Raw genomic sequence first — 72,089 nt, forward strand, 5'->3', positions numbered from 1 at the left:
TGGTTAATGGAGTAGGAAGGAGGCACAGCGTCCTTATTGTCTATCGGAGCCATTTTAAAGGAAATTAGAGTTTGGAAAGGAAGAGACAGTTTATCAGATGGCCTAATAGAAGCAACATTAGGCTTACTTCTATTTGCAAAAAGCGAGCATCCCAGGGTAGTCAATTCACGTTTCTCAAAATTATTTAAATTAGTTCCATCAAAGTTCCCTGAGATGCTGTCATTCCAACGGCCAAAGAATAGTGCTCTAAGAGAGGCATACCAAGCAGTCGTTAAAGGTAAAGGGTGAATATACCATCCTTACCCCTTGTTCCGATGTTGCGGTAAATGGGTGCAGATCCAGCAATTACTCTTATTAAAAATGGCATGCGTTGAATTCATTATTATCATTAAAGTGTTATTATGGTACTTTCGTCTATGCTGGGAGTCCCTAGGTGACAGAGTATGAAGGTGTACAGAGGGAGTCAAAGCAGTAGGTACAATTTCAATTGGCAGAAGAGGCTCTAGAGGATAAATTTCTTCAAAGTCCCAGAGTCCCTCGGCAGTAACTATACAAATTCCAATTACTATTATCACAACACAGCAATACGTTTTCGGGGCCCAGGCACATTGTTCATTGTCCGAGTTGGTCACCCCCTTATTTACAAGTCCAATGCGAGCAGCAGCGGTAGAGGTGGCAGGCATCGTAGTTTCTCAATCGACAACCCCAATGTTCGTTGCTGGCGACACTACGGTCGCGCGACTTCTTAGTCCTTCCCCAACCCTAGCCAGCAGAATCCCTTTCTTTTCAAAAACTTTCTTTTGCAAGAACAAACTCTCAATGACTCTTTTCTTTTCCAGATGCACAGGCAAAACCCATGCCGCAGTTCTATTTTCTTCGTCGAAGGTCGTACCTGGTGATTCCCGGTACTGTTTGATCCCGAAATAAGGTAACGTCACTTCCTGAGGGAAGCAACGTATCAGATGCGACATGTCGCAGAACTTGAAACAACGTTTTCTGGAAGTGACCTTTCCAAAGAGTGTAGAGACAAAATGGACTGTTCCCCAAGCTCCACGGGCTCAGAGAGATTCTCTGACACACTCACAGCGCTATTTGCTACTCCAGGATCTGAGATTGTAGCATCAGCGAGGGGTTCTGCTTCTTCTGTAACGTGTGGCGTTGGGTGAGGAAGTTTCTTGCCATGCGTCGCGTGGATCCAATGCTTCTTTCCAGCCACCCGCACTGCTGTCTGGGTGACCAACAGCACCTGGTAGGGTCCCCGCCAGCAAGGCGCGAGGCAGGAAGACCTTTCGTAGGCCTTCACCAGGACCCAACTTCCAGGCTGAATATTGTGTCCTGGGCCCGTAAACCGTACAGGTAAAGCTGATTGAACCTGATGATAAATGAGATACAGATTTTTAGTCAACTGGTTACAGTAGTCTACAAGCAATACATTTTCAACCTCCCTCAATGCTTTAGGCTTCGGAAGACCCCAAATATTAGCAGGTCTCCCCATAACTACCTCAAATGGAGTGAGCCCAGTCTTAGTTTGAGGTGTGGCACGCATGGCTAACAATACAATAGGTAAGGCGTCCGGCCATTTCAGTTTGGTGCCAGCGCATGTTTTAGCAAGCTTATTCTTTAGGATACCGTTATGTCTCTCTACCAACCCAGCACTTTGAGGATGTCTAGACGAGGGAAATCGCTTTTCAATGTGTAACGCTGTGCGCATCTGCAAAATTACTGCTGCAACAAAATGGGGACCGTTGTCCGACCAATTTACTCTTGGCAGCCCAAATCCTGGAAAGAATTCCTTTACCATAGTCTTCGCAGTGGTCATGGCAGTAGCATCCTTAATGGGGAAAGCCTCAACCCATTTACTAAAAGCACAAATGATCACAAGGACATATTTTAGATTGTTACACCGTTCCATCTCAATAAAATCAAAGTGGATGACCTCGAAGGGAACAGAAGGAGGCCCAAAACTACCCCTTGGAGTTACTGTCCCCTTCCCCACATTGTGCTGTAAGCATATCATCCAATTTTGGACATAGCGCTGCGCGATCTTCAAAATTGTATCATTTACCCAGACTTGTTCTAACATTTTCGTGATCTGCTGAGCACACACATGCGTAGGACCGTGTGCCATCGTAACCATCGCCAGCACATATGAATCAGGGAGCAACCATTTGCCTTCAGATGTATCCACCCAACACCCATCTTCATCTAGTTTCCTCATCCCTTTGGCCCACTTTTTAGACTCTTCTATCGTGGCATCAGCTTGGATATCTCGTACAGACCCAATACCCTCATCCATTACATAGGCATCTTTTGTTTCTCTTAGAGCATACATGTCTGTGCTAAGGTCTGTGGCCATTTGCCTGGCTATCTGGTCAGCAAAAGCGTTCCCTTTTCCCACATCATCTATGACCTTACGATGCGCTGCACATTTCATGATCGCTAACTGACTAGGGAGCGCGAGTGCCGAGAGTAATTGCACTATCAGGGGGCCATGCTGAATCTTGGTCCCATGTGAGGTTAGGAACCCTCTTTCCGACCAGAGCCTCCCAAAGTTGTGAGCCACCCCAAAGGCGTACTGGCTATCAGTATATATGTTTACTGTATGCCCTTCGGAGAGTTCACAAGCTCGGGTCAACGATATAATCTCTGCGGCCTGCGCGGAGTTATGCGGAATTCTCTTAGTTTCAACAACCGTACTCAGTGTAGTATCTGCATAGGCAGCTGTAGATGTACCATCCAGGAGTTTGAAGCAGGAGCTATCACAAAACAGCTCCCCTTCCACATTGCCCAAAGGAGTATCTATAAGGTCTATCCTGCCCTTCGTTTCCTGTTCAGTAGTATACAGGCAGTCATGTGATTCTTCGTTGCCGCAAACAGTATTTTGTGGGAAAGGTAGGAGTTCAGCCGGATTAAGAACACAACACCTCTTAATTTGAATGTGAGGGGCAAACAAAGTTAATTCATACCTCGTCAGTCGTAGAGAGGTGAGGTGCTGTGTTTGGGTTTTATTCAATAGGACATCTACAGAGTGAGGTACCATTAGGGTTAAATCATGGCCTAGGACCATTCCCTCACTCTGTTTTACAGACGCGGCAGCAGCAGCGACAGCTCGCAAACATCTTGGCAAAGCGCATGCGACAGGATCAAGGGCGGAAGAGTAGTAGCCGCACAGTCTATTCTTCCCTCCGTGTCCCTGTGTTAACACAGCCAAATCACATCCATCACATTCATGCACAAACAACACAAAGGCCTTATTGTAATTTGGAGTACCCAGAACCGGTGCAGAGCATAACGCGGATTTGCGAAGCTCAAATGATCGTTGATGTTCCGACTTCCATGGCAGCGGCGAAGAGATGCCCTTCTTCGTCAAGGCCAACATCGGTTTTATCACTAGTGAGAAGTTCGGGATCCACAGCCTACAGTGAGAAGCCATACCTATTAAGGCTCTGACTTCCTTTTGTGTATTTGGAACAGACATGCCAGAAATGTGTTTTATTCTTTCAGGTGTCAATCTTCTCCCCTCCTTCGACAGGAGATAGCCTAAATAGGCGACCTCCTGACAACAATATTGAAATTTCTTAAGCGAAGCTTTATGACCATGTTCAGCCAAATGAATAAGCAACAATACAGTGCCTTCTTTACAAGCACTTTCAGAATCTGCAGCTAAAAGCAAGTCATCGACATACTGAAGCAGTGTACAAGTAGATGGCAATTCAAGGGTGTCAAGCTGCTCTTTCAAAGCCCTACTATAAATGCTTGGACTTTCAGTATAACCTTGAGGTGAACGAGTAAATGTGAACGAACGTCCCCCCAAGGTGAACGCGAACAAATATCTACCATCCTTGTGTATAGGAATACTGAAGAAAGCATTCTTCAGATCCACAACTAATGTGAGTAGCTGTAGCAGGGATCATCGTTAGTATCGTTGTCACATCAGGCACAATTGGAAATTGTGGGGCGAAAACTTTATTAATAGCGCGTAGATCAATTATGAAACGGAATGGGATTGCATTGTCGCCTTTCTTGTACACGGGTAAAATCGGGCTGTTACATAAACTACCTGCAATCTCTTCGATCACTCCTCGATGCACAAAATCGGAGACAATGCACTTCAAAGCACGCTCGCCCTCAACTGATATTTTATATTGCGGAATGCGTGGTAGTTTAACTCCATGTTTCAAAACTATTTTAACGGGTTCAACCTGTAGTACCCCGACATCATTGTCGTCAACCGCCCACAAACATTCCGGGACAATGCTAAACTCAGGAGGCAATGGTCGAGTCAAAAACGGAGAACTGGGAAGTTGCTGTGGTGAAACCGTCAGTCGCACTCCGTCAGAGGAACAATGAATTACTGCATTTAGTTTCTTCAACAGATTTAACCCCAGAAAATTCTCTCCACAGTTTGAAGTCAAGAGGAATGGACAGTGGTCCATAAAGGGACCCAAAGAAACAGGCACCGGCGAAGAAACCGGACAAGCAACTGGTATGCCAGAAAACCCTACAGAAACTTTAGTTTGCCCTGACAGTGGAATGTTTGGAACCCGAGAATGATCAATGGAGCACTTCTGTGCTCCAGTGTCTATCAAAAACTGATGTTTCCTATTCCCCACTAACAATTCAACATAGGGACCTTTTTGACTAACGGGAATAGGTGAAAGTTCCAAACCCTGCTTCGGGCAATCCCAATGAAATAAAATGTTGTCAGAAGGAAGCTCTTCAGAAAGGTAGGCAGCAGAAGGGTGATCAAATATGTTTCTCGTGTCCACACTCAAAGTCTGATTATCCCGTGAAAAAGGTTGCTGAGGATCTTGCGAGAACTGACCTCTATCAGGGCCTCCCACTCGGGGCGACCTCTAGGTCGTCTACCCATACTCCCAAATGTGTTGTTTGACCTCTGTCGAAGGACGGGGCAGTGTGCACGCCAATGACCTTCCTGGCGGCAATAGGCACATTGATTAATATTCACAGGACCCAAGGGGACGTTCCCTTTCGGAACATACTGACCTCTGGTCTGTGAATTACCTCCTCTGGGATTTCTAACAATTTGCTGTAACAATACTTTAGTCTTCAAATCTCCTTTCCTCTTCTCTATTCTTTCTTTTTCATTATTAACACGGTTCTCATAATACTGAGCCATGTGCAAAACTTCAGATTGGGATTTCGCCTGCCAAGCGCTCTCAGAGGACATAATCTGTGACTGGATGTCAGGCAGCAATCCACGTACAAATTTGTCCACAAACAACCTTTTCCCAGACTCTGTGCCCAAGTCCTGTCCACTGAAGTCAGAGAATACCTGTTCGAATCGATTAAAGAATTCGGTGGCACCTTCAGCTTTTCCTTGAACACAGACCGTAAGCTTGTCCCAAATAATTCTTTTCTCAGGAATTATGGTTTTCAATTTTGCGACAATTCTATCAGGCAAAGTGAGTATTACCTGAGGTGGTTTCTCACCAGCTGGTCTTTCCCCATCAAACCTAGTTATGTTAGCCCACGTATCTCCCAACCCTAGCACATCGTCTATTGTTCGAACCTGCTTCCATAAATCTACGGGCAGGAGTACAGGGAATAGCAAGTCAATATCACTTAGGGTGAACACAGAGGACTGTAAAACGGACTCTATCTCTTTGTAGAATCCTGTTGGATTTTTTCTAATATCAGGAATTGATTGTCTAATAGTGTTCACTTCCTGTCGCGAAAACGGAACGTGAACAAATTGCAATACATAATGTGCAGGGATGTCCACAGCGGGGGCAAATGTCCCAACGTTAGCGGGAATCTCAACCTTTGGGACAAATGTCGGAGGAACCTCTCTCATTGGCAACCGAGATATAGGTAATTCCGATCGCTTACTAAGCAACAGAGCCAGGTCGAGCGCTAAGGCAGCCGAAGAAGTGTCGGGCGAAAAAGCCCTCTTACAAATACCCAATAACTCTATGGGACAACTAACCTTCTTCCTTACACATTCATCCTGCAGGTACTGCACCATTACCTGAATCACCTGCCTCTGCATTTCTACTGTATACTGACTATACGTGTCATATACTTCATCCGGCGGTATCGATGAATCCGAGATCCATCGAATCGCATCTTTGGTACAAATTCGTACTTCCTCAGATGCCGATTTACGACACGGAAGGAACCGTTTCTGTACATACATACTGTCGTCTTCACCATCCTCATCCCGTAATCTTTCTAAGTCCCTCCTATACTCAAATAACCTCTCAACAAGACCATGTACTTTCTCCTCAGTGTCCCTCAAAAGCGCTAAAGTATTTAGATCCCTCAACCCTTGTGGGAGATCCGTATTATGTAATCTACCCCACATTACACATAAATGAGTCCCCAAACCTTCAATAAAAACATTTTTCTCGGGAAAATTGCCCATATTTGATAATGTGGAGAAAACGTCAGCCTGATCACCTCTCTCCATACAATGCTTAGCCTATGCAAATAATTCCCGTTTCTTTTCTGCAGAGACAGTATTTCGAGTAACAATCTTTGACCCCACACCCTGATCAACTTCAGTCAATACAGAACCACTCAGGAGCGTAGGTGCGGGCAAGTTCAATGGAGGTGCGACTATCGGTGCAAGGGGAAGGGGTGGTAGAGCAGGTGGAGGAACAACAACTAGAGGAATAGGAACAATAGGTTGTACAGGGGGAACAGGACTAACAGCAGGAATAACAGCAGGAATAACAGCAGGAATGGGCAGAGCACCAGGGAGAGGATCATACGGAGGTGGCGCAGAGGCACCAGGCCTGCGTTCGTTTAATAATTTATCAATAAATACTTCGGAAACATGAAAATCTTTAGAGGGATAGATTTTCTGGATTCCGAGTGAGAAAGCTCTATCCATATTCTTGACTGACTCTGAAAGTTTTTCCTTATCATATAACAACGCCTTTTCGTCATTCGTTTTATGACAGCGTGCATGTTTATCCCTACTTTTAAGCTTCTGCAACGCTTCTTTTTCCAATTCTGCAAAACATCAAATGCTGCAGGTCTGGCCTTCTTCTTTAGCAAGACCGATTCTAGGTATTCAATACGGGGGATCTCAAAACTACCATTGATTGGCCACTGAAATTCAGAGGCATGTCTGGTTTGTCTGTGCCGAATATCATTACATAGTACACGCCGGCGACACCTCCAAAGATTGTCGATCGCTGCGGAACAGAGCCCTAAAGCAGCTAGACAATTTCCCAGGCATTTCACAAAATATTGGTGTTACCTGGTCAATAATTGTGTCTGCAGATATAATACGCCAAATTCAAATTGTCAGGGTTAAATTAAGAGTCAGGTCACGACTACACCTGACCAAACCTAAGGAGGACCGTACGGTTTACCAAATAACTTACCTATCAAATTTTACCTTGTGTTTGGTGGTTTCGACAAATCTGCCTGCCTCAAAAATGGACCCTCGTCAAGATGCCGTGTCAGACCACACGACTATCGTCCAAGGATCGGATCGTGCAGCGCTGCCGAGGTATCGCGTCTCGTTCGGTCGGGCCCGCAGTATCACACCGTCCGATCCCGGTTCGATAGTCTGCGTCAATCCTTCAATGATCTGGCATCAATCTTGAGGGTCCCTATTCATGCGCCAACTGTGAAAACAGAAAAAATAATATGAGGCCGGGAAGCCCAAAAAGAAACACACCAACAGAGGTTACAAAGAAACATACAAGTGCTTTATTTCAAGCTACAACAGTTACCAAGTCAATTGACAAACGGATAGCTATTCGGCTCTCAGTATAACATAACGAACTTCAAGGAGGGTTCGATGTGTTAGTGAGAGAGACCGCATATTGGAATACCCGGGCCTTTTATACAATTTGTCCAGCCCTTGGCCAACCCTCTTGAGGGTTTACCATTCTGCGAAATATTTAATTCCGGTCTTAGGGTTCCTTGCCAGGTCAATCCTTTAATATATGCATTTCGATTAGTTTCGCTGATATAAGTAGTACATTTACATATAGGTCAACGGTAGGACAAGGTCTCTGTTCGCGACCCCGACAAGTGGCCTGCAGGCATATTAATTATTCAGTTGTACGGAGGTCACAACCCCAGAATCTTACTCAGAATGTCATTTGGCCTCCATTTTGATGTTCAGGGTGACTTCTACATAACAAGAGAACCTAAAATGGCGGCTCAATCCAAGATGGCGGTTTACATTGGTTTCTCTAAGGTCAAGACCTTGCCGTGGAGTTTGTTCGCACATGATGTTTAGACAACTTGGCGTAGGCCAAAACACATACAATTGTTACAATAGGAGGCATAATATTGTTTCTATTCCGACAGCTTGGGGAATTTATTTTCCAAACAGACGCCTCTGAATATGGATTTCAGGCAGGTCTATCACTGCTAAACTCACAAGAGTCTGTTTCTTACATTAGCAAGAGACTGACCAAAAGATAGGCAAACTGGGGCACAATTGAAAACGTGGCACTTGTGGTAATTTGGGTCCATAAGTTGAATCCCTACATTTTCAGATCTCACTTTACTGTCCAAACAGAGCACGTGCCTCTCAGGTGGTTAATGGCAAAACAGATAATTCAATGTTATTGCTTTGGGCCATATTCTTGCAAGTGTTGAATATGAACATCAGCACAAGCCTGGATCCTGGCACTCCAATGCAGATGCCCTCAGTAGATAAATTCACCTTGATGACAAGCCAGGCTATTTAGACGGGTGGTGCTGAACCATTCTTGGATTGCGAGGAGTGCGGACTAGCCTTAGATTTTTTGATTTATAATGCAAAATAATGCATGAAGTTCAGTCTCTGAAAAGTGAACTGTGCTAACCAGACTCACTTTCATAAAGGCTGAAAAGTATAGTGCAATCATGTAACTTCCTCTCAGCTTCCTGGTGGTTTGGCAACATGACACTTACAGAGGAGTAACATGTGCATTCCTGCAGACAACCTGTTGGACTGCAAAGTTCCAACAGACAGGTACTGCCGTTATCCCATGGACAGCTCTGATCTAAAATTCTATATTTTGTTCGTCCAATGTCTGGTGACAGATTAAAATCTAAATATAAGTCATGTCTTGTTTTGACATGGAGGCTTCTGGTTATACAGGCGACAGTTATACAGGCCAACCCCTTTTTGACGTCAAACTATCAGCTTGGCCACTAGTGAGTCATTTCAATGACAGGGCCTTATGTGTATCAGCCAGCGGGGTCTGTGTTTCACCCAAAAGAAACATTTGGGCCAAGCCCATGCACCCCTCTTTTAACCTCTCTGGCAAGGCTTGCCACCTTCTCCAGAGTAGAGGATATCTCTATAGGGGGTTTATTTATTTATTTATTTAATATTTATATTGCGCCAGTAGCTCGCGAGCCTCGGGGCGCAGAAACAAGGACACGAGAACGGACGGAACAGATAGTGATTAGACAGAGCAGACGGGACAGTCACATAGAATTAAGCTAACTGAGGTATATGCCGTGATGGCCGTTTATTTGAAGATGTGGGTTTTTACCTGTTTGCGAAAACGCGAGTAGTTGGTTTCCAGTCTAAGGTGGTCTGGTAGGTTGTTCCAAAGGTTGGCTGCAAGGGTTGGAAAGGCTCTACCTAAGCCACTTTTGAGTTTGTGAGGTGACGTAGCAATTTTAACAAGTTGGGATGATCTCAGTGTTCTATTAAGAACGTATGGTTTGATCCTAGTTTTTAAGTAGGTTGGTGCCTTTCCGTAGATGCATCTGTGAACGATGGTTAAGGTTTTGAAATGCACCCTATCTTCGATTTTCAGCCAATGAAGCTCCCTTCTGGAGTTGCTGATATGCTCTGTTTTAGTTTTGAGCTTGACAATTCTTACCGCGTTGTTCTGTACAATTTGGTAGCTTTGTAGGCATTGCTTGGAGGCACCCAGGACTAGAGCGTAGCCATAGTCAAGGCGCGACAAGATGGTGGCTCTTGCTATGGTCGCACAATTTTCCTCGGATATGAAAGGTCTGATGGCTTTTATTAGACGGAGGTGGTAGGCACAGTTTTTTTTGATGAACTGTACTTGGGCGTCCGCACCCAACGATGCTTCTAGCAGCAGACCTAGGGTTTTAACCTTGCTTAGGACCGGAATGGGGGTATCTTTAATGTGGAAGGATGTGTAGGATGAGGGTAGCTTAGCACGAGCAGAGGATGAGCCGAAAATCATGAGTTCCGTTTTTTTTCCGTTTAGGCACATCCAATTGGAGTCCATCCATTGCTCCACGTGGTTGTATATCGTGGTAAGTTGCTCGCTATCTTTCTGATAATTGCCACTTAGTTCGAATACAAGCTGCGTGTCGTCAGCATAGTTAGTGAAATAGGTGTTTATGTGGTCGAGAACAAGGCATAGGTACTTTAAGTAAAGATTAAACAGTAGGGGTGACATACTGGCCCCTTGGGGAACTCCACAGAGGATTTCTTTTTCGAGGGAGAACTTGTCCCCCCAGTGCACTCTGGATATTCTGTTTTTTAGAAAGGACATTATCCATCTGATGGCTTCATCAGAGCAGTTGGTGGTCTTTTTTAGCACATTCTGGAGTAGGTTATGGTCGAGGAGATCAAATGCGGAGCTGAGGTCGAGTAGAACGAGGAGGCCTGTCTTACCCTTGTCAATAATACCGAGCATTTTGGTCTGCAGATCTAACATGGCCGTCTCGGTACTGTGTGTGGGGCGAAAACTAGACTGCTGTGGGTGGAGGGAATTAGATTCCTCTACGTGTGCCTGGAGCTGCATGGTGGCGATCTTATCCATGATTTTGAGAATGAAGTTGCAGTTTGTTATGGGTCTGAGATTATTCGGATCGCGTTGGTCGAGATTGGTTTTTTTTACCAGAGGGGTTACTGTGACTTTTTTGATGGCATTAGGGACTTCCGGGTCTCTAAAAGAGGCATTAATGATCTTTGTCAGGATGGGGGCGAAAATGTCTATGTTGTCCAATATTATCTTAGGTGGAATGATATTCTCTGCACAGGTCGTGGGTTTCATGGTCGCCAGTACTTTGATCATTTCGCTGTTGTGGATCTCTGTGAACTTGAAAGTTCCAATACCTGTTGTTGCAGTCTCAGCTGGCAGAGTAACTGTCGTTTTTTTGTTGGTCAGGGAATTTATGATGGCATCCCTGGCTTTTAAAATTTTGTTGAAGAAGGCGATCTGGGTGGCATCGCATTCTTCTTGAGAGGGTAGGAAAGGAGGGGTAATGGCTTTGGGTTTTTCTATGGATTTAAGGATATTGAATAGTTTGCTGGTGGAATTGGTGGGTGTAGAAATCTGTTCGTTATAGAAGTTTTTTTTGGCCTCGGTTATCATATGTTTATATTTTATTTCACTTTCCTTCCAGCGGGCTTTATTGGCTGATGAAGGATTTTTTAGCCAGACATTTTCTCTGTTTCGTTTGTCCTTTTTTTGTTCTGCAAGTTCTTTGGAGAACCATTGTGGTTTTTTTTGGGTGGGTCTAGTTGATTTAGTTTGGAGGGGGGCAATTTGGTCCGTGAGTTTCTCGAGGTGACTAAGTAGATTTGCTAACGTTGTTTCGCAGGAGTCATTCTCGGTTTGGTTTTTATCCACCTCAGCTAGGCATTGTATGAGGTGGTTCCTATCAATGTTTTTGTAGTTACGGTGTGTCGAGAGGGTCGGGCAGTTAGGGGTTTTGGGTTTGGGAAGAGGCAGGGTGATGTGGAAGGATATGCTATGATGGTCTGACCAAATGCAGGGTTCAGTCTTAAACTCTCGGGTTTCGAGATTGTTAGAGACGACCCAGTCAAGAAGATGGCCGTTGTCCATTGTGGGCTCTTGGTTGTTGATCTCAAAGTCAATGTTGTTTAGGGATTTTTAAAGTTTACTAGCTTCTTTGTCTTTTGTATCGCCATACCAGCGGTTAAAGTCGCTCATGACTAGTGTGGCTGTGTTGGGTCCTTTAAGCATATTGAGTTGATGCGTTATTTCGTCGTTGAATTCTGGGGTGGACGTTGGGGGCCTGTATAGGACAATCAAGTTTAAACTACTGTTAGCCGTAGGGGTGTGTTTGAGGTGCAGTATTTCACAGCCTGTACATGCTATGCTGCTGGGAAACATATGTATAGAGTCTCTTGCGATGACTGCTACACCACCCCCCTGGCCTTCTTCTCTGTTTGAGTAGAAGATGGAGTAGCCTTCCGGGACTGCGATGTCGCAGGTGGGGCCGATAGGGTCCTTGAGCCAGGTTTCAGTTATGCAGAAGATGTCTATTTGTTCATTGACAATCCTGTCATGAACACATTGTGCATGTTTATTGAGAGAACACGTGTTAAGCAAGCATATTTTTAGGTCTAGCTTATTGAGGGGTGAAACTCGGGACTGTTCCGGGGGGAACGGTCAATTTTTCTTTCTTGGGGGGCCTTTTGATGGCTGCTTTTTCCTTTGAGTCCTGACTGACTCGGTTAAGGGCAGTTTCTACCGCTTTTTGGACCAGGTTAATGCGCGCAAGCTTACTGAGATCTAGCGCGAGCTTGTCGAGGGGGAGCAACCCCATGATTACCTGTGAGGATGTTACACCGGTCTATGGGGAGACGGGCAGCACTTTCCGCCCTGAACGCCGCGGATGGCGAGGACCGGCGCAGACCGGCTTGCCCCTGAAAGCGCCGGCGCTGAAAGCGCCTGACGTATCCAAAAATAGGCGGCAAGTGCTCTTGGGAGCTGTAGTTCCCAGAGCCTGTAGTTTAAAAATAAATGCAGCAGGAAGACAAAATACGAGTGCTTGCTCGTTGCAGAAATGTCAAAAAATACTTTTAAACACACAAAGGTAAATCTAAGTTACAAAGTATTTCTAAATGTTAGTAACATTACCCCAGGTGATTCAGAGTAAATGGCAGCAGGTTTAGAAAAATGGACAGTGCTTCTCTCCCTCCCACAAAATACAATTAGCTGGGGACCACCTCTTCAAATGTTAGCCCAGCCAGGATAATGGACACCACTGTGTTGATTACTGGAGACTCTCTGATGCAGGGCAGGCAGGATAGGGGTGGAGTCAGAGTAGCCAGGAGAGAAGTACCAGTCCACAGAAGGGTCCCCACATTGGAATGCACTGGTGAACCCACATGTTCTGTTTCCCCTGAACACTTTTTGTAAACAAAGCACTCTAGAATTGACATAACCTGGCAAAAGATGTGGATCACAGTAGAAATTATTATTCCTCTTACTGAAGGCTTGAAGGGTAGGTAGATTCTGCTGTGGTAGATTGCCTATTTCAGTGGGTGGGATCACCACCTCTGTTGGATCATCTTTAGACTACGACTACAGAAGAGAGAGGTTTACCCTGGTACTGTATTGGTTCTGTCTGTCCCAAAGTCCTCTTCCATAAATGGGCAGACTTCCAATGAAGTAGCAAGCCCTTTGCCTCAACCATCCCAGAAGAACATTTAATAATAATTCTAATACATAATTTATTTTTTTATTTAATGTAATTTAATTTAATTGGTTTTTTATAACGCACTTAATACCTGGGTTCGGTTTCTAAGCGTGGATCCAGGATTCGCACCTGTGTTGCTCTGCATGGGTTTGCTTCCTAGACCAGAATGTTGCCCCTGTGCTTTCCCCCGTTCACAGAGGTCACATCCACAGTGATTTGCTGCCTGGACAAGACCAAATTCAAACTGAGACTGCTGGTACCCAGGATCCCGCTCACTGGAGGTGCCAGCCCCTGAAAGTGTTATTTTGCAACCTTTCTAGCTGGGAAGTGCACAACAAGGATCCATCTTCCCCCTGGACACTTTGAACAGGGTCCCCCGCAACCAGAAGTCAAGAACCAGCTTTGGGCACTGCTTCTCTGCTTTAATCTGCTTTCAAGTCAGCTTGAACTCTTCAAGTCGCTTTTCAAGCTGCTGCAAGCAGTGAAGGCTGCCTCTGACACTCACTGCTTTCTGATTCATTCCTCTTCAATTTATTCCTCCTGGAAACCATCTTCTCACCCATCTTGAATGCTGCCTCCACCCAGAGGAGACAAACATGTTCATCACCAATTCGAACCAATGGAAGCCATTGACTCACCCATTTCGATCACTGGGTCGACCTGCTAGAAGCATTAATCTCAAATAGTCTCGACACTGACTCAACCTCCTGGAAGTCATTGGGCCTCATTACAACTTTGGAGGTAGCCATGCCGGCAAAACCGTCATGGCTGCCGCCGGAGTTGCATTTTTACCGGCACCCACAAATGGACAAGAACCGGGTCATGCCGAGTTCGACAGCCCCGGTAATTGCTCATTTGCAGGTGCTGGCAATAAGGGACTCCACATCCCCATTTGGCCCCATAGGGCTGAATGGGAATGGAACGTCGGATGCACCAGCACCATTCAGAATTGTGCCGGTGTATCTGACGTGCTGTGCTCGTGGGTGCCGCTCTGCCCGCCAGGTCAGACCTGGCGGGCTGACAGGCGCCCACGAACACAGCTCGTAGTGTGGCGATCTGGGAACTACAGTACCAGCATGCTTACCGGGCCATTGTCTTGACCTGTCTCGATGCTGGCTATCTAGCTGGAAACAATTGTTTTGACCCATTTTACTGCTGTCTCGAAGTGTGCAGAAGCACCTGGATGTCTGTCTTGAAGCTGCTGAGACACCAAAACAAACTTTAAAAGTATTTCAAATGATACTGTCCCCCGGGCCTTTCCTAAAGTGCCCTACTGACATTTAAGACTGCACTTGTTACCTTTTTAAAGAGCTTCTTTATTGAAGTTACTGAACATTTTGCCTGTGCACCCTAGTCTTCAGACCCTGAGTCCCTCCTTTCCATTACAAAGTATGCATTTTCTGTGTCTTCTCTTACAGAGGTGGGTTACATTGTGTTTAATTAGTATGTTTATATTTTTAGTTTAATTAAGGACTCCTATTTTTATAGAAACTTAGTTGGACATTCTTTTATTTTGGTCCACAGTATTATTGCTGTTTAGAGGCTTCTCTGCTAGCTCATATTCCTCATGAAGAGTACACTCCACTATTGGTCCACGTTGCAACAAGAGACGAAGGAGGTATACCTGTTGAAATGTGCCTGTCTCACTTTTATGATTGGGATAACTGCTGGCCTGCTGGCTTAGTGGCAGCGTGGGGTGAATAGGAGTTGTATCCACTACTCATCCTGGTATTCCTGCAGAGCATTGGTCATTGATCACAGAAATGCCCTGATAAGGGCGATCATGTTGTTCATTTTATAGACATTGTTCAGTCCCTCAATAAGAGCTTGCCAGGGCTTTTTCCGATGGATTTTGTACATTTACTGTCTGATGCAGTGTTAGTGTGCAGTAGCACCTTAGAGTGTGTCTCATGCACAGAATCGAATTATCATAGTAAATGACTTTGGACCTAAATAACCGGACAGACTCAAAGAATATGGCAAAGTACTACTTTACTGTCAGCTCAAATAAAGTAGGGAAATCTAGTGACCATACAAAATGCAGCTCACACTCTCTTGGTTACTTTTCTCTTACACAAAGGGCCTCATCACGACCCAGGCGGTAAGTTACCGCCTGGGCCGTGACTTTACCACCATGGCCTAAACTACGTTTACGCCATGGTGGTTGGCGGACTTACCGCCCCATTCGGACCTTGGCGGGGCGGTAAGTCCCCAATCCCCATTTACCCTTCCCCATTCCCATTTTTGCCCCATAGGGCATAATGGGAGTGGGGAAGGCGTTAATTACGCCACCGTAAATTACGGTGGCGTAATTAACTCCATGGTCCCTTAGCGCCATGGATTTTAACACCTGCTAAAAGCAGGTGTTAAAATCACCATGGCGCTAAGGGACCTCGTACTCAGGCGGTAAGGGTCGGCGCTGTTTACGGCGCCGTAAACCCCTTACCGCCTGGGTCGTGATGAGGCCCAAAGCCTTTATGCTTCGATGTTAGTCAGTTATGATGTCATCCTGCGTGGCAAACACTAAACCTATCGAGGGGAGGGATTGGTTAGGGGAACATATATACCTACAGTATGCATAAGTGTTAATAACATGAGTGGCTACCCTTTATCTAATAGGCACGCCTTGAAATACTTATAATACTGATTATAAAAATAATAACAGCGGATTGGCTTCTGCAACGTTGTGTAGCATGTCACTACATAGCCACTCATGATTGGTTGGCATACTCTCCCAACCTTGGACATTCGGCTAGCAGCATGTGAAAAGAACGAAACCCAGGTGCAGAGAACAACGTCAGACCACTGACCACATTGGTCAATTAGCCTACCATCTCTCATCAGCTAGACCATGAGCCAAGGCTTCTCCTTTGCTGGCTGTTTTTCTTCCCTGGGATATTTAAGGGAGTCAGGGTACACCACTATCTTCGTCTGAGGCTTAATGAATAGACCCTGTTTTCGAGCCTTGCACCACATGTTAATAGACCACAAATGTGTCCATTTCGACCTTTTATTTACTGCTATTTCATTTAAATGTCCTGGGTGCTATTACTCCTCTTGGCCTCTGAAGGCTTGGTTGTTCTGTCTTACTTGTGCTTTCTGCACTCTTGATTGTCCAATATTTGGCACTTGTAGATGTTTTCACTTCTACTTAATCCAAGAGAAATGTGCCCTTTGTTCATAGCTTAACCTGGTTAACTCCCTTTGTAGTTTTCAATTATGTCTTGCTGTGTCATCCTTAGTCTTAGTAAAACAGATATTATTTGTTCCTCGCAGGAAGCTGTTTTCTGTAGTGTTTCTGATTTGCAGCGCTGGTTTGTCTCTCAAGTAGTTTGGAGATAATCCAACGTCTATTTTTGCACCATGGCTACTTTACTCATGTTATAGTCTCTACTGCAGTTAGCTTCCATGTAACTCATCTACCTTGCGTTTCTGCATATATACATTTGTTGAGCTTCATCTCACTTGTCTTCTCAGCGTAGATGATTTATTCATCTCTTTATATTTGATTACTTTTTCACTTGGATTACACCTTCATTCTTGAAGTACTCTTATATCGTTTCTTTGGGTCATCGTGTCTTCCCTTTATGACGTCACTTTACTCTCATCTGTTCGCACTTACAGCTCTTCTATATCTAATGTTGTATGCCGACATCCTTCCACCACTTCAGTGCAAGGGTACATTCGATACTGTTGTCTGAGTGCATAACGTCTCTCATATCTTCGGTGTGGTATTGGGATGATACCTGATGCCATGCACAGCATCTTCCTGCTTTGCTTCCAATATGAAAGATTTGAGGGGGTGGGCACTAGAGATGACATCATCGACTCCTCTACATTATTCTTAGAAGCATGTACTTAGGCCATGTTCCTGTGCCTAAAATTGCATCATGTGGTGATTTAGTTTAGACATTTGGCATGCACAGGGGCATGCATTAGGGAGAGTGGTAACAACAGACTCCATGAAAGAACATAGCAGCTCTTTATGTCCTTACAGACTTCGCCTGTTCCTAGTAAGTGTAAATGTCTCGAAGTTTCCACAGTGATCCCTTCCCATTCCATTTGCATTTGAATTCCTTACACACATGACAGAAATGCACAAAGTGAAATTCCCACTGTGCTTCCTGCTCTGTGTGGGAAACCTGAACAAAAATGGCATAGATGTGCAAAAACCCATGGAAAGTATGTTTCTGGGAGTTTTCCATATTAACATTCCAGAGTGGCCAGACAGCCTCTCAGCTGAGGGGCAAGGGGTTACATCCCTCATTACAAGCCCCCCGCTTCCACCCCCAATGCCCACCTCCCCATACCACTCCCCCAACCCTTGTCCCACTTACCTGGTCCTTCGCTTGCACCTAGAACACTAGATGTTTCCATCCTTCCCTGCCACAGCAATGGCTGCCCGTGGAAAGGGAGAAGGGTCTATGTATAGTTCCATTCTCCCTTGACCATGATGGCCATCTTTGTTTGAAGTTTTTTTTTGTACTTTTTTAGTACTTTAGAAATGGCAACCGTGCCATTTCTGAACCAAAAAAACCTATTGGCACCCTGGAAACATGCTGGGATACTAATGGGTGGGGGCTTTACCATGTTAGGTAATGCTCCAGTGCTCATGTTAAGGACCTGACAGAGTTAGTGTGAAACCTGCCAAACTCCTGGAGGCACTGGTCTGATATCTAGCCTAGATGGAGATTCAGCCACATGAGCCTCTATGAAGTGTTTTCATGACCATTGACTGACCCCCACCGCACTTTCATAATGAACTTTGTGTGTCAAAGGCCCAACACTGACTATGCTTCCACAGCCCTCCAAAGACACATGTCTTACATGGTGACTGTGATGCAAGAAGCCTCTCAGTGGGCCTCATTATGACATCGGCAGTAGTCGTGCCTGTAAAACAAGCACAGCTGCTGCTGGTGTCATTTCTTTTCCGGCGCCCGCGAATGGGCAATTACGGGTCATTACAGCCCTACCGGACCCGGTAATTGCCCATTCGTGGGTGCCGGAAAAAAAGATGCTCCCCATTCCCATTTGGCCCCCATAGGGCCGAATGGGAATGGGGAGGTCGGATGCACCGGCACCGTTTATAATGGTGCCGGTGCATCCGACATGCTGTGCTCGTGGACCTGGCGGGCAGAAAGGCACCCGCAAGCATAACTCGTAGTTTGCCAGTCCGGGAACTACGGTACCGGTAAGCTTACTGGTACTGTAGTTCCCAGACCGGCAAACTTATAATGAGGCCCAGAGACATTAATCTGGAATATGACTGACTATGGGGGTCATTACGACCCTGGCGGTAGGGGGTTAACGGTGCCTCATTACGAGGTCCGCTCATGGGACACGCTAAGGACGCCTGGATAAACCAGACATCCTTAGCGGGTCCCGCGAGCGGTCCAGCATGCTAACAACGGGCCCGTCATTAACGGGCCCGTTGTTAGCATGCTCCCCATTCCGATTGAGCCCTATGGGGGCTCAAATGGGAATGGGGAAGCACAGGGTCTAGGTTTCCTGAATGGGGAAATACTGGGCCCTCCAAGGTCGGAATGGCCCGGTATTTCCCCATTCAGGGAACCCGGACCTGGTACCTCGGAATTACCCCCTATGTCTCAACATAGCCAGCCTTTCAGACACACTGACTGGATATGTGACTGATAGCATCCAGGCTCCACTTCCTGTCAGTGGCAATAGTGCAACATGTGACTGTGTCTAGACCCAACAACCATCATGAGGCTTTGGTCTGACATGTGAATGGCTCTGCATGAGATCACAGATCTGCACAGATGTTTCAGAGGCATACATGATTGGCATGCTTCTTGTTATGGTTTCTTATGCCAACCCTGCCATGTTATGTACACTGGTACAGGGCAATGAAGACTTATTTTGGCACAGCCAACAGGACAATGTATTCCTGGAGTTTCAGCGTGCCATTATTGGGCATAGCAAACATGAGCGTGTTGTTACAGTGGCAATACTCTCATCTTTAGGCACAGGGGCTGCAATTGTGTTTTTAGTTTAGTTTAATATTTATAATGTGCTAAATACCCATAAGCCTCAAAGCGCACATATAACAGGAACACAAAAAGAACACACAACACTATTTCAAGGCAGTGCAAGATTTCAAAGAACAACGGCCTCGGCCAGTGTCTTTCTTGAACAAATATGTTTTTAATTCCTTTTTGAAATGTCCATATTGGTTCTTTTCTTCAGTTGAATTGGAATGATATTCCACAAAGAAGCTTCAAAGCAGGAGCCACCATATGTATTCAATCAAATTGTGGTTGTGCTAGAAGTAAGTCATAGTTGGATCTTAAAGTATGCCTCTGCCGGGCATCTTTAATGCATTTTGAGAGATCTCCGGAACAACACTTATATACAATAGACAATGCCTTGTGCTTATTGTTTGCAGGACCAGTGACCAATGAAGTTTACGACAGACCTCAGTAACATGGTCCTGCTTTCTTAGACCATATACTTCTTGGACTGCCTCATTTTGAGTAGCCTGAAGCTTAACATTGGCCTGTGAGGTGCCAATCAGCAGGCTATTACAATAGCCCAGTTTAGCATTTATCGTAGCAATAAGTGCATACTGAGCGAAGACTTGATATATGTTTGTTAGCTGAGAGCGGGCAGTCCAAGTACACTCCAAGGGTCTTGACATGTTGGGCCACTTTCACTAATCATCCTGCAATAGAAAAATGATTATAGGCCGAGTCCAACTTTTTCAATCTACATGCTGAACTTAGAATAAGTAGCCCTGTTTTCCTGTTATGCAAGGCAAGAGAGGTTTGAGCCATCCAACATTGAATGGCTGCATAAATCCTGTTAATATATATATATATATATATATATATATATATATATATATATATATATATATATATATATATATATATATATATATATATTACATGGACACGGTAGTGGCCATGTAGTTATGGTTAAGTTGCTGTTTCCATAGGAAGAGCACTTTTTGGGTGGCTTATAACTTCGCTCTCCCTGGATGGATCCTCACCAAACTTTGCAAAAAAAGTATTTGGGTCACTCTGATTTTTTTTGCAAAGTTTGGTGAGGATTCGTCCAGGGGGGGCAAAGTTATAGGGGGGGTCCCAAAACTTTTTTTTTTTCCCATAGACATAATGGGAAAAAACTTTGCTCACGCCTACAGCCCAAACCGCTGGACGGATTTACACTAAATTAGCGGCAGGAGCGGCGGCTTGGTCCCGAAAGCGTGCTTTGCTTTATTTGGTGTAAATCCGTCCAGTAGTTTTAAAAAAAATTACAAAAATGTAAGTGAAAAAAATTAGCGATATCTGTGTTCGCTTCGCGGACACACTTCCCTGTTCGCTCCGCGGACAGGACGGTGATTGGGCAAGCAGCTTGCATGATGTCCGCGGACATCTGACGTGCTCTCTCATTGGATGCGTGAAAGCGTGCAGTGCGTCTGGCTTCAGAGACGCCCGCCATCTTTGTTCCTCGCATGAGAGGCTTTGTATCCCGCCTGCACAGTAAGTCCCCCACCCCCGCTTATGCCCGTGTCTGTCTCCTGTTCCTCCCACCCCCCGCTCATGTCCGTGTGTCTTTCTCCCTCCCGCCCACCGCCGGCTCATGTCCGTGTGTCTTTCTCCCTCCAGCCCACCGCCCGCTCATGTCCGTGTGTCTTTCTCCCTCCCGCCCACCCCCCGCTCATGTCCGTGTGTCTTTCTCCCTCCCGCCCACCCCCGCTCATGCCCCGCTCGTGCCCCGCTCGTCTCTCCCAACCGCCCACCCCCCGCTCTTGCCCCGTGTGTCTCTCCCACCCCTGTGTGTCTCTACCACCCGCTGCTCATGTCTGTGTGTTTCTCCCCACCCGCCGCCCGCTCATGTCCGTGTGTCTCTCCCCACCCGCCGCCCACCCCCCGCTCATGTCCGTATGTCTCTCACCACCTGCCGCCCACCCCCCGCTCATGTCCGTGTGTCTCTGCCCACCCCCGCTCATGTCCGTGTGTCTATCCCCACCCGCCGCCCACCCCCCGCTCATGCCCCGTGTGTCTCTCCCCCTCCCGCCCACCCCCGCTCATGTCCGTGTGTCTCTCCCCACCCGCCGCCCACCCCCCACTCATGTCCCGTGTGTCTCTCTCCCTCCCCCCACCCCCACTCATGCCCTGTGTGTCTCTCTCCCTCCCCCCACCCCCGCTCATGCCCCGTGTGTCTCTCTCCCTCCCCCCCACCCCCGCTCATGCCCCGTGTGTCTCTCCCCCTCCCGCCCACCCCCCGCTCATGCCCCATGTGTCTCTCTCTCTTTCCCCCCACGCCCCACTCATGCCCCGTGTGTCTCTCTCCCTCCCCCCACCCATGCCCCGTGTGTCTCTCCCCCTCCCGCCCACCCCCCGCTCATGCCCCGTGTATCTATCCCCTGCCCGCCCACCCCCCGCTCATGCCCCGTGTGTCTCTCCCCCTCCCGCCCACCCCCCGCTCATGCCCCGCGTGTCTCTCCCCTTCCCCCACCCCCCGCTCATGCCTCGTGTGTCTGTCTCCCTACCCCCCACCCCCGCTCTTGCCCCGTGTGTCTGTCTCCCTCCCCCCCACCCCCGCTCTTGCCCCGTGTGTCTTTCCCCCTCCCGCCCACCCCCGCTCTTGCCCCGTGTGTCTTTCCCCCTCCCGCCCACCCCCGCTCTTGCCCCGTGTGTCTTTCCCCCTCCCGCCCCCCCCGCTCTTGCCCCGTGTGTCTTTCCCCCTCCCGCCCCCCCCGCTCTTGCCCCGTGTGTCTTTCCCCCTCCCGCCCACCCCCGCTCTTGCCCCGTGTGTCTTTCACCCGCCCGCCCACCCCGCTCTTGCCCCGTGTGTCTTTCCCCCTCCCGCCCACCCCCGCTCTTGCCCCATGTGTCTTTCCCCCTCCTGCCCACCCCCGCTCTTGCCCTGTGTCTCTTTCCCCTCCCGCCCACCCCCGCTCTTGCCCCGTGTCTCTTTCCCCCTCCCGCCCACCCCCGATCTTGGCCCGTGTCTCTTTCCCCCTCCCGCCCACCCCCGCTCTTGCCCCGTGTCTCTTTCCCCCTCCCGCCCACCCCCGCTCTTGCCCCGTGTCTCTTTCCCCATCCCGCCCACCCCCGCTCTTGCCCCGTGTCTCTATCCCCCTCCCGCCACCCCCGCTCTTGCCCCGTGTCTCTTCCCCCTCCCGCCCACCCCCGCTCTTGCCCCGTGTCTCTTTCCCCCTCCCGCCCACTCCCGCTCTTGCCCCGTGTCTCTTTCCCCCTCCTGCCCACCCCCGCTCTTGCCCCGTGTCTCTTTCCCCCTCCCGCCCACCCCCGCTCTTGCCCCGTGTCTCTTTCCCCCTCCCGCCCACCCCTGCTCTTGCCCTGTGTCTTTCCCCCCTCCCGCCCACCCCCGCTCTTGCCCCGTGTCTTTCCCCCTCCCGCCATCCCCGCTCTTGCCTCGTGTCTTTCCCCCTCCCGCCCACCCCTGCTCTTGCCCCGTGTCTTTCACCCTCCCACCCACCCCCGCTCTTGCCCCGTGTCTTTCACCCTCCCGCCCACCCCCGCTCTTGCCCCGTGTCTATCACCCTCAGGCCCACCCCCGCTCATGCCCCTTGTGTCTTTCCCCCTCCCGCCCACCCCCGATCATGCCCGTGTGTCTCTCTCCCTCCACCCCACCCCCCACTCATGCCGCGTGCGTCTCTCTCCCTCCCCCCCGCCCCCCGCTCATGCCCTGTGTGTCTCTCTCCCCTTACCCCCACCCCCCGCTCATGCCCCGTGTGTCTCTCTCCCTCCCCCGCTCATGCCCCAGGTGTCTCTCTCCCTCCCGCCCACCCCCCGCTCATGCCCCGTGTGTCTCTCTCCCTCCCGCCCACCCCCCGCACACGCCCCGTGTGTCTCTCTCCCTCCCGCCCACCCCCCACTCATGCCCCATGTGTCTCTCTCCCTCCCACCCACCCCCCGCTCATGCCCCGTGTGTCTCTCCCTCCAACCCACCCCCCGCTCATGCCCCGTGTATCTCTCTCCATCCCCCCACCCCTGCTCATGCCCCGTGTGTCTCTCTCCCCTTCCCCCACCCCCGCTCATGCCCCATGTCTGTCTTCTGTTCCCCCCGCTCATGCCCCGTGTCTGTCTCCTGTTCTCTCCACACCCCGCTCATGCCCCATGTCTGTGTCCTGTTCCCCCCACCCCCCGCTCATGCCCCGTGTCTATCTCCTGTTGCCCCCCACCCCTCCCGCTCATGCCCTGTGTCTGTCTCCTGTTCCCCCCACCCGCTCATGCCCCGTGTCTGTCTCCTGTTCCCCCCACCCGCTCATGCCCCGTGTCTGTCTCCTGTTCCCCCCACATGCTCATGCCCCGTGTCTCTCTCTTGTTGCCCCCCACTCTCCCGCTCATGCCCAGTGTTTGTCTCCTGATCTCCCCACCCCCTGCTCATGCCCCGTGTCTTTTTCCTGTTCCTCCCACCCCCCGCTCATGCCCCGTGTCTGTCTCCTGTTGCCCCCCACCTCCCCGCTCATGCCCCGTGTCTGTTCTCCCCACCCCCGCTCATGCCCGTGTCTGTTTTTCCCCCCACCCCCCGCTCATGCCCCGTGTCTGTCTCCTGTTCCCCCCACCCCTCGCTCATGCCCCGTGTCTGTCTCCTGTTCCCCCCACCCCCGCTCATGTCCCGTGTCTCTCCTGTTGCCCCCCACCCCCGCTCATGCCCCGTGTCTCTCCTGTTGCCCCCACCCCCCGCTCATGCCCCGTGTCTGTCTCCTGTTGCCCCCCACCCCCCGCTCATGCCCCGTGTCTGTCTCCTGTTGCCCCTCACCCCCCGCTCATGCCCCGTGTCTGTCTCCTGTTGCCCTCCACCACCCGCTCATGCCCCGTGTCTGTCTCTGTTGTTCCCCCCACCCCCGCTCATGCCCCGTGTCTGTCTCCTGTTCCCCCCACCCCCCGCTCATGCCCCGTGTCTCTCTCCTGTTGCCCCCCACCCCCCGCTCATGCCCCATGTCTGACTCCTGTACCCCCCACCGCCCGCTCATGCCCCGTGTCTGTCTCCTGTTGCCCCCCCGCTCATGCCCCGTGTCTGTCTCCGGTTCCCCCCACCCGCTCATGTCCCGTGTCTCTCTCCTGTTGCCCCCCACCCCCCGCTCATGCCCCGTGTCTGTCTCCTGTCACCCCCCACCCCCTCTCATGCCCCGTGTCTGTCTCCTGTTCTCCCCACCCCCCGCTCATGCTCCGTGTCTGTCTCCTGTTCCCCCCCACCCCCTGCTCATGCCCCGTGTCTGTCTCCTGTTGCCCTCACCCCCCGCTCATGCCCCGTGTCTGTCTCCTGTTGCCCCCCACCCCCCGCTCCTGCCCTGTTTCTCTCTCCTGTTGTCCTCCACCCCCCGCTCATGCCCCGTGTCTGTCTCTTTTGTTCCCCCCACCCCCCGCTAATGCCCTGTTTCTGTCTCCTGTTCCCCCCACCCCCCGCTCATGCCCCGTGTCTCTCTCCTGTTGCCCCCCACCCCCTGCTCATGCCCCGTGTCTGTCTCCTGTACCCCCCACCCCCCGCTCATGCTCGTGTCTGTCTCCTGTACCCCCCACCCCCCGCTCATGCCCCATGTCTGTCTCCTGTTGCCCCCCTGCTCATGCCCCGTGTCTGTCTCCTGTTCCCCCCACCCACACATGTCCCGTGTCTCTCAGCTGTTGCCCCCCACTCCCCGCTCATGCCCCGTGTCTGTCTCCTGTAACCCCCACTCCCCCGCTCATGCCCTGTGTCTCTCTCCTGTTGCCCCCCACCCCCTGCTCATGCCCCGTGTCTGTCTCCTGTACCCCCCCACCCCCCGCTCATGCCCCATGTCTCTCTCCTGTTGCCCCCCACTACCCCGCTCATGCCCCGTGTCTGTCTTCTGTACCCCCCACCCCTGCTCATGCCACGTGTCTGTCTCCTGTTCCCCCCACCCCCCGCTCATGCCCCCTGTCTGTCTCCTCTTGCTCCCACCCATGCCCCGTGTCTGTCTCCTGTACCCCCCCACTCTGCGCTCATGCCCGTGTCTCTCTCCTGTTGCCCCCCACACCCCCGCTCATGCCCCGTGTCTGTCGCCTGTTGCCCCCCACCCCCTCGCTCATGCCCCGTGTCTGTCTCCTGTTCTCCCCACCCCCCGCTCATGCCCCGTGTCTGTCTCCTGTTCCTCCCACCCCCGCTCATACCCTGTGTCTGTCTCCTGTTGCCCCCCACCCCCCGCTCATGCCCCGTGTCTGTCTCCTGTTCTCCCCACCCCCCGCTCATGCTCCGTGTCTGTCTCCTGTTCCCCCCCACCCCCCGTTCATGCCCCGTGTCTGTCTCCTGTTGCCCCCCACCCCCCGCTCATGCCCCGTGTCTGTCTCCTGTTGCCCCCACCCCCCGCTCATGCCCCGTGTCTGTCTCCTGTTGCCCCCCACCCCCCGCTCATGCCCCATGTCTGTCTCCTGTTGCCCCCCACCCCCGGCTCATGCCCAGTGTTTGTCTCCTGTTCTCCCGACCCCCTGCTCATGCCCCGTGTCTTTTTCCTGTTCCTCCCACCCCCCGCTCATGCCCCGTGTCTGTCTCCTGTTGCCCCCCACCTCCCCGCTCATGCCCCGTGTCTGTTCTCCCCACCCCCGCTCATGCCTGTGTCTGTTTTTCCCCCCACCCCCCGCTCATGCCCCGTGTCTGTCTCCTGTTCCCCCCACCCCTCGCTCATGCCCCGTGTCTGTCTCCTCTTCCCCCCACCCCCGCTCATGTCCCGTGTCTCTCCTGTTGCCCCCCACCCCCGCTCATGCCCCGTGTCTCTCCCAGTTGCCCCCACCCCCCGCTCATGCCCCGTGTCTGTCTCCTGTTTCCCCCCACCCCCCCGCTCATGCCCCGTGTCTGTCTCCTGTTGCCCCTCACCCCCCGCTCATGCCCCGTGTCTGTCTCCTGTTGCCCCCACCCCCCGCTCATGCCCCGTGTCTGTCTCCTGTTGCCCTCCACCACCCGCTCATGCCCCGTGTCTGTCTCTGTTGTTCCCCCCACCCCCCGCTCATGCCCCGTGTCTGTCTCCTGTTCCTCCCACCCCCCGCTCATGCCCCATGTCTCTCTCCTGTTGCCCCCCCGCTCATGCCCCGTGTCTGTCTCCGGTTCCCCCCACCCGCTCATGTCCCGTGTCTCTCTCCTGTTGCCCCCCGCTCATGCCCCGTGTCTGTCTCCTGTCACCCCCCACCCCCCTCTCATGCCCTGTGTCTGTCTCCTGTTCTCCCCACCCCCCGCTCATGCTCCGTGTCTGTCTCCTGTTCCCCCCCACCCCCTGCTCATGCCCCGTGTCTGTCTCCTGTTGCCCTCACCCCCCGCTCATGCCCTGTGTCTGTCTCCTGTTGCCCCCCACCCCCCGCTCCTGCCCTGTGTCTCTCTCCTGTTGTCCTCCACTCCCCGCTCATGCCCCGTGTCTGTCTCTTTTGTTCCCCCCACCCCCGCTCATGCCCTGTGTCTGTCTCCTGTTCCCCCCACCCCCCGCTCATGCCCCGTGTCTCTCTCCTGTTGCCCCCCACCCCCTGCTCATGCCCCGTGTCTGTCTCCTGTACCCCCCACCCCCCGCTCATGCTCGTGTCTGTCTCCTGTACCCCCCACCCCCCCGCTCATGCCCCATGTCTGTCTCCTGTTGCCCCCCTGCTCATGCCCCGTGTCTGTCTCCTGTTCCCCCCACCCACTCATGTCCCGTGTCTCTCACCTGTTGCCCCCCACCCCCCGCTCATGCCCCGTGTCTGTCTCCTGTACCCCCCACTCCCCCGCTCATGCCCTGTGTCTCTCTCCTGTTGCCCCCCACCCCCTGCTCATGCCCCGTGTCTGTCTCCTGTACCCCCCCACCCCCCGCTCATGCCCCATGTCTCTCTCCTGTTGCCCCCCACTACCCCGCTCATGCCCCGTGTCTGTCTTCTGTACCCCCACCCCTGCTCATGCCCCGTGTCTGTCTCCTGTTCCCCCCACCCCCCGCTCATGCCCCATGTCTGTCTCCTCTTGCTCCCACCCATGCCCCATGTCTGTCTCCTGTACCACCCCACTCTGCGCTCATGTCCGTGTCTCTCTCCTGTTGCCCCCCACACCCCCGCTCATGCCCCGTGTCTGTCTCCTGTTGCCCCCCACCCCCTCGCTCATGCCCCGTGTCTGTCTCCTGTTCTCCCCACCCCCCGCTCATGCCCCGTGTCTGTCTCCTGTTCCTCCCACCCCCGCTCATGCCCTGTGTCTGTCTCCTGTTGCCCCCCACCCCCCGCTCATGCCCCGTGTCTGTCTCCTGTTCTCCCCACCCCCCGCTCATGCTCCGTGTCTGTCTCCTGTTCCCCCCCACCCCCCGCTCATGCCCCGTGTCTTTCTCCTGTTGCCCCCCACCCCCCGCTCATGCCCCGTGTCTGTCTCCTGTTGCCCCCCACCCCCCGCTCATGCCCCGTGTCTGTCTCCTGTTGCCCCCCACCCCCCGCTCATGCCCCATGTCTGTCTCCTGTTGCCCCCCACCCCCCGCTCATGCCCTGTGTCTGTCTCCTGTTGCCCCCCACCCCCTGCTCATGCCCCGTGTCTGTCTCTGTTGTTCCCCCACCCCCGCTCATGCCCCGTGTCTGTCTCCTGTTCCCCCCACCCCCCGCTCATGCCCCGTGTCTCTCTCCTGTTGCCCCCCACCCCCCGCTCATGCCCCGTGTCTGTCTCCTGTACCCCCCCACCCCCGCTCATGCCCCGTGTCTGTCTCCTGTACCCCCCCACCCCCACTCATGCCCCGTGTCTGTCTCCTGTTGCCCCCCCACTCATGCCCCATGTCTGTCTCCTGTTCCCCCCACCCACTCATGTCCTGTGTCTCTCTCCTGTTGCCCCCCACCCCCCGCTCATGCCCCGTGTCTGTCTCCTGTACCCCCCCACCCCACGCTCATGCCCCGTGTCTCTTTCCTGTTGCCCCTGACTCCCCCGCTCATGCCCCGTGTCTGTCTTCTGTTCCCCCCCACCCCCGCTCATGCCCCGTGTCTGTCTCATGTTCCCCCCACCCCCCGCTCATGCCCCGTGTCTGTCTCCTGTTGCCCCCACCCATGCCCCCTGTCTGTCTCCTGCATTCCCCCACTCCACGCTCATGCCCCGTGTCTCTCTCCTGTTGCCCCCCACACCCCCCGCTCATGCCCCGTGTCTGCCTCCTGTTGCCCCCCACCCTCCGCTCATTCCCCGTGTCTGTCTCCTGTTCTCCCCACCCCCGCTCATGCCCCGTATCTGTCTCCTGTTCCCCCCATCCCTCGCTCATGCCCCGTGTCTGTCTCCTGTTCTCCCCACCCCCCCGCTCATGCCCCGTGTCTGTCTCCGGTTCTCCCCACCCCCCGCTCATGCCCCGTGTCTCTCTCCTGTTGACCCCACCCCCTGCTCATGCCCCGTGTCTGTCTCCTGTTGCCCCCCACCCCCCGCTCATGCCCCGTGTCTCCCTCGTGTTCCCCCCACCCTCCGCTCATGTCCCGTGTTTCCCTCGTGTTACCCCCCGCTCATGCTCCGTGTTTCCCTCGTGTTCCCCCCACCCCCGCTCATGCCCCTTGTCTCTCTCCTTTCCTCCCCACCCCCGCTCATGTCCCGTATGTGCCCTGTACCCCCCCGCTCATGCCCTGTGTCTCCCTCGTGTACCTCCCCACCCCCTGCTCATACCCCGTGTCTCCCTCATGTTCCTCCCTACCCGCTGCTCATGCCCCGTGTCTCTCTCGTGTTCCCCCCACCACCGCTCATGCCCTGTGTTTCCTTCCTTTTCCCCCCACCCCCTGCTCATGCCCCGTTTGTACCCTGTTCCCTCTCACCCCCTGCTCATGCCCATGTGTCTCCCCTGTGCCCCCCCAACCCCGCTCATGCGCCGTTGTGTTCTTTATACACCCCGCCTTCCCTTTCCATGGTGGCCATCTTGGTAAAAGATTTTCCTTCCTACACCGAGACGCTGCAGGCATCCCGGCGTAGGAAGGAAAATCTTTTTGTTTTTTTTACCACCCGGCATTCCCACTTTGAGGACATAAGATGTTAGTGGTCTTCATCTATTGAAAAGGATGTTATGGTCACGTTGTACTAATAAAAACCTTTAAAATGTAGTAAAAAAGAAAATGTTACAGGGACGTTATGGTTAAGTTGCACTAATAAAAGCCTATGAAATTCAATGAAAAAACTTTGTTAAAGGGACGTTATGGTTAAGTTGCGCTACTAAAAACCTATGAAATTCAGTGAAAAAACTTTGTCAAAGGAACGTTATGGTTCCAAGTAAAACCGAAAAACCCTTAAAATTCGCCAGTTATGGTAAACTAAGCAACCATAACTCGCGCCACCACCGTGCACTGCTAAGACTAACACCCAGGACATCAAAGATGACATCACAAATGTCATTGATGACATCACTGATGACATCACATGTCTGGCTCACTCTTTTTTCTTTTGCTGACATATCTAGGCCACATGGTTTTCTTCAGTAACAGTCAGAAACTAAACATTTTATTTTATTTGTAGACGTATCCTTCAAGTAGGTTCTTACAGTAATTCTGTTAGAGTCCAGTCACATCATATGAAACATATACATACAGGAAGACACAAGCTTGAAAGACAGCAATCCTTTTTGTGCATAAAGATAGTCAATAGACTTATGAGCACTTTCTGATAGTTCTGTTTTTTTTTTTATGGCTGTACTTTCCCTGTGGCTCCAATCACATCAAGTGATACATATACATAGGGTGAATAGCAGATTTGAAACAGAGCAATCATTTATTTGCATGAAAATAATCAGTTAAGTTATGAATTGTTTCTGCTACTACTTGTGCTTTTTTGCTAACTTCACTTTCCCTGTATATACCCATATTGGTATGTGTTCTTGTGTCTTTGTGTTTTGTCTATAGTAATGTTTTATTAGCTACGTATTACATATTTCACAGTACACAAAAATCTATTAAGAAAACAATTATCATTTCATTATTCAACATATTAACATTACGAATATTATACCTTCATCTTGTATACTGCACACCATGTTATGTTTCTGTATCAGTAGCTTAGTATACTAGATAGAACCCCATAATAGAATGCTATTTATATCAATGCATCGTTCAATGCACTAATTAGGGTATGATATTTATTGCAATGGTCCTTGACACTTGTTTCGCAACATTATAATAAGAATCCCTTGTACACATATTTCATGAAAAGTACATACACATGTGATGTCATCAGTGATGTCATCAATGACATTTGTGATGTCATCTTTGATGTCCTGGGTGTTAGTCTTAGCAGTGCACGGTGGTGGCGCGAGTTATGGTTGCTTAGCTTACCATAACTGGCGAATTTCAAGGGTTTTTCGGTTTTACTTGGAACCATAACGTTCCTTTGACAAAGTTTTTTCACTGAATTTCATAGGTTTTTAGTAGCGCAACTTTACCATAACGTCCCTTTAACAAAGTCTTTTCACTGAATATATATATATATATATATATATATATATATATATATATATATATATTAAATAAGAGTGGAGATAGGCAAGATCCCTGTAGAATCCCACTTGTAAGAAAGATTAGCGCAGAAAACCATCTTTTGCAACCATCGAGTGTCGTGGTCCTAGAAAAGATTTGATCCATGCCACTGCTTCATAGAAGCTTCTACCAAGATTGTTCAACCTGTACGGCAGTAAGCAGTGATCCACGAGATCAAATGCGGCAGACAGGTCCAGAAGCATTAATAAGGCAACCTGTCCTGCCTTATTGTAAGAACCAAGGCACAGAGGGAGGCATGATTTGTCCACGATTATACATTTGGGGAATGGCATTATCCAGATTCGACGTGGGGTCTATATGTAAAACATTCATAATGCAGAATTTCTTACAGGGTAACCGAAATCTGGAACGCAGGCTAGAGCTAGTGTATGAAACATCTATAGATCAATGGACATAGAAGTATGTGTTATCTGTGGCGTTGCTGCAAAAAACAAGCCAAAAAAACACTGACCTTGTGAGGCGTGCGCTGCTGTTTACCCAGGAGCAAAATGATGCACGAGCAAGGCCTAAAAATTAAATCATCGACCAGGAATAAGTATCAACATAATTCCCTGGTTATAAATGTATACATGATTCAGCTACAACTACAATAGAAGAAAGGTATTAGACTGGTCTGCGTGCACAGAGGGTAGTGCACCTGAAAATGTTAGCTTTGCTGGAGTTTAATACCTGGGAAAGGTTCTTTCATTATACCCAAGACCCCCCATAGTTATTATTATCTAAACCTTATACTGAGAGCCAGAGGACTTTAAAAAAACACCATTAAATGTAATATCATTGCTGCACACATAAATTCATACCACCACACAGTTATTTAAAATTGAAAACACCCACGAGTTGCTTCTCACCCGGGGACTCACTGGCCGACTTCAAGTCGCGCACTGCATACTGCCCCTTTGTCAGACCCAGTGGTGCCCAATGGCGTAGCACAAGATTTAGCAGCTCCCCTGCAAGCCATGCTGTGGGGCTCCTCCCCACATCCTTAACAAAGCACAGGGTATACCACACCCCGGCCCACTCCAGACTACCACATGTGCGCAATGTCCATGGTGATTATGCTGCAGCAGGGGCATGCACAACTGCAAGTGAAAGAAATAAATATGTTTTTGAATCAAAGCTTAAACCTTTAACGTAACATAGTGAGAAGGGGCGGTGCTTGGTCCACAAATATACCAGCCATCAGTGGTGGCTGGTAAGTGTTTTTTTTGGAGGGTGTAAATATTTGCCACAAGTATGTGATTGCGACTGAGCATAGCGAGGGAGCGGAGCCCAAACTAACGAAAATGGATTGGGAACCTGGGGGGATTATTCTCACACCCCAGAGTAAATGCTTTGAATAATGGGTTAAAATGGTGTATTACACAGCACACTTTCTGGGAAAATGTGGGTAAAAGGCCAACAATGTGGGTAAAAGGCCAACAATCAGTTGTGCAGGGTGTGGGGTAAATCGTGAAAAAAAGTACAATAGATGCAAGTCACTAAAAAAAAATCAGTGCGTTTCCCAATGCATTATCATGCAGGTCCCTGCAATACATGTCAGTATAAAAAACATTTGTATGCTGGCTGTGCCCATACTTTTCAATGCTGGCTCCACCAACATATGCTAGTATTCCCTTATAAGACCATACATATGTTTGCTTTAAGATGTTTTTCTATAGTATCATTACTGGCAGTGGGCACATAACGGACTCTGCCAATATATGCCAGTACTCCTATGCAAGTACATACTCCAGTTGGTTTGTCCATTAAAAATGACATGTCACAATAGGAAAACCTGTCCAAACTGGTTCCAATGTAAGCCAGTCTAAACCCATAAGAACACGTATCCTGCAGCATTCATTCGAGATGCTCAATTCATAAAAAGTCATGCTGCAGTTAAGAATATACAAGCCGCTGCACCAAAACACCAGTCTAGCGAGTTAACACTACTTATCATGCTGGTTTTTTAAAGATGCCGAGTAATAAATGTCATGCCACAGTAAGCAATGGCTAAACTGACTGCACTAAAATGCCAGTCTAGCCAGGGAATGGCACACATGAATTTGCCCTCGCCCAAAAATACCAGTAAAACATGCAAAGTCAATAAAGGATGTGGCTAAAATGCTCCAGTGATTCCCAGTATCCCAGGGCCTTACACATACATCTATCCCCTTTCACCCACCGGTCACTCACCCATACATCACCTTCAAGCACACACTACCACATTTATGCTCATTCACGCCCCAGTCACTCACACCGTCTTTTACATCCACTCATTGCATTCTCTACACAGACACACACCCACCCAACCAGAACATTCAAAAACACACATAACATCACCTCTCATTCAACTACCAGTCACTCACACCATCTCTTTCATCCGTTCATTGCATCCTCTACACAGGCACACACTCATCCACCCAGAACATTGAAAAACACACATAAAGTCACTTCTCATTCACCCACCAGTCACTCACACCTTCTCTTAGATCCACTCATTGCATTATCTACAGAGGCACACATAGAACACTCAAAAACACACATCACATTACTTCTCATTCACCCATCCACCAGTCACTCACACCTTCTCTTACATCCACTCATTGCATTAACTACACAGGCACACATAGAACACTCAAAAACACACATCACATCACTTCTCATTCACCCACACACCAGCCACTCACACCTTCTCTTTCATCCACTCACGACATTCTCTACACAGAAACACACACCCACGCACCCACCCAGAACATTAAAAAACACACATCACATCACTTCTCATTCACACTTTCTCTTGCATCCATTCATTACATTCTCTACACAGGAACACACCCAGCCACCCAGAACATTAAAAATCATGCATTTCATCACTTCTCATTCGCCCACCAGTCACTTGCACCTTCTCTTTCATCCACTCATTGCATTCGGTACACAGGCACACACCCACCCACCCAGAACATTCAAAAACACGCATCACATCACATCACATCACTTCTCATTCACCCACCATCACTCACACTTTCTCTTACATCCACTCATTGCATTCTCTACACAGGCACACACCCTCTCACTCACCCGAAACATTCCTAAACACACATCACATCACTTCTCATTAACCCACCAGTCACTCACACCTTCTCTTACATCCACTCACTGCATTCTCTACACAGCCACACACCCACCCACCCACCCAGAACATTCAAAAACACACATCACATCACTTGACATTCACCCACCAATCACTTACACCTTCTCTTACATCCACACGTTGCATTCTCTACACAGGCACACACCTACCTAACCACCCACTCAGAACATTCAAAAACACACATCACATCACTTCTCATTCACCCACCATTGACATACATACTTCTGACACGCACTTCAAACATGCAAAACACACATCATATTACACAAAAAAAGCATTCTTACCTTTTTCTTGCATCTTCGGTCCGTCCTTTAAGGCCCCCTCGGCTCCTCAGTGCTGTGCACAAATAGGAAGCTGCGAGAGCCTCCTGGTTCTTGTATATGAGCTCCAAAGAAGCTGAAGGGGAAGGGGTTGGAGCTGAACGTGGCATGTGACATGTGCCACATGTCACAGTCAGCTCCAACCCCTATTGAATGCCTCCCCGGTCCAGCGTTCACCCTGATGGGTGAGGAGTGGTCTGGGGACCCATCAGACCTGCTGTGGTGGGCCCCCCCATGACGTGGGAGGGCCCACTACACCAGGAGCACCCGTTACTTTGTGCATAAAAATTAAATATTTATTTGCAAAAAAAGTAAACACATTTTTTAAACATTGGGGTCGCAAAGGAGTCTCCAGGGGTTGCAACGGTGGCTCCACTGGCAACCCCACATGACATCCCTGGTAGTAGCTGATTCATAGTGCTTTTTAGTAGTTTAGCAGGTCAGGCATTACCCTGACAAAAAGTGGGTTTTATATTTTTTATATGATATCACCTACCACTGACAGAATAATTTGCTTAAAAGAATAAGGAAAATTATCCTAAATCAGGCTCATCTTGCGCAGTCTCAGACACAGACCCAACACAAAAGATTTTTCCAGCAGCAATTGTTGTACTCTAATTGCATTTTGATGACAATGGGCCTCATTACGACCCTGGCGGAGTGGGTTTACGCCAGCGGTATTCGCGGCGGACCCGTCCGCCCTACTACGAGTTCCCGTAGCGCCATGGAGCCGTTTTCCGCCTGGTTTTTCCGGGCGGAGAAATCCATGGCGCTACGGGACCTTGTTGTTAATTACGCCACCGTATTTTACGGTGGCGTAATTAACGCCTTCCCCACTCCCATTATACCCTATGGGGCAAAAATGGGAATGGGGAAGGGTAAAATGGGGAATGGGGATTTACCGCCCCGCCAAGGTCGGAATGGGGCGGTAAATCCGCCAACCCCCATGGCGGTATCGGCAGCTTTCCGCCGTGCTCCATGGTGCATATTGCACCACGATCTCCGCCAGGGTCGTAATGAGGGCCAATATGTTTTGTGGGCAAATTCATCCTGCACAGATTAAAACCAATCTTGATTCATTTGAGCATAATACATGCAGGGAGTTTTCCCTTCCAACTCATGTAAAATGGCAAATATATGCCTAGAGTTTGATCATGCAACATAAATTTGCATTAAAAATCATGCATTTCATCACTTCTCATTCCCATTGAGCCCATAGGGAGCATGGGGGAGCATGCTAACAACGGGCCCGTAAATGACGGGCCCATTGTTAGCATGCTGGGCTGCTTGCGGGACCCGCTAAGGACGTCTGGTAAGACCAAGCGTCCTGAGCGGGTCCTGTAAGCGGACCTCGTAATGGGGCGGTAAGGGGTTAATGGCTCTGGCACCTTTACCGGCGCCGTTTACCCTTTACCGCCCTCCTCGTAATGAGGCCCAATGGCTTCAAGTGCATTCATAAGGGAGAGGACCTCCACGTCCCCACTTGTGTTTGTACAAAGTTTAAAATCCCCAAGTAAAAGCACTTTAGAAGATGATTTTAGTTCTTCATTTAAGACAGATGTTAATTGCTCCTCAAAATTAACCGTTCTTGTTGGGGTTCTTAAAAGAATAAAGATACTCACTGATGTAGTGGCATCACACTTTAGTTATAGCATTTTGCTGTGATCAATTCTGACTTCTTTAACTTTAAGAATATTAAAACATTTTGTATAACGTATTGCAACTCCTCCTCCCTAGATCCAACAATATGGGCCTCATTACGACCCAGGCGGTAAGTTACCGCCTGGGCCGTGACTTTACCACCATGGCGTAAACTACGTTTACGCCATGGTGGTTGGCGGACTTACCGCCCCATTCCGACCTAGGCGGGGCGGTAAGTTCCCAATCCCCATTTACCCTTCCCCATTCCCATTTTTGCCCCATAGGGCATAATGGGAGTGGGGAAGGCGTTAATTACGCCACCGTAAATTACGGTGGCGTAATTAACATCAAGGTCCCTTAGCGCCATGGATTTTAACACCTGCTAAAAGCAGGTGTTAAAAGCACCATGGCGCTAGGGGACCTCGTAATCAGGCGGTAAGGGTCGGCGCTGTTAACGCTGCCGTAAACCCCTTACCGCCTGAGTTGTAATGAGGCCCTATATGTTCTAAGAGTACTGTATCTATCAGGATTGGCAAGAGTTGCAGCATGTGAGGAAGAGTCTTGCAGCCATGTTTCCGAGACAGCCAGCAAATCAACTTCAGATTCCAACACATAATCAGCAATTTCAATAGCATGGCAAACCAATGATCGTGAGTTTAGCAATGCGGCTTTTAGTCTCCTGGGATACAGTGTTATTTTTTACAATGGGAATACTGGTAATATTAGGTACACAATCTACACATGTGTAGAAATATTACCATTACTAGACATAGCATTCACAAGTGTGTTCTTCGAGCGGCACCAATGTCCTGTTTTGGCACATTCCACACACATGTGTTTTTACAGTGTCATTATTAGTCACAGCAAACATGAAGGTGGTCTTCAAAGTTGCAAGCTTTTCATTATTAGGCACTGCCAACACTGGTGTGTTCTTGAAGGGGCAATTCTGGCATTATTAGCCACAGCAACCAGGAGTTTGTTCTTAAAGTGGCAAGCCTGGCATTATTAGGCAGAGACGCACAAGTGACGAGGAAGAAGCCCAGAGTGGAGAATTGGATTAATGATTTGTTGGTATTGTCAAACTTTGAGCAGGTGATGTTTGTGAGACAAGGTAAAGAAGATAAGTATCGAGCTCTTTGGAAACCATTTACAGATTATATGGTGACCGCGTATCTGAGGATTAGTTGTACCTGTTGGATCTGACTATCTGATAATGTACATGTGCATTAATTGAAGATTCCCCCCTGTTTTGTTTTTGTTCTGTATTATGTAGTCTGAGTGATGTCTTTATGTTTTTGCACTGTTCTGTGTTACAGTTTTTAATATGTTATTTTGTGATTAGGTGTTTATTTTGAAAAAGGTACAAAAATGTGTCTTGAATTATCTGAGATGTTTCACTGTTTATACATATTTTAGATCACTTTTGCTTCCATACCAATGTAATGCTAAGTGTTAGGTTTTATACTTTGTTTAAACTTTTGGTGATGTATATTTTGATTATTGAAAATCTTGAAAAAATAAATAATAAAAAAATAAATAAAGAAAGTGGCATTTTGAGCAAAGCATTAGAAGTTGAAGATGAGTGTACTTTTTTGATGGCATAGGTACAGGACACATTTTAACAGCAGCAGCACAGGGAAGATGCACATGGTGTAGTATAGATGCAGGGCACAGTTCAAAAGTCTTATGAAAAAGGTACACATAACCCAACATAGATACATAACTCATATTTGCAGCCTTGCATAATGTACACATGCTTAAGCATGGCTACAGACAGATTGGAAGCAAATGGTAATGTATGTATGCATACCATTGATTAAATAGCAGGGGGCGTGGCCTGATGTCCGAGGAGTGAGGACGCAGGCTCCCTGAGCTCTGGCTAACCCACGGCAGTCAGATCGTTTGCTGGGTGCCTTGGCCCACAGACATTACAGACACAGAGACCCACCAACAAACGAGGCGAAGAACTCTGCTTTCCGCCTTACTCCGACGAAAATCGGACCCCGAGAAGCCTCTGCCACGACTCGGCCCGGCTCCCCCTCCTCCCCGTGCGAGGCGCACAAGATGGCGGCCGCCTCGAGCTGACGGACCCGCCGCGCGCATCGGGGCCGGGGACTGGCGGGCGCGGACCCAGGCGGACCCGGGCTGCTCGCGAGTGCCCCCCCCCTGCTGATGTCCCTCCCTGGGGGCACAGGGCGAACCCACGGCCTGACAGCCAGAGCCCGCTAAATCCCCATCAAGGACCGGTGGTGCCCCCTCCCCCCACGGCTTGGGTGCCCCGGGCGACCGCCGAGGACCGGCGCCACGCAAGATCTCTGTGTGACAGGGACGCCCGGAGGCGTCGGAGCCGGTGGTGCCTAGGGCCCAATTCAGAGGAGCTGCACGACGCGGAGTGGCGCCGACCCACGCCGGAGGAGCTGCGCCTGCCGGCCCGTCTGGCGAGTGTTCTCACCGATCGTCGGGCCTGCTGTGCCCGCTGGAGGGGCACTGCACTCCATTCCGGGGAGGTGTGCCGACGGACCCCGCCGGGGCCGCTTACCCCGCCACCCAACGGACACTCCAACATCGGGGGCCTGCTGCCCGGCTCCCCAACCCACAGCAGCATAATTCCGGACTCCCGGACAGCCACCTCGACATAGGGGGGCCGACCCCCTGCTCCCCGAAGCGGATCCTGCCTCGCCGACGGGGACCGGGTCATCGCCCAACCACCCGGCCCCGCGACCCTACATTGTAGCCCATCCGTGGTGCTCACGGAAAACCCCCTCCTGGGGCTGGCGACCCAACCTTCCTCACCTATCAAGTGAATCTACGGCCACACCACACTGGACGAATCAATCAATCGAACTCTGTCGATTCGCTCTGGGGAAGCCTCCCCTACCGCTCCAGCCACATACCACACCACTTAAACGGTGCCATCTCAGGAGCCCCCTCAGAGGCCCTATCACATCATAGACCACCCCATGGTCCCAAGAGACGCTACCACTCCCTGAGGCCCAGAATATCAAGGTGAGCGGCGGAACCACACAGTGATACACTGGGCTGAGACAGCCTCTGAGTGCCTACACAAGATATTTCCCTCAAGGGGAACTACAGACACGCTGCTCACTTGCTGAGACCAAGCTAAAAAGAGATGGCCGCTGCCAGGAACAAAGCCAAGAACGCCACACTAGACCCCTTCATGACACCCAAGCCTCTCCCCACTGCCCAATCCACCCCGAAGAACCCAACAAATCGCGATGGCCCAGAAGAGGAGGCCAGGCATAACCAACTGCTCGAGGCGATCGCAGCCCTGAGAACATTCATCGACACGAAAATAGGGGAGGTTAAGGCTGATATCCAACTCATAAGGCAAGATGCCCGCAACTTAACAGAGCGCGTAACCATCATTGAATCTTCCCAGAAAGACATCTCAGACGGGACATCGTCCTTACAGAAAGAGGTTGCAGACCTAAAACACAAAGTGAGCTTCCTGGAGGCAAGGTCCGAGGAAGCAGAAGGGCGGGCCAGACGAAATAATATCAGGATCCTGGGCATACCGGAAGGGACAGAGAACATCGACCCGACAGCCTACGTAGAAGCCCTAATACAGCAGGAAATAGGGGCATCGAACCTCTCACAGGGTTTTGCCATAGAGAGAGCCCACAGATCACTTCAGAAGAGGCCTCCTCCCGGATCCTATCCCCGCCCCATCATCGCTAAGGTCCTCAGCTTCCGCGATCGTGAGGTGATCTTGAAATTCTCAAGAGACGGAGGAGAAATAGAGCGGGGCAATTCAAAGATCACCATATACCCCGACTACACCCAATCAGTACAGAGAGCAAGGAATTCCTTTGTTCCGATCAAGGCCAGGCTTAGGAAACTAAACCTGAAATATATGCTCCTATACCCCTCACGACTAAAAGTAATCCATAAAGGGCGTGCGATATTCTTAGAATCACCAGAGGCGGCTACCATGTGGATGGAACACAACAACCTGGCTGAGATTCCTACAGAATCCGCACCTGAGAATCACAAAGAAAGCACCCAGGGTTGATCGCTTACTACCACGGCCGGGGCACCCAAGCCCCACACATCGCACCCTAACCCAGAACGAAGCTACACTACCACTGAAGCAAAACTACCAAGCGAGAATGCTGAAGGACTGCTGGACTTGCCTGGCCTCTCACCCATGGACACAGACCGCGCACCCACCGATGACCAGTGCAGGCCAGTTGCCTGCACGCACCCACTCGCGCCAGAGACCCGGATTAGGTCAGACAGCGCGAGAGCTCCCGAGCACTGCACTCCGGTGACAGAAGCTGGGGGTCAGTTACAGTTACTTTTTTCAAGTTATTATCGTTTCGACTGTCCTACCTCAGATGAACAATGACTGGCCTGGTCTGGACCCCGATCCAGGGGCTAGCTCCACCCAACCCACACAAGCGAGGCAACATGCATCCCACGATGCACCACATCCGACAAATGAGGAAGGGGAAGTGCTCCCCATAATGAGGAACCCACTCACGCAATGGCAGCAAAACTCAAGTTAATCACATGGAACGTCAGAGGGATGGGAACATACATACGGAGAAACCGAATATACTCCTACCTAAAGAGGAAAAGAATATCCCTGGCCCTCCTTCAAGAAACGCACCTAACCAAGGAGGACACAGACAAGATGGCGGACTACTGGGTGGGCCAGGGCAACGGCTCATCCTTCTCAAAATACGCAAGAGGAGTCTACACGTGGGTGAGTCCGGAAATACCTTTTCAACAAATGGGGGTTGAACTGGACAAGGAAGGAAGGTATGCAATAGTGTGGGGCATGCTCGAGAACTCCCCCCTATGCATAGTAAACTCATACTTTCCTCATCACAGCATACCCTCTCACATCAAGGAACTATGCGCCAGACTGCTGCACTACAGAGAATACACGTTCATATGGGGGGGGGACTTCAACTCCGTCATGAATCCTGAACTAGACAGATCAATAACCCCACGCACACCCAACAGCCCTTCCCCAGGGCCCCTCTCCAAGATGGTGGCAGACCTACACTTAACAGATATTTGGAGGGACCTCCACCCCTATGACAGATCATACTCATTCTATTCGGCTCCCCATAACCTCCACACCAGGCTAGACTATTTCTTCATCGCCAATGAGCTAACCCCACAAGTAGAACTCGTGGAATACATGGGCAGATCAATATCGGACCACTCCCCCCTACTGCTACAGCTCTGCTTCAAGGGCCCTCGCCCACCCATCCCGATGTGGCGCATGCCAGTAGATGCCCTGACCGACCCAGCGTTCAAGGACACCCTAGGAGAAAAGTTGGAAGAATACTTACTGATAAACAATGGCTCAGTTGAGAAGTGGAGCACACTCTGGGAGGCGATGAAAGTGGTGACAAGGGGAGAGATAATTGCCGAAGCTGGCGGGATCAGGAGACAACTACGCAGGGATCTAGAGGCAGTGGAGGAGAAAATTAAACAACTCGAAGGGGATGGTCCACTGACTACTGAAAAGGAATCGGAACTGAAAATGATCAGGGAAGACTGCAGAGAAGCATGGGAGAGACTCTCAAAGTTCGACTTTTCTGTCCGCACCCTGAAGGCCCACAGGGAGGCGGATAAGCCGGGCAGAATACTCGCATGGTTGTGTAGAAAGGAACACCCGAGACAAGCCCTCAAGGAGATCAAAGACAGCATGGATGTGACCCGCAGGACACAACAAGAGATCAACGACACCTTCACGGATTTCTATAATGACCTGTACGCTCACAAGATAGAGATTCCTGCGGCAGACATAAGAGACACCCTGGCTGAAGTAGGACTACCCAGATTGAACCAAGAACAACGGGACAAACTGGGAGAAGCCATCACGATTGAGGACGTCACGGATGCGATCAGATCCCTATCCACAGGCAAGGCCCCCGGAACAGATGGCCTCATCCCAGAATTCTACAAGGCCTACGAGGAGACCTTGTCCCCTGTACTGCATGCAGTATACATGGAGGCATATGAGTTGGGCACTCTCCCCAACACCATGAGAGAAACTCTTATCGCCCCAATGCTTAAGCCAGGCAAACCAGCTGACAGGTGCGATTCGTATCGCCCACTGGCGCTCCTAAACTATGACGCCAAAATATTGACAACCATATTGGCTAAGAGGCTCTCGAGGGTGATTGGATCTCTGGTGCACGAGGACCAGAATGGCTTTGTTCCAGGACGAAACACCACTGCCAACCTCAGGAGGCTCCAACACATAATAGCACACACGACCGAAAGCGAGGAGGACCTAGCAGTACTTTCACTGGATGCCATAAAAGCCTTCGATTCTATTTATTGGGAATGGCTGATAGAGACCCTGAGGGAATTTGGACTCGGAGAGCACTTCATCCGCTGGATCAAGGTCCTCTACACCGACCCAGTAGCAAGAGTCAAAACAGGTGCAATGGTATCTAGGGCCTGGCCCATCCAAAGGGGCACCAGGCAGGGATGCCCGCTCTCACCAATGCTGTATATCCTAGGACTGGAACCAGTGGCAATATACTTTAGGAAACAGTTCTTCGACGCTGGCATCAGCATTGGTGGGTCGGACAACATTATCTCCCTATACGCAGATGACGTCCTTCTATACCTGCGCGACCCCCTCGAAAATGCCCCGATAGTACTGAATGTTTTGGACAACTTCGCAAAATATTCGGGGATCAGATTCAGTAGACAGAAGTCATGCTCGTTCCCACTTGCAAGGCTAAAGGATAAACCTGTGGAAGAGCTTCCAGAGATCGGGATCCGTTGGCAGGTCGACACCTTTCGATACCTAGGCCTTGATATCACACACACACCAATAGCCACCCACAAGTACAACACCGAGGCGACAATGACTGGAGTGCGTAGATCCATGCAATTCTGGTCGAAGCTCCCGCGCTCCATGATGGGCCGAGCTGCAATATCCAAAATGATAATTCTCCCCAGGTTCCTCTACTACTTCATCAACGTGATATACTACATCCCCCCACCTTTCTTCAAGAAGCTAGAATCCATGATGAGAGACTTTCTTTGGGGACGAGCCAGGCACAGACTCACCCTAAATGTCCTCACACTCGCCTATGCCGAAGGCGGTATCCAACTCCCTGATTTCCAAAGGTACTTCCTGGCGGCTCTATCGACACACCTAGCAAAATGGCTATCGGATGAACCCACAGCAGAGCTAAATCTGATATCCCAATTCTCCTCACCACTACACCCCAAAGAGCTAATTTGGAACACTCGAGCAGGGCCGCCCAATCCACCCAGGATACTGGAGGTGGGGAGACAGGTATGGAGCAAGGTAAAATCCATAGTCGGACTACATCACTCATACACACCCGACATTCCCATGCTGGCGGACACCTGTAAAACCTCCAGTGACCTAGCTACGATGAGAAGATGGGAGAGCTATGGCCTTTACACATGGGGAGACATGTTCCACGAGGGACTATTCAGGGACTTTGATTCACTCCAAGAAAGGGAGGGGCTTCCACCAGGCCAATTCCTCTGGTACCAAAGAGTGAAACATGCAGCCAAAGAGAACTGGGACGAATGGCCCGAGGAGCCAGAGACACACCCCCTCCTGAGAGAAATATACGAACTTAGTGATGGATGGAGACCGACATCCAGGCTGTACACCCAAATAAACAACAGACCCAACCCAAAGAGCACAAAGCTGAAAGAAAAATGGGAGACAGACCTGGGAACTGAAATCACGGAGACCGAGTGGTCAAGAGCCCTGATATACCCGAAGGAGGTATCTAGGAATGCCAGGTTTAGACTGATCCAACTGAACATACTCTACAAAACATACATGACCCCGCACAGGATATCCACGTTCAACAACATAGCCGACCCAAAATGTCCCTGGTGCTCCTCAGACCCGGCAGACATGATCCACATGTTCTGGACCTGCCCCAAATCTCAGAAACTATGGCAAGCCGCCGAACAAACCTGCAGGAATGCTGGCCTAGAGACATACGAGTGGACACCCAAGGAATGCCTACTGGGCACTTACCCAAGACTATCTAAAATCAAACACCTAACAAAGATCATGGATATGGCCTGCGTGCTAATCAAGAGGACAATTGCCATGGCCTGGAAATCCCCAGCAGGCCCCAGATATGAGCCCTGGATCAAAGAGATGGAGAGGTGGACCACGGCTGAGACCGAGGCCTGTGAGGAGGGGAACAGACGGGGAGGTGATGACGTGAGCAACACACTAGAGGCTTGGAGGGCCCTCCTCAGAAACATGATCTTTTCAACAACCTATAAACCTCCCTGAGCCTGCCCCCCCCCGAACCCCAGAAGACGACAGCCAGCAGAAAATGGCCCATCAAACCTAACTATCCAACTTTGTCCCCGCCCTGAGTGGACAAATACAGAGAACTGGCTCCAGACCCATGCCCCTAACCTAGAAATGAGGAATACGAGCCCTTAATACACGGTGGGACAGTCAACGTTGTTGTTTTGTTGGTTTGTTTATTTGTTGTTGCACCTTTATAAGACTAATTGGCACACAACATATGCATCAGACGATATGACCCAGTGAAGTTGCTTAACAGATATTCTTTTCTTATGTATGTACATTCACAAATGCCAATAAAAACATTTAAAAATAAATAAACCATAGATTAAATAGCAGATAAAGCTTAGAAATTACCAAGAAGGTGCACATACCTGAACATAGACTGAGATTAGAAGAGGCCATGCTTTTCACGTGATAATGCCATGAGTGAATCAAGAAACACATGGTTTTGTATTGTGCAATATACAAGCATGGCTATTAGCATAAATTAAGCAACACTTTAGCCAATTAAACCATGTGTGAGGCTTTTTGAAGAGCACAATCTGATAGCTAAATAACCCTTATGGACTTAAAATTTTGAAATATTTAGGGGCTGGCGATTTTGACAGGTTAGGCTCAATGAGATTAAAAGAAAGGATCACACACTTTGGTTAAGATGGGAAGCTGTGATTTCAGCACAGTCTGTAATTTTGCACTTCACCATATTACATCCGAGTCCATGTTTTACAGCAAAGTACAATTAATTATGAATATATGGCTTTCATCAGCTAAAAAGATAACCTATTTTTAAAGCTAATTACAAAGTACACAGATGAAATCTAAAATGACAATTTATAAAAAAAATGGCAATTTATAAAAAAAATATAGAAACATGTTATTTATTTATTTTACATTTGTAAAGCACCCAAACCAGGGCGCTGTTGCGTAAACCAGTTACATGATACATACTTAAAAACTACAAAAGATTACAATATCAGAGTGGGGGGCATTTTAATGGGCGAGCAAGTGACTATAACAAATTCAAATGAAATATGACTGTAGCTTTTCTTCTCTGTTATGTCATGTTAATTGGCTTTTATACTGCGTACATCACCACTCTACCATGAATAGAAGGCTGTAAGCACCAGGATACTAATTGATGTGAGCCTAACAAATATCATATAGGTTTTACAACTGTATTTTAAAGGTTTGAACACACCCAATAAAAGAAACTGTGTGATAAGGTCACCTGCTTTTAGTCATTGAATGACACATACTTGCAGATTGCTATTCATATGTGAACTTGAGCATTTGAAATGATAGGAAAAATCAATCTGTGTTTGTGCCAAATCTCTGGACTTGGTAATAAGCAGATCAGAGGGCTTTGAGATGTGGTAGTTTCTCTCCTGCCGGGGGCCCCTTCTACTCAAATGGCCTACACTAAAAGAAAGATCAGGCACTGGACTTAAAAATGCCACCAGAATGTCAGACGGCAAGCCTTTCCAAATGATCCAGAAGATCACTAAATAGTGAGATTAATTGCTAAGATCACACTATTTTCCGATAGCCAGGCTGGAACATGAGCCTTGACACTCTGGTTCCTCTGGCTCCAATTTGGCTACCTAACCACCTCTTCTGACTAAAGCATACATTCTCTTTGTTGGGGGTGGTAAATATACTGACATTTTGGATCATGCTGCACAGTTATTAAAACCATCATTTGAAAGGCATCAATACCTAGACTTGTGCGTTCTAGTGTAGGTACATTGTTTTGTAGAACAGTCTGTGCTCTTTTCTTGACCAATGTGTGCACACACACGTTTAGCAACCTCAGAATGAGGAATGGCAAAGTCAGTCTTGCCATTATTTTATATCTGTGCTCTACAGCCGCAGATCTATGCAACAAGTATTTAGGACATTGAGCTATCTTCTCAAAAATATATGAGCTATGGTCACACTATACAAATATATAAAAATCTCAGCAATCAACTTTGGTTATTTCATGTGATCAATACATTTCCCAAAGAAATCGGAAAAACTCCACAAGTTGTAAAAGCATTAACTGTATGTGTTGCTGTGAACACAGAAAATATTAAAGGATTAGTTGATCAGATCAAAATCTAGTGTTCAACAACGGTGGTCAGTCAAAATCTCGAAAACAAAATCTCGAATTACAAAAAGCACGAAACAAAAAATCTCGAAAAAAAAAATATTGAATATTTTATTTATTTATTTATATATGTTTTTGGGGTCAGGTAAGTAAAAAAAGGGGTAAAATAAAAAAAATGAAAAAAGGGGGGTTGGGGGAACTCCCCCATTTTGAAAAAAAACGCATTGAAAAAAAAATTCGATATTTTTTTTTCGGCCTTTTGTTTTCGAGATTTTTGTTTTCGAGATTTTTTTATTCGGTATTATCACTATGAACCTTCAACAACATCCAGGTAGCTTCATCGTCACACTCAAATACCACAGTGTGTACTTTGGGAAACTAGGCATTATTAGTCAAAGTAAACATTGTACTCTTAAAGTGGCAATACTAGCATTATTGGGCACAGCCAAAATGGGTGTGGTCTCAAAGCAGCAATACTCAGTTAAATTGGGAAAGACAAGATGAGTGTCTGTTAACAGCGGGAATACTAGCACAGCCAGCATGGCAGTGTCTTCTTGCAGTGGCAATACTGATATTATTGGGCACAGTCAAGATGAGTGTGCACTTAATGGGATAAGACTGATATTATTGGGCACAGACAAAATTACTGTGTTTACTTTGGAAATGCTAGCATATTTTTGCACATGTGTACTAAAAAGGGGGGTTGTCCTGACTGGAGAAGTCTAAGCTGGCTGCAGTTTATTTATTGCAGTGTAAGTTTAGAGACAGTATACTATCTTTGGGTATCACAATTTATATAATTACCAAGGATAGCGGTACATTAAAAAAAACGGTAATAATCCACATGTGCTAGATCATTAGTTTGTAATGGAACAGCTTTTATTAAGTGGCTGCCCTTATTTCTTTAAACATTTTGTGAAAGAATTGTAAGTATCATACATAAGGGTGCACATATTTCACCCAAATCACACAACAAAATACAAACAAGTATAGGTGCAAAGCATGAAACAGAGAATAAAGTCAGTTCATACAAGCATGTGCTGTGTGTTAACATTGATCCAAAACAAGACAGTAGTATAAAGGCATCATATTAAAGGGTGACCAAAAACTACTTTTTGGTCACCCTTTAGCTTGGCTATGATAGACCCATCCAAGGTCTTTATATCTTTTGAGGATTATTGAGGTTACACCAGTTACATGTTGCATTGGGTAAACCTGTTATTAACCCGTTGGGTAAAATCGTTCTTCAATTAGAAAAACAGAAAAACAGAATGTATTAGTGACAATATGATGCCTTTATAGCATAGACTTCTCCAGTCAGGACAACCCCCCTTTTTTGTACACATTTGTTAATAGCCCTCAGTCCTGAGTCTGGTTTGGGCTCTCCCTCCCGTATATACAGCATATTTTTGCACAGCCAGCAATAAAATGTCATCTTGCCATAACAAACTACTGATATCAAGTGTTGGCATTACAAAAGCATTATGAAGCTCATTTTACAGTGACATTGCTGGCAGATATTTTGGTCAAGAGCATCTTTAAAAAGTGTAGGACAATGCTCTTGTGTACGGATGGTGACCTGGCCTACAGTGGATAGTTTCATGTGTACCGCTGTAGAGTCACATTTGTTTTTTTAAGAAACATTTAAAAGCACTGCTTTCTCCCATATTAAAAAAATCCCTAAGGAGAGACCACCACCCCACCTCCCAACGCTGCCTTAATTGTTTAAGGCTACTTAAAGAGAACAGCGCCTTTTATTGCATGTTGTGTCTCTAATATTATTAAAAAATGCATGCTTAATAGTGCATTAACTCAGTGACGTGGCCCAAATTGTCCCAGGAAAGTGGGCCACACTTGCCCGATATGTAGGTCTTTCATACAGTGCCCCATTACCCGATATGCCAGTCCTGGCCACGCTCCAACGCTTGTGGTCTGTGGTGTGAAATGTTTACCCCTCAAAGGTCTAATAATTCAACAGTTGCCACTGATTACATCAGTCCCCGAAGCTCAGGTGAGCGGTGAAAAACCAATACATATTCAGTTTCATTCGAAGATCAAGTGGGGGAGAGGAGGCGCAGCTTAGACCTTTTAAATGCAACCCAGTGTTTTAAACACTTAATAATCTGCTTCGCCGTTTCTCATGTAACACGAGCAGAGTCTGGCCACCGGGGAGCTGTTATCTTCATACGTGCAGTTTTGCTGCTTGGCCACTCACAGGCCTCGCGACTTCCGCTGTCATCCGAGCCATGCATTAAACTTCCTCCTACCAGAGACAGGTGTTCCCTGAACCCCGCGGTGCCGGTTATTACATTAATTATAACGGTGCCGCTAACCTTGTCTCCGAAGGTCCCCCGAGTTACTTTCCTTCAGGAATTACTTCACTCTCGTACAGGAATGGAGGGGGTGAGGGGGTACAGCGGAGTTCACTGCAAGGTGCTAGAGGTCAGGGCCCATTGACATCATGGGTGAAGAGGAGGGCTGCGCACTGGGGGTGATGTGTTAAAACCAGAAGTTTGACCCTTGTCCCCTGACCCTCTACAGCGAGAGGTTAGGCGGTCAATACAATAAAGTGCTTGTAGAAATAACGCTGAACATAATGGCTGGGGGTGGAGGGGACATATATCAGCTTGCCTCGCACATCCCATAGGCTCCTGTGTCTTTTTCTGCTGTCACGGCTCTAACTGCAGAAGGTGCCTCTTCCCAGCTGGGCGCCCTGTCAGGAAGTAGTGTGCAAGGGAAGCTTCAGCAAAAACCAATATCACGCTAACGACCATAACTCAATCGCGTCCCCATGAATATTAAAGCCATATGTTTACAACAGTCCACAGACATATTTTGAGCTTTTGGTCGCAATGAATTTGAAACAAGCAATGTCAAATTTGGACCCTGGGATGTGTATGAAGACATCCGTTGAGTGTATTTTACATTAGATGGGGGAACCCTTTTCAATTGTAATGTTATTATTTGTTATGATGACAGTGTGGTGCAGTTACAAATAAACCTTGCACACTGTAAACATCTTTAAACTTACAATTTATATAATAATACAAAAAAATTTCCAAATGTGATAATCCATGAAGTTGTACCATAACATAAGCCCACAATAAAAACCGTGCATTAGCTCTGGCGGAGGCTCTGCCAGACAAACACATTGCAATACTGCTTGTAATGTTGCATCAAGCATTTCATTACTTGTTGTCATGTTGTGGCTTTGAAATGAAGGGAAGGCAGCGCAAGTCAACACACGGTCACCTTCCATCACGTTGATCCTTAGCAACCGCTGGAGCACTCTGCCTTTCCACGGGGATCCACGTTCACCCACTCTCTCCCGTTGGTATCAGTTTTGGGATGATGATAGTCAATGGGAGTCAACGTGGAGGCTCAAGCATGAAGACACCGTCATTGCGCATGAGTGAATTCATGCACGTGAAGGGATGTATAATGCGCAAACCTACATCGCAAGCAAGGGAGGGCTGTACAGGGGGACAATAAATCAATGTCATATGTTAATATAGCACTTAGGAAAAGCCCAGGCCAATACCTGCATCTGGCTCTGATGAGGTGATCTAATGTAAAGTAGTCTTGAATAGCGCAACTTCTGCGTTTGGAGGCCTCTTGGTGCTAGGTTCCGTAAGTGACACAGAGGGGATGTTATTGTGAGGTGAGGGAGAGGCAGGATCATGTTGAGTGTAGAGTTGAGTAACACATTTCTGTGTGCTGGTATGTTTCTAGGTGAGTTGTGATGAGGGCACTTGGGTGTTTGGTGTCCAGGTGTAGGTTTCCTGCTTGGCTTGCTACTATAAGGGTCTATAAGGGTCTGCCTGAGATCGAGGATGGATCCAAGGTTGGGGGCTGATCGGATAGGTGTAGGGTTTGCATGGGGCTAGTGTGTGCATTAGGTTACTTCGTGTTGTTCACCTGCAATAGTGAGGCATTCATAAATTCACACAACATGTACTCTCTCATTCACACAGACATTCATACATTCAAACAACATATAACCACTCATTCATCCTGGCATTCATACATCACCACAACCAATCCTCTCTAATTCACCCAGGCATTCATTCATTTACAAAATATATACTCACTCATTCACCCAGGCATTCGTACATTCACAAAACATATACTCACTCATTCACATGGGCATTCAGACATTCACACAACATATACTCACTCATTCACCCAGGCATTCGTACATTCACACAACATATACTGGTTCACTCAGACAATCATATATTCACACAACATATACTCTTATTTAGCCAGGAATTCAATTATTCACACAACATAACTTCTACAGTCATGCATGCATACATATAAACAAATATTTGCATCCTTTGTGCCTTGATTAATGCACGCTCACACATCGCCCACACATCTGACATCCCCAGTCTTATTGTTGCCTACAACCTTGACATGTTAGCCATCACAGAAACGTGGTTCCATAATTCTGCTGCCCCCGAACTTTCTATCGCCATTCCATCCAACTACGCCATTGACAGTAATGACCAAAACACACAAAAAGGTGGCAGAGTAGTCATCAGTGACGTAGCCTCCAGCCCCCTCCTGAACGGACATTCTCTCACAGTCAAGCTATCACCATCTCCCACCTCTACAATCACCCTTCACATTCCCTACCACTCTCCTGGCCCCCCATTACCTTTGAGGAAGACCTCACACACCCCTCCTGAGCACTCTCAAACCCAACTCCAAAGCCATTGCGCTTGGTCACTTCACTCTTGGATAGGCTGACCCCTCTAGACAGAGATGCAAGATCCTTACCCAGCACCACTTTGCGCCTTCAACTGCTCAGAAAAAATTCATGAGCTCACACATGTTATAGGGTGTACACTTGACTGGCTACTAGACCATAATTGCAATATCATCGTCCTCTCCAACATTCCCTGCGCCTGGCCTGATCACCACCTCATCACATTCACTATCCCACCCATTAACCAGACCTTCCCCTACGCATCCACCCCCTATTATCCCTTGCTGCACTCACAACTTCTCCAGTGACCTACTCCAGCCACTTCTTGAAATCTCCTTCACAATACACTGTTCGAGGTTGACAGCCTCGTCAATCTCTACAATGCATCTCTCAACTCTGTCATTGATGCACTTGCCCCCTCAAAAAAACACCAACCAAAAGATCCTTATGCTCCAACTCATGGTTCATCCCTGAACTACAAACCCTGCATGCCGAAAAGCGTTCTAGCGAACAAACCTGGTATAAATGGCCATCATACAGCAAACAAATCCTGCTTCACAGCCCTCTCCAAAACATACAGAAAAGCCATTGAAGTGGCTAAAGCATCAACCTACAACATGCAAATCGCCAGTGCCAACATTAACTTCCGTGAGTTATTCTCCATCCTACGGGAACTGGAATCCCTATTCTAACCCCCATTCAATGTCACCATGAACGTTACATGGTGCAACAATGTCCAGAATGCGCTTTCTGGCAAAACTGCCTCACTACAAAGCAAAATCCAGCTTAAATTGACCACCATCAGTGCTTCCTCTTAGACCCCCCCACTCTAACAACACGTCTGCAAAATACTCCTCTTTTCCACTTCCACCCAGTATCTGTGGCTGAGGTCGCCAATATCCTAAAACCCTCCAGAGGCAAAGCAGATACTTGACCTGCATCACTCATCAAAGACAGCACGGACAGCCTACTTGCCTTTTGCTCTTTCCCTGTCTCACTTAAAGAATCCTGGATCTCACCCTTCCTCAAGAAGCCTTCACTCAACCCATCCGTTCCTACCAATTACCGGCCTATCACCACAGTTCCCTCCTACTAAAAATCATAGTCCGGGCTACCTACATCCAGATTCAGCAACACCTTGAGCAACACCACATCCTTAGCCCGCGTCAATCTGGCTTCCACCCTGGGCCCAACACAGAATCAGCGGTTCTAGACCTCAAGAACCAGCTCTACGACACCAGAGACTCAGGCATCCTCTCCCTCTTCATGTTTCTTGACCTGTCTGCAGCATTCAACCTGGTTGACCACTCCATCCTCTGTCGCTATCTGTCTACCATTGCTTCCTTTTCTCCAGAGGCAACCAAGTGGGTTGTATCCTTCTTGGCCAATCGCACATCAAGAGGCTTTTCTGTCAAATCACTCCTCCACCTCCGCAGCCATCACTTGTAGAGTCCCACAGGGATCCTGCATCTTCCCTACCCCTTACAATGTCTACACCAAACCCCTCTTTGGCCTGCTTGACTCCCAGATTCTCATTCCACACAGGGGGGATCACCACCTGGACTCCCAAAAAATCAACTAAATCTAGGAAACCATTCAAGCCTGGGTGGCTACCCACTGCCTATGCTTGAATGATGAAAAAACTGAACTCCTCCACATAGGTAACTTGGCTCACCTCACCAAACTGAGCCCTGTTTACCAGCTACTAACCATGGACAACCAGCCCATTTACATCTCTCCAGCTGTCATGGCACTCAGCATCATCTAGACACCATCCTGACCATGTCGTGCCATGTCAATGCCATTGCCTCCTCCGCTGCATACACAACCAAATTAATCAATGCGAGTCAACCCTTTTTTATCCACTGATAATTGCCTCAACATCGCCAGGGCTATCATCGGATAAAAGTTGGATTACTTCAATGCCCTCCCTGGAGGCACCTCGTAGTGAAATCTCAACAAGTTGCAAATTATTCAGAACAATGCCTTGAGAGCTGCCTTTGGCCTAAGCAAACATGACCACATCTCTGCAGCAAAGAAAGAATCACACTGGCTCCCAGTCAGAGAATTAAGTAAGTTCAAAATCCTAACTATCACCCACCGGAGCCTTAACAACACTGCCCCTCACTACCTGTCTCAGAGACTCTCCAAGGCAGGTATCTCCAGGCCCCCACATAGTGCCTAGCCATTCCAAGCTTTAAAGTCAGTGGCTCCATCTTCCCTGTGTCTGCTGCCACGCTCTCGAGCTCTCTCGGGCTTGAGAGCTGAGCCTTCCTGCACCTTGTTCCGGAAATGACTAAAGACTCACCTGTTTCATTGACAGCCTCAACCTCCTGCTTTCTCTTGTTCTACAGCGTAACTTCCCATCTCCTGCAATCAGCGCCTAGACACCAATGGGTTAAGTGTGCTCCTGTAAATGTATAAATACAAATAAATAAAATAATTAATACGTTCACATGCAGGCACATTCCTACATGTGCACTCAGGCAGCAGCACTTGCATGCATGCATACTGTGAGGAACCTGAGGGCATCCTCACTTCTCTCCATAAAATATCCACCACCTGGGTAGCCAAGGAAAGGCTGAAGATACTGTATCCCAACCTTAGGGGTGTCTATGTGAGGGAAGACTACCTGATGGGAGGAAAGCTAGGGGAAGGGAGTAAGGTGCCCCAAGATGGGACATGGTATCCCCCTTTTTCCTTTCTTGATGTTCCCTCAGTTTCCCAAGCCTTTGTGCGCAATTTCCAATCAGACACATACTTCCCCATTGACTCTCATGCATACAAACACAAGTCTAGTGTTGGGACAAAGAAGAGTACTAAGAGGGACAAGACTGTGAACTTCAGGATATTGGATGTTGACTCACACCCATGACGCAGCCACTGCCAGTCATAGGGGTTTTCACACAACAGTGGAACTCTTGCGTGAGGTTGCATACTGGCTACACATAGGCCAGTACCTCAAAATATCTAAAGGAGTGCCTTGAAGCACATTGAAGAAGCTTGTGACAGACTCTGGACCCAGTTGGAACATTAAATTACCGCTTGTTCTGATGGCTCTTAGGTCTCCACCATCTTCTGCAACAAAAATATCTCCATTTGAGCTTACAACTGGATGAAAAATGGTGTTACATCTGCTCTATAGAACTCAGGAGCAGACGCTGGTCAATGCGTCCACTACTAATGAGTACATTGAGAACCTATGGAAGCACCTTCAGCATGCTTTTGCTTATGCTTAGCGCAACTTAGAAAAGTTGGCTGAAGGGATGAATTCATACCGCGACTTGAATACCACAAAAGAAGAGTATGAGGTAGGTGACAAAGTTTACTTGTACAATTTCCAGAGAAACCAGACTAACAAATGGACATTTCTTGCGTCTTGGCGTGGACATTGTGGACAAAATCTCACCTGTTGCCTATAAGATCTGCATCCCAAAAGGATAACAGACGGGAGAGAAATGGGCCCATATCAATCAGTTAAAAAAGCTGTCATGCCACAGTAGCTTTAAGAGTGATTGAGAAGCCCACTAAAGTTAGAGCTGAGGAACCATCTGAGGAATGAAGGTAAGATCAAAACCCTGGTTGGAAAATAACATTTATAGAACAGGTGAGTAATTAATTTAAATATGTATATTTAAACTAATTTGATAGAAGATGTAAGAGTATTTATGGAAATGTGAACTACAATCAATGTGTCGTAATGTACATGTAATATTGCTGGCGAAATAATGTCTACCCAAAAATGCTTAACTCTTTTTACTCCTCTCTTTAGAATTATTAACATCTTTTGTTCCAGCCTGGAGACCGGACGAAGTGGAGTACTGGGAGGATCACTGGGACCCTGGAAATAAAAAAAAGGGCAACACGAGGAGGTGTCCCTTCCATAGCACTGGAACACAAAAATCAGGAGGTGAAAACTAGCCTGCACACTCCCTGAGGAAGAAAAACGAGTGGGAGCTGCTCCATCAAAGAATTTGAGTTGAGACAAAAAAAACACTCTCCCCTGACCGATCACACCCGCTAAAATGAAGGACGGGGGGTTTGTGGGGTTCAAAGACAGGCCCCAGATGAAAAGGAAACTGCATTTGACTATATTGGGCCTAAAATGCAGAGCAGTGAAAACACACAGAGATGACTGCCAAATTGAAAGGGACAGCATTTAATTCCCAACTGCAACATCAAAATGCTGTTTCCAGAGAAATAAAATGAAATGGGCCTACACATCCAGAAACACTGTCTTGGAAATGTGAAAGCATAATTTTGGCTGGCAGACTGAAAGCCAATGATTAGTTTTGAAACTACAAACCAGGAACATGCTGTTCCTTTGATAAAATAGAACAACCATGGAAAATGTAGGCATTCTGCAGCTTGAAACCAGGGACAGGGAAAATGAAACGACACTGTAGAAATACATTTTAAGACATATATGAAGGAAATGGGTAAAATCAGACGCCTACTTTTCACTACAGGATGAAGAAAATGAAAGACACTTTTCACAAAAAGAACAGCATCGAAAAATGAAGACATTTGCATCTAGGATTGAAAGGAGTTTTTTTACCAGTGAAACTCCTGTGCCTGAACCAGTTGAATATAAAGTATAATTTAAAGATGAACATTGATGGCATGGTTCAGGAGATTGGAATCTGGTTCCGATGCCGTACGCGGCTGTAACATCCGTGCACGTGGCTTGGTCACGTGACGCATACTTTCCACAAGGTTTCTTCTAGCTGTTGATTTTTTTGAGCAACAACCGGGGGATCATTCCTTCCACCCTCTAACTTTGATAACGGGCTTTTTAGGCATAAGGAGTGGGGGCCAGTTGTTATTGACAACTTGAATACCCATACACTTGACTTTGTCACGTGATATGTAACACCGGCAAGGTGTTTGTAACAGATTTTGCTTCAGCTCTCGACACAGATTTTTGTTCCGTCGCTTTCCAAACTTACCCCAGTTGGGAATTATAAACATTGGGGACCGCATTCTTTATGCCGTAGTTGTATGCGGTTATAGCACCCGATCACGTGACTCTGTCACATGACTGGCAATGGACTTTAATAGGAGATGGATCCTTAGAAAGGTTATGCTGTACGGATGGTTGCGATCCTTTGAGGCAGCGTTTTTCTTGTCAAGGTGAGTTAGACGGGGTTATTTGGGACTTTTGGAACTGTTTTTTCAACACGAGGCCGTGTATACATGTAAGCTTTAGTTATATCTGCATGCTAACTAGGTGGGTCTGCTTTTTCTGCCCTTGGAGTGGGTGCACTTTGATGTTTATCTAGTAGAAGTAGTGCCGGGACCGTGAAGGGGGTTATGGCAATAGCCCTAGAATTGTGCCATATTGACCTCATTTATATTACCTCGTTTGAGGAGGGTTTTACGCATTTAAGACTGTTGAGTCTATGCTTTTCTTCCTTTCAGTGGTCCATATTGTTCGTGGTGAAATCTTTTCCACAGTGAAGGTGGAAATATAATCTAGATCTATCAGTGGGTCGATATTCCCTGATTGTCAGTACTCCGTCAATTACACGAGCGACGCGGGAAAGATTACCTAGTGTATTTAAACTTACATTTGGGTAAGCATTATATCCGATCCCAAATTGTTGTCCCTTGACTTGGGTCAAGGTTGAACGTTTGATATTCATCCTTTGTTTTTTATCTTGTCCATCCAGCTTTGTATTCATCCCATCATTAATTTGACAACACACGTGCTATATCCCCTTGGGGGTCATCGATTCGATTTATGAGAATTGGACGACCCTTTTGAACACAGTTTTGCTGACCTCTTGTCATTTATTGATCAGGTACACATAGGGCCTCATTACGACCCAGGCGGTAAGTTACCGCCTGGGCCGTGACTTTACCACCATGGCGTAAACTACGTTTACGCCATGGTGGTTGGCGGACTTACCGCCCCATTCCGAGGTCGGCGGGGCGGTAAGTCCCCAATCCCCATTTACCCTTCCCCATTCCCATTTTTGCCCCATAGGGCATAATGGGAGTGGGGAAGGCGTTAATTACGCCACCGTAAATTACGGTGGCGTAATTAACATCAAGGTCCCTTACCGCCATGGTTTTTTACACCCGCTAGAAGCAGGTGTAAAATCCGCCATGGCGGAAAGGGAACTCGTGATTGGCGGTAAGGGGTCGGCGCAGCTAACGATGGCGCTAACCCCTTACCGCCAGGGTCGTAATGAGGCCCATAGTCTCTGTATATTATTGAATTAAGTGTATGCTTTAAATGAGTTCTTTTTTCTTTTTTGGAGTCACACCTGTTGCACACTTGATGATTATAACAGGCAATTGTATCTCTCTATTTTGTCTGTACACTCTCTATTTGAAACAACACGGGTGGTTATGTTTTGCTCAAAACGTGTATTACTCCATTTAAAACTTTGAGACTTTTTTCTGTGTTAGTTGAAAATGATACATCGAAAATTTTGAAACTGATGGTCTCTTAATGTATATTATTACAGATCATTTTGCTCCTGAAGAAGGGGGTGTTCCCCGAACCGCGTAGAGCCTTTCAGTTCATCACAAGAATTTTGCTCTTGGATATTTCTTTTCAGTTCACTTCAAGAAGATTGTATTTTAATATTTCTTTGTTCCATGATGTCCTTTTTGAATGTTCTTTGACTTTTTGAGATATAAATGGTCACCAGAAGTGTTTGGTCTGAATTATTGTTGTTAATTTGATTGTCTTTGTTACTATTCAGTACTTTGAAGTAAAACAAATTTTGAAGACTTTTGACTGACTATGTATCAGCTTTAATGGTGTGCAGGGGACGGGAGTGTCTTTAGTCCTAGACACTTTTTCTTTGTTCATATTTTTCACAAGCCCCGTGCCAGGGCCTTTATTACTCCCCAGCACCCTGAATCCTTAAGTTTTTATATAACAGATAATAGATGTTCTTTAATTTGGTGTGCACCTATTGAACTCTACTTTGATGGTGCAGGAGAAGTTTGCCTGCGATTTGAGGTCAAGTATTAAAAAACCTTCTGTGTATAAAAAGTGTAACCTATAAAATCACAAGTTTCTGTTCAGGAAAATTATCATCAGTTACTGTTCAGGAGAAATGGCTTCAGTTTCTGTTCAGAACACTCAAACAGTGACATTCCCCCTATCCTCTAGCTATCTAAAACATTCTTTGTAGCCACAGCAGTGACCGCAAAGAAATTTATGGTGGGTGGGGGCCTGCTTTCAAACATATGCAACAAATGATCGATTAGCACTGGGAGAAAGAATGCTAATGGATTAATTGCAAGCAAAACCAACAAAGAAAGCAGATGTCCAGATCTCATGTTTAGTGGAAAAATGAAACTTAATGTGCAATTAAAGTCAAAATATGCATATATGTTTATAGATTGCCATTAGTTTAGAAGGACAATCATATTGTGTTAATTGTCTCTGGAACCATAAGTCACACAGTAATGGTTCAAGTATCAGTAAAAAGATGATGAACAGGCCTATCGGTTGATTTGATTTAAGAGTTACAACCTGAAATATGGTTATGTCTTCCCAGAAAATGTCATGAAGCAGAGATTTTGGGAGATGATAGCTTATTAAATTAGATATCTATATAGAAAAGTTTTTTGTATATGAACATACATATATATATATGTATATATATATATTGTTATGCTTGATTATGAATTACAAAATGTTGCCACGCTAGTGTTTTTAAGTAGAAAATTGATTTGAAATGTGTAAACATATAAATTCAAGTGGGTGGTCTTTTCGCTCCGAACATTGGGGCTTAGCAACTGAATGACCAATCAAAGAAAAGAGGGTCCTTCTTTGGTAAGGGAATGGAGAATCGTAGTCTAATCCCTGTCCAGAGCCAATAAACTGGAATCTCAAGATGTAGGCATTTTTGTGGGAGTGGTGATGGATTGATAAGGAGACACACAATGAAAATTGGGGCGACTTGGGGCGACTTGCTGAAATTACCTGGGTTGGAACTGCTGATGAGATTGCTGGAGGAAACTTGGAGAGGGGACAGAGACTGGGATCCATGACCAAGGAGAGGCAAAATAGAGGGAATTCAGCCTGGAGATTATCCATGACTGATGTTGAATTTTGATCATCCGTGGTCTGTACATGAGAGATGACCTGAGCCTTGATGTCCTTGTTCCAGAGCACACACTCAGAGATATATTTATGTACGTTAACTTGTCCAACCCACATCATTTCTTGTGAGGATCTGCGTGATGTACTTTTCCCTTTATTGATTAGGTGAGCCAGTTAAAATTATTTGTTTGCATTATATTAAACAATCATTTAATTCATTATTTCTTTATTTTGATAATTTATTTTTTATTATCATTTGGTTTGCAAAATCAAACCTTTTAGCTACCTACAAATATTCTTAACAGAGAACAAAGCGTCTGCTCAAATATTAAACAACTACGTTAACATCAATGAAAAAGAAACCAAGAAAAAGAGAGAAAAGGAAAGAAGTAAACAAACAAAACAAAAATAGAAAATTACATGCCTTATCAGGGGTAAAGAACCCCACCATCTCTTCCTATTAAATAGTGCCTTTTTGGCTTTTATCAAATAGCTTCTTATCATGGTGATGTACAGTTTAATTTTCATGGTATAGATCAACAACTTCAAAAGCTTCTTTCACAAAAGCTAGCAGTGCCAGAGTTACCAAAACTCGCTCTCCTTGTAATAGAATGGTCCACCACTCGTCAACCGAAACTGTCAAAAATTGGAGGAAAAAATCTGCCCAACCACTTAGATCCAATGTCTCGCAGTTCTGTGCATAGCATGGTTAGATGGAACAATGTCACCCGTTTGCTCTTACACAGCCTACAGGCATGGTTATGAAAGTTTTTGTCCTTTCTCACTTCCAATACTTCTCTTGTTGGCATAAGATTAAAGCAAAATGTCAGAAACTGGCTTCGTAGAAGACTACTCGGGAATCTTGCTCGGTACATTGGCACTTTACCCCTGGTCTTCGGGACCAAGATATTTTTCCCATATAGTCTAGATTTTCTGCAACTCTCCAAAGTCTCAAACCAATAGAAGTCCAGCAATTTATGTTTCACTAGGGCCGAATAAGACTGTAAGACCTCTTCATGCGTATTGAGAGCCTGTACAATTGATACACATGTCCTCTTCCATTCTGCCAGCAAGGGGTCTGTGCTGTTTTGCAGTGCTTTATTTAGTACTTTGAATCCTCCATCATTGACCCCCATCAGATATTTGTGGTAGAAAGACAATGTTTTCCACACTGTCATAGAGTAAAGACTGGACAGGCCCGCAAACTCAGAGATATTTATGTAAGCTAACTTGTCCAACCCTAATCAATTCTTGTGTGGGATCTGTGTGATGTACTTTTCCCTTTATTGATTAGGTGGGCCAGTTAAAATAATTTGTTTGCATTATATTAAACAATAAATTAATTAATTATTTCTTTATTTTTAATTTATTTTTTATTATCATTTGGTTTCCAAAATCAAACCTTTTAGCTACGTACAAATATTCTTAACAGTGAACAACGCATCGGCTCAAATATTAAACAACTACGTTAACATCAATGAAAATGAAACAAGAAACAAAGAAAAAGAGAGAAAAGGAAAGAAGTAAACAAACAAAACAAAAATAGAAAAAACACACGCCTTATCAGGGGTAAAGAACCCCACCATCTCTTCCTATTAAATAGTGCCTCTTCGGCTTTTATCAAATAGCTTCTTATCATGGTGATGTACAGTTTCATTTTCATCGTATAGATCAACAACTTTAAAAGCTTCTTTTACAAAAGCTAGCAGTGCCAGAGTTACTGAAACTCACTCTCCTTGTAATAGAATGGTCCACCACTCGTCAACCGAAACTGTCAGAAATTGGAGGAAAAATCTGCCCAACCACTTAGATCTAATGTCTCGCAGCTCTGGGCATAGCAGAGTTAGATGGAACAATGTCACTTGTTTGCTCTTACACAGCCTACAGGCATAGTTCTGAAAGTTTTTGTCCTTTCTCAATTCCAAAACTTCTCTTGTTGGCATAAAATTAAAGCAAAATCTCATAAACTGGCTTCATAGAAGACTACTCGGGAATCTTGCTAGGTGCATTGGCACTTTACCCCTCGCCTTCGGACCAAGATATTTTTCCCATATAGTCTCGATTTTCTGAAACTCTCCAAAGTCTCAAACCAATAAAATTCCAGCAATTTACGTTTCACTAGGGCCGAATAAGACTGTAAGACCTCTTCATGCGTATTGAGAGCCTGTACCATTGATACACATGTCATCTTCCATTCTGCCAGCAAGGGGTCTGTGTTGTTTTGCAGTGCTTTATTTAGTACTTGGAATCCTCCATCATTGACCCCCATCAGACATTTGTGGTAGAAAGACAATGTTTTCCACACTGTCATAGAGTAAAGACTGGACAGGCCCGCAAACTCAGAGATATTTATGTAAGATAACTTGTCCAACCCTAATCAATTCTTGTGTGGGATCTGTGTGATGTACTTTTCCCTTTATTGATTAGGTGGGCCAGTTAAAATAATTTGTTTGCATTATATTAAACAAAAAATAATGAATTATTTCTTTATTTTTTTAATTTATTTTTTATTATCATTTGGTTTGCAAAATCAAACCTTTTAGCTACGTACAAATATTCTTAACAGAGAACAAATCATCTGCTCAAATATTAAACAACTACGTTAACATCAATGAAAAAGAAACAAGAAGCAAAGAAAAAGAGAGGAAAGGAAAGAAGTAAACAAACAAAACAAAAATAGAAAAAACACACACCTCATCAGGGGTAAAGAACCCCACCATCTCTTCCTATTAAGTAGTGCTTCATCGGCTTTTATCAAATAGCTTCTTATCATGGTGCTGTACAGTTTAATTATCATTGTATAGATCAACAACTTCAAAAGCTTCTTTCACAAAAGCTAGCAGTGCCACAGAGTTACCGAAACTCGCTCTCCTTGTAATAGAATGGTCCGCCACTCGTCAACCGAAACTGTCAAAAATTGGAGGAAAAATCTGCCCAACCATTTAGATCTAATGTCTCGCAGCTCTGGGCATAGCAGGGTTAGATGTAACAATGTCACTCGTTTGCTCTTACACAGCCTACAGGCATAGTTCTGAAAGGTTTTGTCCTTTCTCACTTCCAATACTTCTCTTGTTGGCATAAGATTAAAGCAAGATCTCATAAACTGGCTTCGTAGAAGACTACTCGGGAATCTTGCTAGGTGCATTGGCACTTTACCCCTCGCCTTCGGGACCAAGATATTTTTCCTATATAGTCTAGAATTTCTGCAACTCTCCAAAGTCTCAATCCAATAAAAGTCCAGCAATTTACGTTTCACTAGGGCCGAATAAGACTGTAAGACCTCTTCATGCGTATTGAGAGCCTGTAAAATTGATACACATGTCATCTTCCATTCTGCCAGCAAGGGGTCCGTGTTGTTTTGCAGTGCTTTATTAAGTACTTTAAATCCTCCATCATTGACCCCCATCAGACATTTGTGGTAGAAAGACAACGTTTTCCACACTGTCATAGAGTAAAGACTGGACAGGCCCGCAAACTCAGAGATATTTATGTAAGCTAACTTGTCCAACCTCAATCAATTCTTGTGTGGGATCTGTGTAATGTACTTTTCCCTTTATTGATTAGGTGGGCCAGTTAAACTAATTTGTTTGCATTATATTAAACAAAAAGTTAATTAATTCCCATGTAGACAAATTGCACTGATGATTTTGTTGAAATTTCAAATGAACAACATCGCCCCCAGTGTTGATGAAAATATAGTCTGTAAAGAAATTGGGTACTCCTATTTATTTTTGCTAACCCCAAAATTACTTAAAGGGAGGGGTGCATTAAAAATGAAATTCCCTACTTCTTCCCATTCCCCTGAACTCTGCCTTAAAGTAGAGGAGCTCCAAATGAGCAACTGAATGCTTGGGTTTTTGTATGATTGGACTGCACAGGGTTGTCCCAAAGTTAAACACTCTGGAGTCACTGATTAAAAAGCATACCTTCTACTAAAAGTGAGAATGTGGCTCCTAAAAGAAGGGAGATTTTGCCTTGCATATCGGTGAAAGAAAAAGAATTTCAAATGTAAATGAGAACTGTTTGTTATGAAATGTTTGTAGTGCTATAAGACTGCCAGCATTGCTAAGAGTGCAGCGCCAGTCACATTTCTATTTACATGTGATTAAGTTACACAAAATTGATAGCATTCCCAAGTGCACAGGTAGATTAAAAAGACAGAGCACTGCATGTGTGAAATGGTTTTTGCTAATAGAAGAGTGTTTCACATTATGTAAATTAAACTTCATATAAAGTAGAGTGTCAAGCTTACGATCTTGTCAGGTTTCAAGGTGCTACATGTCATTAAAAAGTATCCCCAGGCAAAGTGTTTTAAGTGTACATGTTGTCGGGCTAAAGAGTTTGTGATCTGTGTTTCCCTGAACTGACTAGTGTTTTCAATTTGTGGAAAAAATAATTATTAGGAAAGAAAGGTATTTGGGCCATGGAGTGAGGTGGTGTGATTTGTGATTTAGTACAAATATACATTTTCCAATTCCTTAATAAATATGTATTGTTTCTGTATACCTGCCTGCTTCTTGGCTTATCTGTGGCACAGGGGTGAGGGACCTACGTATTACTGTATGAATCACAGACAGAACTAGATTGAACTGAAAAGGAATATTGGTGTGGCTCTTTGATTGGGGAGGGAAAGAATTCTCTGCATTGATGGTTGCCATATCAATATCTCCAACACACCTGTTCCAACTGTTCAGCGTTGTGAAATGCTTTCAACACCCTCAAAGGCTTAAAGAAATTACAATGCCCTTTCTTTAGGCTGCCTCCCATACCATCTTTACCCAATACCATCCTTGCACATCTGAGTCCCCCCACCCATCCAGTTTAGCATCATACCATATCCTACTACTGCTTTGGGATTCACCCAACCTTTCTCTTATATTCCTCAAGCTTCATTTCTTCTTGTTTACCCATCCTGGTTAAGCTTTGCGTTGGTCTCTCTTCCTCTCATTAACTGTGTGATGACATTGGGAGAGGTGGAGATGTTCCTCAGGAGCTCCTTCAATGAGATTTGGAGATCAACCCATTTGCCATAACCTGTTGAATCGACTCTTGGGTTAATCTGTTGAGTCGCTCCACCATGCCATTAGTTTGGGCGTGATAGATGGAAGAATGGTGACACCTAATTCCCCTTACTTAACAATAAATAGCAATCACTTAACATACAAATTGGGGAACGTTGTCACTAATGATGCTTTTGCAAAATCACTCCCCCTTGAAAACCCTGTACAGAAATCCTACTACTGTTCCTCCTGTGCCTTCTCCACCATGAATGCCTCCGGCCATGTTGGCAAAATGCTGAGAGGGAATTCCTTTATTTCGCATATTCCCGCACATGGACCCCTATTGTTTATGCACAGTCATTCCCATTACCCCCCTCAGGTTGGGGATGGGATTAAGAAGTTACTTCTCCGTAACTATAGTTTGTCCATGTCAAGACACGGCCAGCAATTCCTGACTGACCTTTCTGTATGTTTGTTCATTGCCGGCCACCAATAACATGCCCTCCCCTTATGTTTGATCTGGGTGATGCCAGGGTGTGCATGATGTCCCATTTCAATGATCCAATCTGTTATTCTCGTGGGTGGAATAACTATCACCCCATGAAGCCATAGTCCCCTTTCCTCCAATATGTTTTCATCTCTCAGAATCCCCAAGATCCTGAACTACCTCCCTCTTTTCCAGCCACCCATTCCTGGTCCACCTTTAACCTTTTCTAGTATGGGGTCCTGACCCGTTTCCTTAGCCCCCTTCTCTTTGGAAACAGTATCTATCTCCTTTGTTTCCACTGCTGCTACTATTGCCTCTTCTCTTGAATTGGTCGCCCCCTCTCCCAGGAAAGAGGTATCCTAGACAAACAGTCTTCTATATAGTTTTGTTTACCTGGGACATACTCAATCATTTACTCATTACCCTGTAAACTCATGCTTAACCTTTCCAACCTTGGTGCCGATCTATACATACTCTTCACTGGCAACACCTTCACCAATGGCTTATGATCAGTGTGGACCCTTGGTTCATAGATGCCCATAATGTCCTCTTTCTTTCTCCCTGCTGTCTTTCTCAACTGCCCCTGCCCGCATGCTACCTGTATTCAACACAACCTTTTGATCACAGATCACAAAACCGTGGCAATATGTGAGTAGGCCACACAGTCCTTTTTTTTCTTTTTGGATTGTGAGACTTGCAGTTTTTGTTCTTCTATTTGAAATTTAGGAAAACTACAAGGACCAAAGCACCAGAATTCTAGGTAAAAACAGGACTGGATGGCCTTTTAATGCACAGCTATGGGAATCTTGAGAGCTATGTTTTTAAGGTATCTTTATTGGAATTTTCAAGGAAACACATTGTCAGCAATATCAACTCCCCCCTCCATCCCTCCCTTCCTGGAGGAGCGCAGAGATAGCAGTATTAGATACAGTTTGTCCCCATTTACCCCTATGTTTAATCACCCCTGCGTGCCGCTGCCACCTCTGTTGCTTTAACAGCCTTGCGAGCATCCTATTTGCTTTATTGGCCCCACTATAGTACCACTGCCTAAGGCTCAGCAGGGCTCTCTCTGCCTTGACAGGATCGTAACATGTTAAAATAACTGTCTCTGATCTTCTTTCACTCTACTGGACTTCTCCCTATCCCTACCCCCTGCTAAATCTGTCTGAGCCTCCCCCAATTCTGCCTCCAGTTCTTTTTCCATTCTGTCCTTCACTTTCCGTCTAGCTGCTCCCACAGAGATCAGCTCCCGTCTCAATACTGCCTTAAAGGCATCCCATCCTGTACCCAGGGGGACCCCCTGCCCAGCGTTTAGCTTAAAGTAGTCTGCAATGTTGTCCCTCACTGTTACCTGTACAAACCTATCTCTGAGCATTTTGCTTGAATATCTCCAGGACCATAGTGGCTATTCGGTTTGAATCCCCTAAGATAGATCTACATTAGGTGCGTGATCGGATAGGACAATCGGGTCAACCCTGATATCTACCAAAGCTCCAAGGATTCCACGGGAACCCCAAGCATAGTGGATTCTGGAGAAAGATCGATGTACATGGGAGTAGCATGTGTACCCCGATTCCCGTCCCTTTTTCTCGCGCCATAGGTCTCTCACTGCCATACCTGCCAAACGGTCTCTTACAGGTTTAGATGGGTGTTGCCCTTTATTTATGCCCAGCCTGCTTCTATCCCCTTCCGACTCCCATGCTATGTTGAAATCCCCTGTAAGTATAATCTCTCCTTCCGAAAAAATCTTTCTAGTTTCCCTAGGGCATGGAGTAAGAACCCGCCCTGGCCCGAATTAGGGGTGTACATGGTGCCTATCGTAAGCATTTTCCTCTCTATCAGGATGTGCAAGAATATATATCTGCCATTCGGGTCCCCAACTGTTTTCAACCCTTTTGCCCATAGGGAGTCCTCCAGTCCCACTAGCACCCCTGCTGTCTTATTCAGTGCGTTCGCCTGGTAAAGCTCAGAGAATTGGTGTATATGCAGCTTATGGCAATCCCTTTCTTAATGCGTGTTTCCTGCAATACTATTATGTTCGCTCCAGCCCTCCTTATTTGTTGGGTCACCTTTCTCCTCTTTACTAGGGTGTTCAGCCCCCTCACGTTATGCAATAAGATTAGCAGTGGTTTCATTGGTGTGGTTTCTTCTCTTGCCCCTTAAACCCTTTATCCGGTCCATCCCCCTAGTGGAACTGAACTCTGCTTCTGCTGTCCCCTTCATATCAACTCCCCCCTCCATCCCTCCCTTCCCAGAGGAGCGCAGAGATAGCAGTATTAGATAGAGTTTGTCCCTATTGCTAGCTGCGATGTGTAGGTCCGGGCTTCTTAACCCCATCAATGTATATCCAAAACATTTCCTCCCTGACTTTACTAATTTTTATGTGATGTTTTCTTTTCGCCCTCTTCTCAGCCCGGTGCCTTAATTGGAATTGTCTCTGCTTCTCGTGACTTGCCTGGTGAGTTGTGGTATCATGCATTAGCTTCTCCTCCTTTGCCTGCCCTTCCTCTTCCTCCCTGAGGACCTTTCAGCTTAGACCACCTCTTTCCCTGCGCGCTGGTCCATTCCCATGGTCTGTTTCTTTGCTGTTGCTGCGTCCCGTGTCTTTGTTCCCTGGGTACTTCCTCTCCTTCCTCCACGCCCAGTATTGTCAGGCCTTCGTACATGTACTGGCTCTCTGTTGCTTTCCTTCCCAATCGAATGTTAGGCCAAAGGGGAAGGTCCATTTGTACTCGATTTTTTCCCCCATTAAGATGCTTGTTACTGGGCCCATTGCCTTTCTTTTCTGAAGCGTGGAGGCGGGTAGGTCCTGAAACAGGCTCACCTGTTAGCCATTGATCATTATCTTGGCCTGGTTCCTGGCTGCCCTGAGTATCTTCACTTTAACTTTGTATGAGGCTAGAGCAGCTAACACGTCCCTGGGTCTGGTTCCCCCGCCGTTCCTCTTAGGGCTCACTCTATGGATTCTATCGATTCGGACCTCCTCTGGGGCTGAATCTGCCATGAGTTCTGTGAAGCATTGCTGTGCCATTGTTTTCAGGTCTGTCTCAGAGGTTGAGATTGCCAGGCCTTTTATTCTGGTTTAGAGCGTCTGGAGCGATTCTCCAGGTCTTCCTCCTGGATTTCCAGGTTATGCATGGCCATAGCGATCTGCTCCAGGAGTTCTGAATTCTGCTGTACCTCCTTATCTACCTCTGACAGGCCTTGCTCTGTCACATCCACCCTGTTTCCCAGGGAGTTCATTTCTTCCCTGACCTCCCTCAATGAGCTCTTTATATCTTCTTTCAGGTTGGCCATTTGTTCTGGGTAGGATGCGTTGAGCCTCTCTTCCATCCCTTTCAGGCAGTTTAGGAGATCGTCCTTGCTGAGGGCCATGTCCTCCTGCGTTGCGCAAGGGGACGTCCCTCCTTCTTGCTGTCTGTTCTGCCCGCCAAGTTCTGAGTCCTCCGATAGCTTTTGCCAGCACTTTTGCAGCAGTCCCCTTCTCGTATTCTTCTTCCCTTCTTGTGCTGCTGGAGTCTGCCTTCCCTTACTCCCGGGCATCTGCTTGTCATCCACGTTGTTTTATTCCCTTTAGTCTTGTTAGCCCTCTCTGCCCTGCTCGAAGGCTGGGAGCTGTGCTCTTCCTGGGCTTGCGTTTGATGCTTTGTGGGTTGGTAGTTATGCTCTTCCTGCGTCAGTGAATGGTGCTAACTCTTTGGGGTGCCCACATAACCACCAGTCCTGCTCCTTTTCTCTGGGGGGGCAGTGCATCCCCCCAGCTCCTCTCTGCGACTTTGGAAACCGCTGAGACTTTCGTCGCATGGAGGAGGAGGGGGAAGCCGTTGTCAGGCACTGAAGGTCTGTGTTTTCTCTGTCCCTCTGCGGGCTGTTTGTTTCCTCCTGTCCTAACCAGTTGCTTTGTGAGAGTTATGAAATTGCTGGGGGAAGGGGGCCCGCCTGGTGGGAAGAGCTATGTATGTTGAAGGAGATGGCCTGGCCCGCTTGCTCCTTTCCCCTGTGCTGCACGCCCACCCGCTATCTGCTGCGAGCATTGTGTTCCCAGCTGGCTACCCCCATCGCACAGCCTTCACCTCTCTTTCTCTGCTTGCAGAGCCGTGCTCTGGGGGTCCGCTCCCGAGCTCACTCTCGGCTCTGGTGCCGCGTGGTGTTCCCTGCCGGCTGTAGCTCCTCCCTGCCAGCTGGGGCCCCTCCGGTGCTTCAGATCAGATGGGGGTGGCGGTGCATGATCAACTCCCCCAACTGCCGGCGTCTCTGGGTTGACACCGCTTATGCTGCCGTAGCTCAGGCGATCCCGCCGGCTCCTCTGCCCGCCATTGCCTTCATGTCGGGCACACAGCGCCGATCTGGTTCCGCAGCTGCAAGCTGGTCGGCCGTTCCTTTCTCCGGGGGTTCCACCTGCTTGAGTAATGTCTCTAGTGTGGCGGCCCCTCTCTGCGAGCTTTGCGGGCTGAGATATTGTTAATGACTCCAATCAAGCATTCCCACTAAGTCAGTGCCTTGTCTGGGATTGCTCAAGGGAAGCCCTTATTTATATATTTTTATGACAAGTTATAATATGGATGATGAACCCTTGTATAACGCCCCTCTCTTAGAATCCCCCTGACCCCACTGAGCCAAGAAGTAGGTTTGTTTTGCAAATTAAAAAGTTTATTTGAAAATTAAACAATAGATATATATCACACTTTGATAATAAATTAATATTTGATATCACACTTATGAGTATAATGTCGATCAACAATGGATAATGTTATACTAGCACACTTATTTTATTACTTAGGAGTTGGTACGGAAAGAACAAGGTAGCTGGGAATGCTTTATGGTTTCACTGAGATGCGAAGATGAATAAAAGGCAGTACAGAAATAAACTTGATATGATTTCAGCAAAAGATAATATGATTACTTTTTCTCTGACAGTTCACTCCCCCCCCTACGCAATGTAAGGAGATGGAAGTAACACACACAGTCTTCAGGAATACAATCACAGTACAATACGAATTCAGTTCCCCCCTAGCAAGCTTAGGTCACAGGGATGATTTTAAACACAGGCAAAGTACTTTAAATGTGGTATGCAAAGAAGGGAGAAATATGCTAAAAATGATTTTAATTCCCTATAAGAGATTCAGGGTGGGTGATAGCTACTTTAAATTAGTTCAGGATCACTTTAGCAATGCTCTATGAATGATTGTCAGGTTGCAAACGAATTTCAGCAAAGGAAAGCAAGAAGCTGCTATTTTGACAAGTGAAGAAATTTGAGCCAAAATCGCATATCGCGGCACTTTTTCTGAGTGCGTCGAGCGCGATTACAGAAAAAGGATAATGAATAGAAAGTACACCGCCTTTCTACACATATTCCAGTAAATTTTCATTTTTCTAGCGTGAACTCCGTGTCTGCAATCTCCATAATTCATGGAGTTTTGCCTCAGAACATGGTACAGAGTTCTAACACCTCTTAAAATGTGTACAGAAAAATCACAAGAATAATGATATTAATTATATAATTTTGACAAGTCCGTACTATGAATTATCTATCTTTTTACAATTATGCTCTGGCCCAGAGGGGTGTGGTTTCCCAAAGCACATGGTGGAATTTCTGGTTTGTCCACTTACTCCAGCTTAGGTTGCTCACAAAGGCACTGCTCCTCCCAGTTTCTCTCAAGAGGAAGCCATTTACGACCCCCCTCCTTTTGGTGGGGGCAGCAGAATGCAGCCAGGCCTGGGAAGAGTGGCTGAGCAAGTTTCAACTCCTGTCGGGGGTAGTTGCAGGGCAGAATTCACTCTCTTCAAGCCAGGTTTCAGCCAAATGTCACTTTTGTTCCCAGTTTTTCTTCATCCAAATCAAACTTACAATTTTTACACATGCAGCTAGAACGCTGATTCTAAGTTCAAAACTATGACATTTAACAGTTGCAAACTATGTGACACTCAACAGTAGGTCACTCATTTATTTTCAACATTTAGATGTTATTGTCTTTCAGTCCAATTTCACTTCAGCTGCTGACATCCATAGCTCAGCCAGTTTCATTATGAACACTATTTTGGGCTCTTTCTCTTTCCAGATTGTGTATGCACACAAGTCTACCTTCTGCCAAATGTCTGCTGATGTTCATTGAGATTTTTGAATATCTTGCAATGTTTAAAATAGGTATTTTTAGCTTGCATTTCAGAGAAACAAAGGTGATTTCAAAGCGCTTTCTGAGCTAACCGGCACTGCTGTTTTTCCTTTGGCACACATTTCACCCATGGCACTCCTGGCCCATCACGCTCGCACTGGTGGGTGGCAGGTCAGGGGAACATTTTGGTGTGAGCCAAAACTGCGCGGTTTTCCTGGATTCTGGTGCAATGGGGGATTTTCGGCCATCTTGGATTTCCTAAGCCCACAGCACCAAATGTTGCAGCATAATAACTCGAACATGGGTCAAAACCCCTGACAATGTCTGCTTTTATTTTTCCTCCTTTATGGGCCTGGCCGGGAGTTCCTGAGAGTGTGTGTTCACTCTCACGCGGCCATCTTGGATCTCTGAGAGCTATGTTTTAAAGTGGACTCTTCACATGCATCCACAACTCTTACTCGTAGCCCATGTGTGCTCCTTCTTCCGTGTGTTTACCACCTCACTCAACATCCCATCTACCCCACATTACTCTTTTAATTACATTTTCTGGCCTAAGTATCTGGGAACTTTCTACCAGGGGTGGACTGGCCTTTAGGGAACTCTGGAGATTTCCCGGTAGGTCTCTGCACCCTGGGCCTCTTTTCTGTGGTATTTTTCAAATTTTCCCATAGGAAAAGGGTTGGGCTTGGTGAAGATGTGTGATGTGGGGCCACTTTGAAAATTATTTCCATGGCCTCTTTTGCTTCCCAGTCCACCCTGCTTTCTACGTGTTTCCCTTTCTTTCGTGGTTGAATCACTTGCTAGTTAGACATGAGGGAGGGACTGGCTTCCAGCGACCAATGAAAATGTATGAAAAATGTTTTCGGTGGAAGGACTAAGGGCCTCATTCTGAGCGTCATATGAAATAAGAAAAGTGTTATTCCGTGGCTATTTTTATATAGATACAGAATATGGAGCAAATAAGAACGGAAAGATTTTTTTCTTATTTTACATGGAGCTCAGAATCAGGCCCCATGGATGTAGACAGCTTTGTATTTGTGCTGCAATAAAACACGTGTCTTTTTTCCCCGTGCTGAGCAGTTAAATGCGATGGCCTGTGCAAGGAGATTTTTTTTCTGAAGCCCAAAATTTAAACTGTACTCTTAAACTGCTAAAATCTGCCTCCCTCACATTGAAAAGTACGCAATTTCATTTCTCATAACATTGTTTTAATTTAATCAACACACAATATTTCTGCGTTTGTTCTAACTTTACTGATCATGTGAATTAGAAAAAAAAAAGATGTCCACAACTTCACTCGTGGCTAGTTATAAAGACACATTTAAACACAAATGCTGTCCTCCCACAGTTACCTTGGAGTTGGGTCAATTGCCATTAATAAGTGGATATGTG

Source organism: Ambystoma mexicanum, chromosome 1p (assembly GCF_040938575.1).
Source record: "Ambystoma mexicanum isolate Mex_15411 chromosome 1p, UKY_AmexF1_1, whole genome shotgun sequence".
NCBI lineage: Eukaryota > Metazoa > Chordata > Amphibia > Caudata > Ambystomatidae > Ambystoma > Ambystoma mexicanum.